The sequence below is a fragment of the Oreochromis niloticus genome, unplaced genomic scaffold (genome assembly GCF_001858045.2).
Source record: "Oreochromis niloticus isolate F11D_XX unplaced genomic scaffold, O_niloticus_UMD_NMBU tig00002015_pilon, whole genome shotgun sequence".
Classification (NCBI taxonomy): domain Eukaryota; kingdom Metazoa; phylum Chordata; class Actinopteri; order Cichliformes; family Cichlidae; genus Oreochromis; species Oreochromis niloticus.
This window is the reverse complement of record NW_020327533.1, coordinates 536,479-608,567: the sequence shown is the minus strand read 5'-3', so window position 1 is coordinate 608,567 and position 72,089 is coordinate 536,479.

Sequence of the window (72,089 nt, the reverse complement as noted above, 5' to 3'; positions counted from 1 at the left end):
ATACATACATATCTACACACACATGTACATATATGTACATACATACACGCACACTTCTTTTTTTTTTTTTTTGAATATATACCAGCAATGGTAAGAGAAAAGACATTACAGAGCACACTAACACCATTATTGAGTATAGTGTGACCAGACCAACTGCTTGTAGAGGAATTTAAAACTGTGAATATTTTTGCATTGTTTCAGTTGTAAACTCAGACTGTTCCAGATTTTCACACCACATACAGACACACAAAAACCTTTACGGGTTGTTCGAATTCTAGGTAATTTGAATTTTCCGAAGCCTCTCACATTATAACCTCTTTCTCGAATTTCAAATATAGTTTGTAAATTTGCAGGTAGAAGTTTATTAAAAGCTTTGTATAAGATTATGGTTGTATTGTAATTAACCAGATCCTGGAATTTTAGTAACTTTGCCTGAAGAAAGAGTTTGTGAGTATGATCTAGATAACCAGCCTTGTGAATAATACGCAGTGCTCGTTTCTGTACTGTAACTAATGGATTAGTTGTGTTTTTATATGTGTTTTCCCACACTTCCACACAATATGTGAAATATGGAAGAACCAGGGTACAGTACAGAGTACGAAGTGCATCTTTATCAAGGTATGGTTTCACTTTGTTCAAAACTGCGAGGCTTCTGGAAATTTTGGTTTTTATGTGTCTGACGTGGGGTTTCCATGAAATTTTGTTATCAATTACAACTCCCAAAAATTTGTTTTCACTCACATTATCAATTGGTACACCTTCAATGATAATTGGTAATTCTATATTATATTTTAAATTACCAAAAAACATTGCTTTAGTTTTACTTATATTTAATGATAATTTATTTATATCCATCCATTTTTTTATTAATTTTAGCTCCCTGTTTACGGTCATTACAAGATCAGTGTAATCATCGCTGCTGAAAAATATGTTGGTGTCATCTGCGAACAGTATGAGTTTAAGTACTTGAGAAACATCAAAAATATCATTTATGTAAACATTGAAAAGTTTTGGTCCCAACACTGACCCTTGGGGAACACCACATGTAATACCAAGTTTCTCTGAATGGTAATGCCCTATGCTAACATATTGTTCCCGCCCCATTAGGTAACTTTTTAACCAGTTACCAGCTTTCCCTCGAATACCATATCTTTCCAATTTATCCAATAAAATTGAGTGATTGATTGTGTCGAAGGCCTTTTTGAGATCAACAAAAATACCAACTGCATATTTGTTTTTATCCAGTGCATTAGTAATTTCTTCTACTGCCTCAATTATCGCCATTGAAGTGGTTCTTTGCGTTCTGAAACCATACTGACCAACATTTGTTATTTGATGTTTTTCAAGGAATTTTTCTAATCTTGAATTGAAAAGTTTTTCTAAAATTTTTGAGAATTGAGGCAGTAGAGAAATAGGCCTATAATTGGTAAAGCTGTGTTTGTCATTACTTTTGTATAGTGGTATTACTTTCGCAATTTTCATTTTTTTGGGAAAACAACCGGACTGAAATGATAAATTACAGACATATGTTAAGGGACTAGCAATATTCAGAATAACCTGTTTAACTACAGACATATTTATGTCATGATAATCCATTGAAGACTTACTTTTACATTTTAATGTGATATTTATTACTTCTTGCTCATTTGTAGCAGAGAGAAACAGTGAAAAGGGATTTGATTTTATATTACTGATATTTTCATTTTTTTGACACGGGATGTCCGCTGCTAGTTCAGGGCCAACATTTATAAAAAATTTGTTGAACCCATCAACAATGTTATTCATGTTGTGATTTTCACCATTTGCATCAATGAAATATTCAGGATATGATGTTCCAGAAGATCCTTGTTTGATTAAGTTATTTAACACATCCCAAGTTCCTTTAATATTGTTTTTATTTTCATATAATCTTCTTCTATAATAAAGTTGTTTACTCGTTCTTATAATATCAGTGAATTTATTTCTGTATGCTTTATATCTTTGTTCCACTTCTTTTGTTTTTACTTTGATGAACTGTTTATACAGATTGTTTTTCTTTTTGCAAGCATTGATAATTCCTTTTGTGAGCCAAGGACTTTTTATCTTTTTTTTCTTTGTCCTGTGTTCGTTTACAGGACAATGTTTATTGTACAACATAGTGAAAATATCTAGGAAATTGTCATAAGCCTTGTCCACATCTGACTCTTCATACACCGAACTCCAATCTTGTTGTGCTAAATCGAAATTGAAGGCATGAATTGCTTCTTCATTTATTGTTCGCTTTGCTATTGTAATCTTAGTATCTATTTTTTTTTAAATCACAGTCATACAAAGTAAAAACTGGTAAGTGGTCAGTTATGTCACAGACAAGCAGGCCACTATTAATTTGGAAATCCATGACGTTAGTAAAAATGTTGTCAATAATAGTGGCGCTATGTGATGTTATTCTGCTTGGCTTTGTTATTGTTGGATATAGTGATAAGCTGTACATCGTGTCAGTGAAGTCATCAATGGCTTTTAACCTTGTTGGGTTTAGCAAGTCAATATTGAAATCACCACAGATGAATAGTAATTTTTGGTTCACTGAAGCAAACATTTTTTCTATCCATTCATTAAAAGTGTCAATACTTGAACTGGGTGTCCGATATATGCAACTTATTATAACATTTCTCTTTTTTTCATTCATGATCTCAATAGTCAAACATTCCAAAATTCCATCAATAGCCATAGACATAGTTGTGACAACATTATATTTTATAGAGTTATGAACATATATAGCAACCCCGCCGCCCACCTTATTTAGTCTATTCATGTATTTTAAATCATATCCATTCAAACAGAAATCTATTCCTTTATCGACATTGAACCAAGTTTCAGTGATGGCTATAACACTAAAGGGTCGAGAAAATTGTTGTAAGTAATCCTTAATGAAATCAAAATTAGAGTACATACTTCTACTGTTAAAGTGAATTAATGAGAGCTTCCCGTCTAGGTTGATTTTTTTTTCATATTGTTCCTGTGTGAAATAATTACAATTTTTAACAAAAGAAGAGAGAAAATTACTTTCAGAATCTATTTCTGGGTCTATTATATTATGCTCCTTGTATTCACAGTCTAAATCAATTACTTTCTGTTCGAGAATTGATTTCAACGTGTCCATATCATTTCCTGGTGTAATTAGAGATGTTGGTGTATTTATCATCTTTGATTGTCATTAGAGTTATATATTACCTCGATACATTAGTGTCAGTTGTACTTGTCCAGATCCTCCATGTTCCTCACTATCAGTACTTTTGCCTCTTCTGGTGTCCCGTTTAGCTTAATGAAAATCTTGCAGTTTGTTACCCATGTATGTTGTATTTTACCGTTCTTCTTCAGTTGCCTTGCCTTCCTCGCGATGTCTGCGTTTTTTCGTGTCAGATGCTCATTAATGAAAACGTCCGTGCCTTTCAGTTTGCGTCCTTGTTTCAGCAGTGCGACCTTGTTCTTCCGATTAACGAATCTCATAATGACGGCCGGCGGTCTGTCGCTCCTCCTGGGCAGTGGGTGACATGCTTCTACATGCTCCAGGTCCATCTCTATCCCCTTGCTTTGAAGGAAGGACGCCACCTGTTGCTCCACCGAGCGGGTCTCCTCGTCGCTGGGCTCCCCGACGTTCCCGGCCACCGCGCGCGCGTACGAGCGCAGCTTGATTTTTATACCGCTGATGACCACGTCGTTCGTACGGGTGTACTGCTCCAGCTCATCCACCCGCCGCTCGAGATCCATGATTCGTCTGTCCTTCTCGGCATTTTGGAGGCGTAGCTGTTTTACCTCCTCCAGAAGTCCCAGAAGCAGCTCCTGCTGTGCCCTGACTGCGGCCACGTCTCCGCACAGCGCTCCGAGGGAGGTTTTTATGTCCTCGACCTCCTCTGGTGTTGGGCCTTTCTTAGGTGGCATACTGTCTTTAGTTTTGTCTTAACCAGCCTTTCCAGTCCAGGGGTCCTTTCTTTTTTATTTAACTGGCGAGCTAGCAGCTGCTGGTAGCTAATGCTACCGTAAACTTGCTAACTATCTCCCGGTTAGGAAGCGCAGCCCGAAACACTCCGGTCGATAGAACTGGCAGAATGTTGGTTGTCCTCTTCTTAACCAAAGTCCTGTTTGCCGTTTTTAAAAGTTACAAATACAGTGCCCATTGATAAGCAGCGACTGTAGAAAGCTAGCATTTCAATCCAGTGTCACTTCCACAACCGGCCTCCGCCATGACACTGACAACCGGCCTCCGCCATGACACTCAGATCAGAATGTGAGGAGAAAATCTTATGTCAGAAACATTTGAGGTTGACAGTATTTTATGAGAACAAACCTTTGATTGTGCTCACTCATTCCTGAAATGAAACTGCCTCTTCCTGTGCCACGAACAGTAAACATCAGCCGTGCAACCTCCACATTTTTCCATCCGTGGTTGCAACGAATCCTGAAAACAAAGAAAAGTACCTCAAAACATTCGATGCTTTAAACAAACTTAGATCTGATGATAAAGAACAACTTATGCCTTAATCAGAGTGTTTTTAAAAAATGTAAAAGAATCCTTAAAGTCTTTGATTGCTACTGCTCTAGAAGGCATAAAAAAAAAAATGTCTCATGAATGCACTTTCCAGCATGTGTCAGTATGAAGTTTAATTTAACACAGCTGTTAAAACATTTTTCAGGATTTACCGGGTTGGTAACAATTATTTAGATTTATTGAATTTATAGGAAATTACACAAGTGCCATCTTGTATCATTATGATCTGTGTAAAGAGACAATTTTAAGAATATTTTTGCAAAAACACGTTAAAGTTAGAAGGAATTGGCCGATGTTCCAATCTTGAAGATCAGCTGTGCCCATTTGTTGCACATTGTGGGAATGGAGAAGTTGAGGCCCTTGCAGGCTACCCACAATTTTCCCCAAACTGAGCGACCCAGCTAATTCAACACCTTTACCAAGCAGTGCTGTTATGTAATTGGATACAAGGGGTGAGATAGTAATATTTTCCCTCCTTGGTTGTAGCTCCCTGACATTACAAGGGTAATCATTTTATGATGTCGGGTTCAGTGTTACACCAGGATTTCAAATACAATATCATCATCAATAAGAATTAGTATTATTATTATTTCAGAATTGTAGGTAACCACTTTTAAATGCCATAGACTACTTATTTGTTTAATTTGATGTATTCTCTCTAGGAGAATGCAGAGGGAATATCCCGTTTAACTTATGCTATCTGTTTAAGTTTAGATAGTATTTGTAAAGATATTGACCATATCCTTTTCTGAAAGTGTGGATATAATGGAAGGGGTAAGGTACTGTCATGCCACAACTTTATAGTTGTTAAATTCTGGGTACAAGTATACATGCCCATCTTGTACATGTTTTTTAATATTATTATTATTATCATCATCATCATCATCATCATCATCATCACCATCCTACCCAATTACATGTTTCTTTTACTCAGGTAATGCTATTTTAATGACTTTACAGTATCATTTATATTGTGTTCCTTCAATTTTCCCTAATTGTATGTTATATTAATCCTATATTTCCGTTTTAATATTTCTAATGTTTGCCTTGTTTTCTTCGCTGCCTGGTCTGCCTCTGTCTCGCCTGTATGGATGCATTTACACCTAAATTTCCCCAACAAAGGATGTTTTAATTCACCACTATTCCAGTGAAACACGAGTCTCCCATCTTCCTGCTACTGGTCTCGAGTTTTTGTTCACCAAAGCACACACCAACTTCATACTGACGGACATATCACTGCCCTATTCCCGCCTTGTCTGACCGTGTTTTGTGGCTTTGGTTCACTTCACCTCACTCTTCCCCATTCTTGTCATTAAATCAGGCCGTTCTGCAACCATGGCAGCCATTCACTCTATGGCTTTATTCATGGTGTATTTTACCCCTTCACCAAATGCCGTTCTCGTTTCCCACATTATATTTGCAGTGTTCGTCTATCTATCAACATCTGCGGATTATGGTTTTGTACCGAGTATCCTATTTTGTAGAGCACAGCATGTAAAGGTTAGCTCGGTTAGCAGGATGCTAGCATGTAGCGCTTAGTGAGACACGCCTCAGACGAGTTGAGCAAAGACCCCGTCTGTGTACTTTATACGTGACCAACGGATTTAAATAAAATTAACGTTTCAAAAGACAAACTTGAAGATAAAACATAATATACTTACCGGAGAACCGCCAGGGTTTGCCGCTGCCATCTTGCCGCTCCTGAATTCAAAACTGCCTCTGCAGACAGGCAGGGGAGGCGCGGAAATTTTCTTTGAGTTAGTCAAACGTTTTCCTCAGTTCGAGTAGATGATAAAATAAAAGAAAAATGAATGGGATTTTAAGTAGGACTAGGCGTTCTGTAATGATCTCTATTTAGTTGAAAAACTTAATCCCTCACCTCTAAACAGCTCTCTTTTCAGGAGACACACTGCTGGCTAACGATGTCATGTGATCAAACAGCGTAATTTAATTGGCTGAGAGCCGCTCGACTCGATCTAGTGCTGATTGCTCTGGCTTGGGTCATTTAAGTTCATCACTTTTGCAGTTGAATTTTTGCAGGTGAATTTTTTGCTGGTGAATATTTGACGGTGAATTTTTTGCAGGTGAATTTTTTTCATGTGAATATTTGATGGTGAATTTTTTGCAGGTGAATTTTTGCAGGTGAATTTTTTGCAGGTGAATATTTGATGGTGAATTTTTTGCAGGTGAATTTTTGCAGGTGAATATTTTTGCAGGGAAATTTGGAGGATAAAAATTCAGTGTTATAAATTCAATGTCTAAAAATAGTTGGATTCTGATGATACTATATTTCTTCCATAGTGATGAACACCTGAGTGTGAGACGAGGACTGAATATGATACAGTAACAGTCACATATGAATGTGTGTAACAGCATGATTATGTATTATACATATATCAGAAATATGTGACATTTAACAGTCAAATCTCTCTGAACATGAAACCAGTGTTAAACCATTTCAGTCTCAGTCAGTGTTACTGAAACATCTCCAACAGCATCACTGACACAGACAGTTGGAGCAGTTACAGTCAAATCATTGATCAGTGTTTTTATAACAGGAGCTGCTGTTGCTGCACTAGTGCTGCTGCTCTCTTTCTCTTATTGTAGGTCTTTAGCTAACAATATCAAGTGTCTTCATGTGACTGTTGTCTAATGTTCAAATGTAGATAACACCACCTGCACCACCCTGTTCCACAGCATAGCCCTCTCATGTAGGCTTGGCTGCAGCACATATTAGCAGCTGCAGTGACATCAGCTTTCTGTGCAGAACTAGACAGGAGATCCGCTCCATAGTGTCATCACATCTACAGACTGTTACATATTCTCACCTGGTAATAAGAAGCTGCTCACAGCTCCAAGATTAACAGACTGAAGGAAATACAAATGAAAGTTACAGTAAACTGAAATCTTGGAAACACAACATGAAACAGCTGGAAATATGTTCATGTTGCATAAAACATGTGTTGCATTACAGATATTTATATGAGCCATATTTAAGGTGGATGGGCTCATCCACCCACTCTCACACCATCATATCACCATCCTGGGTTAGTGTCTTGGTCTCAGGTCACAACATCAGCACAGTCTTGGCTTGGCTGAGGTAGCTGAGTGGTTCTTGTTGTCCCTGACAGCTGCAGGGACAGTGCCATCAGCCATGCAGCAGCACAATGACTGCTCAAAGTCAGTGTGGCTCAGTCTACTGTAAACATTGTCCTAAAGTGGTGGCAAAGTGGCTGTACATGCACTGTGTCCAGTACTCCCAGTACGTGCACCTGCAGATGATATCCACAAAGCTCTGAGTGTCACAGAGTGGGCCTGTGCTCAGGTCACTCTGCCCCACTGAATTCTACTCTAAGAGTTTTACAAGTGTGAGTAAAGTTATATATACAAGTTGGTGGCTGATAAGTTCTTGTAGTGACCCCTGACCCCGTGGTTCTTATTGGTTAATAGTAGCTTAGAGCATCTGCACCAATCATAAAGCACCAAGTTTGGAGCTCGTGGGTCTCTGCAAGTAAGTCCCTGTAATGTTGGCCAAGCCTGATATACTAGAAACATCTGTCATTACCAGCAGATGAAGCTGCCCTTAAAGCAGGATCTCACTTTAAACCTGACAAAAGAATTTGCTATTAGCATACTATGGTTATATGTCTCTCTCTCCTGTCTCTCACCTGTCTGCCTGGGCGGAGCTCAGCTGGGCTCCGCCCTTGGCCCACGCACCTGCCGTGAATCTACCTGATGACCTGGACTCCTGGGCTGTTTAAGCTGAGGCTCAGAAGGCTTCTTCTCTGGGTGGTGGACTTACTCTCGTCAGTACAGCCCCGATAAACCCCGTTTGTCGTGTGATTACTGTGTTTATGCTCACCGCAGTTCTCTTGTGCTCAGGTTCTCGCACTCGTCCGTGACCCCGATCTGTTTCCCTGGTGGCGTGGAGTGGAGTGAGTGTGCTGAAAACAAATACGAGAGGAGCGAGTGAGCGGAGCGAGTGTTGGACTTTGTCCCTTTTCCCCTGGACCATTGCACATCCTGCCCTGTACACGTGGGGTTTGTGAATAAATGTACAACTGCTGTTCTAGTTCAGCTGCTCTGCGCCTGCTGACAGCTGCAGTTATTATATGACATTTTATTATTGTATTATCCATCCATTCACCTCTACTGTTCTTGCATCACATAGTCAGCATATATATGTTTTTAATGAATGATGAAAGTGGGATGAATTTAATGAGCCTTGTTGAGAGAGGTGGGACAGAGAGAGACAGACGTCCCCCCCTCACCTCTTATTGGCTCTGAGAGAAATAAAAAGGTTTTAACATTTAGGCTGTTGTGTTTACAATGATATGAAGTGCTGTTAGTAAATCATCTTCATTCTGAATCAGAAGTTTAATGAATATGTTGAATAATTGACATGATTTAAATGTGTAGATGTTGTGTGTGTAGACTCAGCTTTGAGAGATTAGTGTGTGTGTGGCTGCAGGAATGTTGGAAGATAAGAAATGTGCCAGAACTCCATCCTGATAAAAGACATTAAGAGTTAACAATAGAGTCATAATTCATATGTGATTGTGCTGATAGTTAATCCTGCTTAACTGACTGAAACTGTTTAGATTACAATCAGGTGTAAGTTTAACCAAAGCAACGAATAAGAAAATCTGATAATAACTCTGTAGGCCCCACACTGAGAGTCTGTGTGGAAAGGATGGAGGAGCCACTAATCTAACATTAACATGGAAATCAAATCAATTATACTGAATATATTTGTTTCTGGGAAGAAAGTTTTCCTGTGTGTTTGAATCAAAAAGACATTATGTGGATGTTGATGTGAAAATGAGCTGATGGTGAATCTAACTGAAGATGAACTGCATGGTTGATGCTTCATAAAGTGAAGTATATTCATATGCAGCCAAATGTTCATAATGGAATTTTCTATGTTAAGAAGAAAAGAAAATGAAATGAAGCGATTTTGAGGCTAAAAGTCAGACACAGAGAGGATGAACGTTTATGGTTAGTTGCTCGAGTTCTTGCGATGAGCAGAGACGTCATCTGAAGACTCGTCCCGTGAGTCCACAGTTTGACACAAATTCATAGAAACTCTATCAGGATAAGATAGAAGATCTTTATTGTCACTGTTACCAGAACAATGAGGAGTTTCTCTCCATTGGCAGCTTGTATCTGTTTACATTCAGATTCTCAGGATAATAGAAGAAGATAAATAAAGATAAGAACAAGTTTCAGAGGTACCTACACAGGGAATGTGTGTAATGCACAATAAATGAAGTAAACAAAAGGATCTGCACAGGTTCTATACAGAAACAAATCTATAGATATATCTGCAGGTACAGTGTAAAGAGGAGGATCAGGTCAGTATAAGGTGCTCTGTGATTGGTGGGATTGCACATTGAGTAAGTGGTAGGAATGCTGGTTGCTGCTGTAAAAGAATACAGTTCTATAAATAGAGGCAGGAATTCTACTGTAATGAATACTGGTTAGAAATAAATCTAGTGCAAGTGTCCATGAGTGTTAACAGCACAGTTAACCTTCAATCAGGGTGGAGGTAGAAACTTCTACTGAGTCTGTTTGTCTTTGTTGGACCTGTAGAGTTTACCAGAGAGAAGGTGGGACAGTGAGTGTCCAGGGTGGAGGGGTCCTTGATGATGATGCTTCCTGCTGAAGGCTGCCAGTATAGATGTCTCTGAGGGGGGTTAGTGAAGTGCCGATTGGCCGCTCTGCTGCCCTCACCACGCGCTGCAGTTTCCTCTTGTCCTCCACGGTGCAGCAGTTGAAGCAGAGGGTGCAGCAGGAGGTCAGAAGGCTCTCGATGGTGGAGCAGTAGAGATTCATTAGCAGGCCTTGGGGCTTGATGTTGCTTCCTGAGGAAGTGCAGCCTTTGTTGTGCTTTCCCTACCTGGTGGGAGATGTTTGTGGACCAGGTAAGGTCGGCCGAGATGTGGACTCTGAGGAACTTGAAGCTCTCCACCCTTTCTACCTCCTCCATCAATGTAGAGGGTGGAGTGCTCAGATGGCTTTGTTCTGCTGAAGTCGATTATCATGTCCTTGGTCTTGGCTGTGTTCAGATGCAGGTTGTTGTCGTCACACCATTGCTTCAGATGCTGAACCTCCTCTCTGTAGCTGAATCATCGTTGTTGTCCATCAGTCCTATGATGGTGGTGTCATCAGCACATTTATAATGGTGTTACTGGTGTGGACTGGAGAACAGTCATGGGTGAAAAGTGAGTATAAGAGGGGACTGAGGACACACGTTCAGAGTGAGGGTGGAGGAGGTGTGGCTCCCATCCTGACGTTCTGGGGTGTGTTGCTCAGGAAGTCCAGTATCCAGCTGCACAGTGAGCTGCTGGGTCCTAAGTTGCTGAGTTTATGAACCAGTTTGTGGGCTTGAACTGTGTTGAAGGTAAAGTCCACAAACAGCATTCTCACGTACGTGTTTCCTGCTGTCCAGATGTGTGAGGGTTGTGTGAAGAGCTGTAATGATGGCGTCCTCTGTCCACCTGTTTGCCTTCTACAGACTGTAGCAGTGAGAGGTTGAAGATGGTGGTGAAACCTCTGCTAGTTGGTCTGCACATGCTTTAAGCTCTCCACCGGCTGCACCGTCAGCACCAGCTGCTTTCCTCGCATAGACTCAGTGTGGCTCTGACCTGATGCTGCTCCAGCTGGATGGGGGCGTCGTCCCTCTCTGTAACGCAGGATAGGTGCTGGTGTCACTGTTTTGTTGGTCAAAGCGGGCGAAGAACTGCTTCATGGTGTCAGGTGAGGTGATGTGCAGGGAGTTTGTGTGCGATTGTCCTTGTAGCCAGTGAGTGTCTTGATCCCTGCCACATGTTTCTGGAGTGGTTTGTGTTAAAGTGTTCCTCGATGCGCTGTTTGAATCTGTGTTTGGATTCTTTGATGCCTTTAGATCAGACGCCTCTTTGTAGGTTTGTTGGTCTCCTGATCTGAAGGCGCTGCTCTCAGTAGAGCTGCACCTCACTGTTGAGCCATGGCTTCTGCTTTGGGAACACTTTGTCTTTGTTGTTGTTACACTCTCAGTGCAGATGTATGAGAGTACAGCAGATGTGTGGCCCTCCAAGTCTGTTCCTTCTGTGAATACACTCCAGACCATATTGTCCAAACAGTCCTGCAGGGCTGTGGTGGATCCACAGTCTAGTGTTACTGTGTTACTTCTGGGTCTTAGAGACAAGGTTTGGATTTCTGAGGATGTTTCTGGGGGATCTAGTTTTGGTTAAATTATAGTTCTGCATTCTTCATCATCATTTCACTTATTTCTTGGTGTTCACATCTCATTTATTTCCCTTTCCTGATACAACTGTTAGTTCATGCTGGTTTAAATGAGTCCTAAACTTCATTGTATGTGACATTAAACATCTTAAATGTAACTTTCTGTAGCAAAGAAAGCTGCAGGAGCCCAGGTTTCATCTTCACACTCATCAGGAGCAGCTGCTCCATCACAAACACCACAGAAGAAGAACAACACTGGATCAGATTTAATGTAACCGGCTGTTTTTATCTGGATTTATTTGACAGGGACAGAGTTCATGTTCATGGACATCAGGATAAAAACAGAAGATGGAAACCTGCCAGATTTGAGCTGCTCATGTGTCGTCCCTGGGCAGGTCACATGACTCTATCCAACACACAAAGACACACAGACACACAAGAAAAGCCAGAGAAACAAAGACAAATCCAACAATCCATCATACTGAGTTAAAGTGATCACAGGTCTGCTTTGTTGGAGCCTTCAAAGTCTCACATGTGGACTGTTCCTTTATTACTACCACTGAAGGCCACGCCCCTCTGGTCATGTGATCATGTGGTTTTTAGAAACGCTCCTCTTCCTCAGAGGATCCACCTGTGCTTCCTCTCCTCCACCTGTTACAGTGAGGGAACGTCCTGAAACCTGCATTGTGACCTTTGAACTTCTAACCCCTGAGATTCAGTCATACAGTTTGAGCAGGAGCTGAATAACGCGACTGAAAACATTCACACAGCTCAAGTGTGAGAATTTTAAAGCAAATCTAAAAATGAACCAGGAGCCAATGTAAGAAAATAAAACAGGGCTAATGTGAGCTCGCTCCCCAGAGGCTGTCAGGAGTCTGTTTCATGGAGGCGTCACACACATGATTTGTGGTTTTGCTCAGTCAGAAGCAGAGACTGAGTTGCATAAATGCAGGTTATTCATATTCAGCATGCTGTGGTTTATGTAACAGAAAAATATGACAGTATAAATAAATACAAAGTGTTCATGTCACTGCCCCAGAAACCCTCTACAGTCTGTTACGGAGGTGCATCAGTCTGATTTAGCTTTACAAGAACAGCAGTTCTTGAACCTGCCACAAGGTGGAGCTCCGACACAAGGGATGAAGTATCTCTGCTGTCCACAGTGTGACACACACACAGACACACTGTTCACAGTCACATAAAGCACTGAAGGAAACACTTGTATGTAAGTTCAAAGTAGAAACAACATGTGCATCAGTGTGTCTGAGTACAATCATCTTAAACATGATGTAGTCAAAGCCCCGTCCATGTGATGCACAGTCAGAACAGCAGGGGGTGTTTTTTCTTTAGTCTCTCACAGGGGTCATCACTGCAGTCAGCCAGGGTGACCATCTCCCTGACTGCTCCTGCTGCCCTCCAACATCTCCAGCTTCAACGGACTTTAGGATTATTTTCCAACTGTTAATTATCCAAGCCATTTGATTGATTGATTGATTGATTGATATACCTTTAATAGTCCCACAAGGGGGAAATTTCATAAGGCTGCCGACCTATTGCACGCAATGGCGGCGCCATCTTACCCTCCGACCATACATACATTACACAAAACATCACATGGGGAAGACAGGTCAGAGAGGTATAACAATGGAAAATGCACAGCAGGAAAGATAAGGAGAAAAAAATAACTCCCCCCAGACTGAGCTCCAACAGGGAGATCAGTTTGGGAACAGAAAAAAACACCTCTGCACATAGCACATGAAAAAACTCTTAATACACCAAAGAAACACATGACAAGCAACAGGGGTGGTTAAAGGGTGAGAGACAGCCGATTTAGACAGTACATCCGGGCCTGCAGCCTAAGCGCTGGTCTCCATGATCCGCCGTCAGCATCGGAGGGGAATAAGCGTCGAAGGCGTTTGGAAAGGGAGTCATATTTGATATATTACACTGACATGTTTTTCACCTTATTTAGCCTCATTTTCAAACTTGCGAGATAAATAAAGCATTTCTTATGTTAAGTAATGATTATTATGATGTCACAAAGGAATCATCCTATTATCACATCCTGATGAGTTTGATCCTGAAGCAGCTTTTATGTAAACTTGCTGCCTGTTTGACACCCGTCAGAGTCTCTGCAGAGGTTTTAGTTGCAGGCTGACGCTGCGGTGATGTGCTGCCACCTGCTGGCAGCTTCCTGTAACTACACAGTCTGTGTGAACAGCTCTACAGATGTAGTCCCTGTAGTGTCTACTCCACAGTGGGAGCTTGTGCACTCTCTGTGCAGGTGTGAAAACTGAGCCAGCTGAGAGCATCAGCGACCATAACCATCCATTTCTTAAACACAGAGGTCTCTGCTGTGGTTTCTCTCACTCACCACCAGGTGAGGATTTCCTGTCATTGACACTCACTGGACCCAAACAGGTAATTATAGTGTAAAAAGCTGTTTGTCTACAAGCTTGTCTCTCATCCTATCATGTGATTTCCTGAGGTCAGATGGCCCAGGATGTGAGTGGGCGTTAAGGCGTCTGGAAACACGGTTAAATCTGGGACTCTTCACCATTTGAAGAGTCCCAGATTGAAGCCCTAGAACTGAAGAAGCTTCTCAGATGAAGGTGAAACGTCTTCAAGCAACTTAAAGAAGTCCAGACGCTTTTCTTTGCAAGCTCCTTCAACTACGATGACCTGGATGATGGAGAATCTTCATGGACACACTGACATAAACTGATCTGTAGAAGAAAATGAGTTATATGATAAAACATGTTTATGATAGTTTAAGATATATTTCATACCATCACACTGACTCCACCCTGACATCACTGATCAATAATCAAACAGATCAAACTGATTGATCAGCCATCAGAGGATCAATGGAGCTGCTTCTGTTCCTGATGTTTGATCCTGGACCTGAACCGTCCCTGCAGAGGAGACACGACAGCTTCACACAGAAACACAATAAAATAATAAGTGAAAGAGAACCAAGTGAAAGTGAACAAACAGCTGTAACTGTGAGCAGCACGATTCTCCATCCATGATGTTTCCCTGGCTCCAGGCCACACAGCTGTATCTGTCTGTGGGGCGTTTAAGGGTCAGGCTGAACTGTCCGCTTTTCACACGCTCGTCTTTCTTTCACTCTGTGATGCTGCTCCTGTTTGTCAGGCTTCTCAGGACGGTGCCACCACTCCACCTGAGTGTCCTCAGGCAGCCGGACAGACTCCGCCCCCTCCTCCACCTCTGAGAGAACAGCAAACACAGCATGAGGTGTACAGACAGCAGCAGGTTTCAGAGGTGTAGAGAAAGCTGAAGCCGATCAGAGCAGAGGACGGAGGCCATGTCCACACTGATACGTTTTCCTTCTAAAAGCTTCTTTTTCTCTCCGTTTTGGCCTCCACACTGAGACGGTGTTTTTGGTCAAGGAAAACTGAGCTTTTTGAAAACAACGACGCATTTTAGTCATATGATGCAGTCATGTGACCAATTAAACTAAGTGGGTTTATACAGCAGTTCTTTTGTTTGCTCTCAGTTTTGACAGATTAAAGATTAATATCAGTTTCTACCTGCTGCAGAGCTCCTGATAAAACTTTTCCTCCACATTTGGCAGCGAAGCTTCAAAGAGCCGGAAAGTAAATAAACGGCTCATGGAAATGACTTTCTGTGTGAGGCTTCAGTGTTAGTGGAGCCACTGATCAATCAGTTTGATCTGTGTGTTCTTTGATTATTGATCAGTGATGTCAGATGGAGTCAGTGTGATGGTATCAAATATATCTTAAACTATCATAAATATCAGGATAAAACCTGATATTTAAATAAACAAACATAAATATGACAATAAAATCATGCAGGTAAAACCAACACTATGTACCAATGCACAGTCTGATCAAACTGTGTGACATCAGCATGTTTCAGACAGCTGTGACATCAAAGATTTAATCAAACTAATAATGAATCACTTTGTTTGTGCAGCAGGAAATGTTCAGGAGCTCGTCTCTTCCTTCCAGCTGCTCTGATGGATCAATAAACCTGTGATCATGTTGTAAAGTGAGTTTGTTTCTGCACTGTGTGAACTTGACACACACACTGAGTCAGTTTGTGGAGCATCCAGCACACAGTCTGACTGCAGCTCTGCTGGACCTGAGCGATCCCTCTGATCTTCTTCTTTCTAATCCTGTCCATCCTGCTCACCTCCAACCAAACTCTCAGCATCTTCAGCTCTGCCACCTGCAGCTCCTCCTGTCTGTGTGCCACCGTCTCCATCACAGCAGGTCTCACTGCCATCTCCTCCTCTTCACTCTTACTGCTCTCCTCCTGTCATAAATCAGCCCTGACCTCCTCCTCATCTCTCCTTGTTTGTACTTTCTCTTCTCTCCAGACTCTCCTCCTCACTCTCACTACAGATCATAACTTTGTCTGCAAACATCAGAGTGTTCATCAGCACTGCAAACGATAAAGGGCTCAGAGCCACCTCTTTGTGAGCCCACTGCCTGAGCCTGTGAGTATTTAGAAAGTAGAAGGACAGAAACTCCAGGTGTGGACGAGGCTCGTTGCATCAAAAACAGCTGCTGCTGTGATTCCTGCTGAAGGGGCTTCAAATAAGTGTCTGAATACTTCAGGAAATATGATGTTAAAGAAACAATCGTAAAGTTGTGTTTCCAGTTTGTCATTATTAGAAACATTATCAGCCACAGGCTGAATGGATTCAATGGAGTAAACTGGTCCCACCATGACCTCTGACCTCTGACCTGCATCTACAGCACTGAGCCTGACAGTGAGCAGCACTTGTTTCTTCAGCAGGATGTTTCCCTCCCTGCTGCAGACGGTGCAGGTGGAGGTGTTTGTGTCTCCATCTGTGGGGTATTTCAGGGTCAGACTGAGGTCTCCAGGTTACAGCAGCTTTCTCTTCATCTTCGTTGGGTCTCTGTAAAACTTGTGTGTCTCAGTTTGTTCCTGATGTGTTCCTGACTCGTTCTTTGGTAACTAGTCTGCAGCGTCCTGTAAAGTGCTGCAGACATGTTGGATGAAGAAGAACAGACAGACTGAGCCTCCACAGTCGGCCATGTCTCACACGCTTCCTTTCTTTGGGCTGGAGTGTTCCAGCTTTTTCAAACATGCCGTTGTGGAAGCAAAGCTCAGCAAAGCCAGCTTAGATCCAACATGACATCAACATTATAGATCAGTTTCTCTTTCAGGTCAAAGCTTGTTGAGAAGCCGCTTGCTGTCCACCTCACAGCCTGCTTGAAGAAACACCACATCTGTGACCGTTTCCACTCTGGTTTTGGTCAAATGCATCCACTGACACTGCACTACTAACAGTAAGCAGTTATACTGTGATGTCAGCAGATGGTGGAACAGTCCTGGTCTTGTTGGAGCTCTCCTGCTCTGAACATCTGAAGCTCTCCACCACATGACTGAGCACAACTCAGGGAGGAACATTTACTGAAGCTGCTGCAACATTTCCTGTCAGCACATGATTGTGTGACAGTCAAGGAGCCACCAGAGGACACCTGCTAACAGGGCTGGGTATCCTCACTCATTTCTACAATCCATTCACTTTGAATCGCTGAAGTTTGCCTCAGACAGTCAGAAATATTATCATTCATTTCCATATTTTTATATCTATAAAAGAAAGCTGACACTGTGAGACTTCATCAGAGGTGTGAGCATCACAGCAGAGGCCTTTGTGTCAAAGTCACTGAGGATAAAACAGAAGAACATGAAGCAGATTTTCCTGGCTGGCTTTTTATAGCAGATGACCTTAAAACTATTCTGCAGTAGAACAAAAACACATGTGAACATGACCTGATGAAGTGAAGCAAAGTTACAGAGGTTTGATTACAGACACAGCTGAGAGTTTTGCAGTTTTGCATCATTTTACAAAGTTTGTTCAGTTTTGAACAGCAGAAATGAGACTAAGTCAAAAACAACAACAAACCCAGCGGCCGACAGCGCTGTCAACAACGGTAGACTGGTGGGTAACAACAAGCCAATAATGCAGGAAACAGAGATTTTTAGATGAAACTGATCCTGATGCGTCTTTGTGCAGAATCCGTGTTCCTGCTCTCAGTTACTGTTTTAGCTGTTTGATGGTTGTTGAAACTGTGGGAGCTTTAACCTGAGATTCAGGCGTTTCAGCTAAAATACATTTATATTTAAACATCGATTCAGAATTTTAATGAATCAATATGACGTTATCCAAGCTAGAATCGATTTAATCACTAATCCAAACCCACCCCTGCCTGCTAACCATCGGCATTATGGGTAGTGTAGTAGGAGACACTCACCTGACTTGGAAATGAAATAAAAGACCTCCAGAGACGATGAGAAGAAGAACCAGGAGAACCAGCAGAGCTGTGGCCCAGGATGGAAATGGTTCTGTAGAGAAACACAAATTGTCAGGTGACCTTTGACTGAATGTAATGAATTAAAGAATCTGCTCAGATTTAAAATGGTGAAGCAAGCATGCTTATTGTGACAATATTAAAAGTTAAGTTTGAGTGATTGTGATGGTCTACAGCAGGGTTTTGGTTTGATGTTGACCTTTGACCTGCAGTGGGACATCTCTCAGTCTAAATGATGTGACGGAGCAGGTGTAGGTGGCGCTGTCAGACAGGTGGAGGTTGGTCAGCTTCAGGCTGAGGTCTCCAGTTTCCAGAGCGTCAGTCTTCATGGATGTTCGGCCGCTGTAACGCTGGTTTGGATCTTTCAGTTCGTCTCCTTGAAGCTGGTGGACGGTTGGAGGACTGAGGTCGGAGCGACTCCACACCACTGTGGGGCGGTCCAGTTCAAAAGTGGGAAACTCACAGGGCAGCAGGACAAACAGCTCTCCCTCATACAGCTCCACAGCGAGGCATGCTGGGAAACTGAGGACACAGACAGAGTCCATGTGTCACTTTGAGATAAAACGTGGACACAGCTTCAGTTACAGGATATCAAATATCTACATATAGAAATAAAATCACTGTGCAGGTCAAATAAATAAATACAATAAAGAAAGAAATAAGACGTGGTATAAGTGAAAAGTCTGAGTTCAGCTCGTCGGCTCACAGAAACACTGACTTCCTTTTGTTAATGAGGCGGCTGTGGGAACAGGTAGGGGGCTCCTGATTGGTTCATAAGGTGTGAATAAATGTGTCATGTAGCAGGAAGCAAAGCCACATCAGGCCTTAGAAGGAATTCATGAAAGTGTGAAGTCTGTCTGCAGTGCAGTGGAGTGATCTCCTCCCTATGAATGAAGTTAGAAGTCTGGAAGTTTAGGAAGCAGCTGCACGTCAGGAAGCACAAATGTGATGAGGAGAAGGCGTGGAGCGCTGTGTCAGGCTCTGCTGTGGAAACCAGTGAACTTTTGCATGTTTTGAACTGGAAGAAGAAGCAGGATGTGAACTTTGTAGGTCAAAACAAAGCTCAGGGTCACATTTGATCCAGTACTCGTGTCACGATACTGATGTCCTGACTGCTGATCAGCTGATCGTCCTTTCATGGTTTATCAGAGGACAAAGAAACTTGATACCTTGATTTCGTTTGGACAATCCACCAATCACAGAGCTCCATCAGAGACCTTACAGTAACTACATTCACCAGCAGGAGCTTTGATGGCGCTACTCTCCACGACCACTAGATGTCTCCACACTCTGTGCTGACTCCAGTGAACGATCAGAGCTGCTGAGCCTGTTTGCAGACCGAGGAGGAGCTCCTGGTGATCCGTGTGGGACTAAAAAGCTCTGATAACGTCCATCCAGCAGCTGATAACAGGGACATTTGGTGCCATGTCAGAGCTGCACAGTCAATCATCAGTTTGGCTCTTTAGTTTGAAGAGTTCAAAGCAGCAGCAGAGAATCTAAAGTGTGTCACACAGCACCAAGTTTCCTTTGGTCACATATGAAATGTGAGTCAGAGCTTCAGCTACACAACAACAACACACACAGCAGCTGATTGTAACATGAGCTCATCTGAAAGCCACCAAGAAGAATCCAGTGATTTGAAAGTTGCTGCTTTGGATTGTTAGTTTGATCTGAATCAGAATCCAGTGTTTGATGGAAATCTCCTCCTGAAACAATGAACCAGGTTAAAATACTTTAAAATGTTGATAATGGTTGTAGTGGGCTTGTAATGTAAATGTGATTAAATGTGACATTAATGGTGACGCTGCATAAACCTGATCAAACAGTTCTATTAGTGGGTCTGTGTGATCAGCATCAGTGGGTTAAGGTGAGGCCTTGACTAGTAGAACGTCATGTTGGTGTCTGACAACACATGAGCCAACATCAGACTCCGAGCGCTACAATGCTAAAGATCAGAAGATCCAGTGTGACATCATCGTTACCTGGCAACAGCAGCCCTCATCTGACTTTATTGGAGGATATTTACAGCAGCAACACTGTTTAGTTTGATATGACGGATCAACAACATGCTGTGATATCCAGTTCATCTGTAATAGATACTGGATCTAATCAGTCAGCAGATATTTGATCAGCTTATTTATAACTATACTAGAAACAAACACAACTGTGTTGGTGATTCATGCAAACTTGCATATCAGCCTTTGAAGGTTTTGTAGCATTGAGAACAAAGAGGTTGTGTTAGGGCTGAAAAGCCCGACTTGTTCTCCTCTGCAGGTCATCAAATGCACCACAGAAGTTTGTATTTGCACAGCCTGTATATGTTTGATGGCTTTATTATTCTCTGTTCAAAGACAATAAATGTGCAAAATGTCTCATGTAGTATCAGCTTCATTTAAAATGACTGCAAACATTTAGAGAACATGTGCTGCTGTTTGTCCTACATTTCAACACTGAATGAACCCTGAAAACGTGATGGCAGGTGGCAGATTGGAGTCCACATGAAATATCGGCTGTATGAAGACTGGAAAATATAGATGATACAAATATGCAGCCAAACATTTGTGGACATGGATAAACTTTCTGATCCAAAAGGCAGGAAGTGACACAGCTAGAAAATGAAAGTGTGAAACAGCTGAAGTCAAATGTAATGCAGAGTTGAATCTGTACTTGGATCCATGTGTGAAAGGTCCACATGTAGGGATCACATGAGTCCTGATGTTTGTCAGTGCAGCTTGATAACTCCATCTACTGTGGGCTACATATACTGGGCTGGTAGCTCCACAGTGTTGCAAAGAAACTATTCAATGTGCAAATTTAAACTCAGAGGCTCTTCTAACACAGGAGCCATGTTGAGTTTAGATCACAGCGACCACCGGCAGTCTGAAATGGAATGAAGCCCATTGACAGCCAGCAGGTCTAAACAGGAACGCAGCCATTTGTATGCGTGGCAATGATGTGGCTGCAGCTGACACAGGATTGGTTCAAACTAAACATCATTTCACAGAGTTCACAAATAAACTCACGTTTTTATCTTTGAAGATCATCATAAAGTAGAATTGATGGTCCAGCAGACAACAGCAGGAGGTTTGAGCCCTTCTGATGCAGCAGAAACAGGATTTGGAGGAAGATGTTAATAGATTAGAAAGAATTGTACACTGTGAATCAATGCAAGTCTTTCTAGATAGACAGATCTTTAATAATCCCTCAGGTAGGTTCCTCTGGGACAGTCACAGATAGAGACACCAATTCTGACGTCCTTTGAAAGTTTTCATCACTCGTCATGTACACAGATGTTAATTCTACATATTCCTAGTACTGAACTCTAAATCAATATGAAGAAAATGCTCCTACTAATCTGCATATATGTTGATATCAAATCCTTTTCCAGCACATGGATAAATCTCTATAAATCTTTCAGTCTGATCAGAATGGGCACAGTGTTGTTATTGCAGCACTCCCTGATGTTTGAAAAGCTAAATGTCCATTTTAAAGTGGTCGTGTGTAGGATTGTGTTTCCTTCCTTTGTGCAGTTCTTACAGTAAACATGTTTGAATGTTTCCTGTTCCCCTGATGCTTCTTCCTGTTGGATAAAGTTGGTTTGAATAACATGTTCTTATAGGTTTCAATGAACTTCAAACTGGGATCCACTTACAAAACTGTCTCATTTTATTGGAACGATCCACATTTGCATCCATTCACGGTACATTTGACATCTGAACACGTTTGTACACATGATGAAAGGACAGATGGTGTTTGTGTGTCCTTCTTAAACTTAGTGTGAATGTTTCATCATGTAGAACTACTTAGAACAAAGTCTTTGGGAACATTTGGAGAACACGTTTAGGAAAGTAACATCCTGGTAGAACATTTTCTTAAAGCAAAGCAGAGCTGCAACATGACTGTGAGGATTCACAATAATAAAGTCACAATACTTTATTATTATGAAGACTAAAGTGCACCTTAATGCTGCCAATGAATACACATGTTCTTTGTGAAAGCATGAGCACAGCTGACATGCACCACACTGACCCCACTCGCCCCATTTCTTCATCCACTTCTTGCTCTTGTGCTTGAAATGAGACGCAGACGCAGCAAAAGTCAGAGGCTCTAAAATCCACAAAAAGGGGGCTTGTTAGATCAGGATATTGATGTGATCCATAGAAAACATGGATAATACACCACTTTATTTGAAGACATCTGTAGCACTGCCTCAGGATGTTTCCACAGACTCCTCTGTGCACCTAAAGCAAAGGTCAAAGGTCAGCAGCACATGTAGTTGGGACAATTCTTCATTTACAAACAACAGTCGCACAAACTACACAATTATTTTCCTCCAATTAGGACTTTTCACTTGCAGAAATGGTCCTGTGTGATTTCTAGGCTGTGATATAAAAACTAGTTCCTAATGGCAGCGATTCACTCAGTAAACATGTGTTTCCTTCACCAACCTCACACACAGATCCAATAAGATCAGGAAGTGGGCAGTATAGTACAATATGTGTTATTTTGTACTGTGCTGCCCAAACTAAAGATCTGCTGAAGTGTTGGAAATGATTCAGATGTTTATTTTGGACGATACAGCAGAAGATCAGACATGAAAGTGGAGATAACACAGAAGACCTGCAGCAAAGGGTCAGAGGTCAGACTGGGCCACGTGATTCAACAATGAGCCAATGATCATCAAGTAGTGACTAAAGCAGAGCCCTGACGTTCTGACATTTATCACACAGTTAGAACAAATGTCTGCTGATGACTTCATCTCATGAAATGACTGATAGATGTCAATTCATTGATCAGCTGAGCTGCTGCTGCTGATCTTCATCGTGCACAGAAACATTCAGCTTGTTTCAATCAGTAAATAACTCCCACTACTCCCAGTTTGAACTGTTCCCACTCAAAATGCTGTCAGAACAATGATCATTGTAGAACTTCACAAACATCACGTGTTGTTTTCCACATGTAAGATCAGCAAACATACAGAAACTTCCTGTTGCCACACACGGCCTCTAAAATCTCTTCCACGCTTTCTGTCTGAAGTCCACTCTCTGTGTCGGATCCACAGGAAACATCTTATTAACATGGTTTTCAATGTGTCTCCTTCCAAAAAGTCCAACCAATGAACAAATGTGTATATTTGTGGAGGCCGAACAAAAGCATGACACATTTGTCTGTTTCTATAAACTGGTGTCAAACACAAATATGAAGAGTTTCATTGACAGACTCCAAAATGCCCCCGCAGTGAATCACAGGGAAATCCTACAGTGTGCAGAGAATCTTAATGGCTCCAACATCAACACATCCACAATGTTGGATCCAGTTCTACCTCACAGAGTTACTAAGACACACCCTCTGCCAGCATTACAACAGCTCCACCTGCTTCACCTGCCTCCTCAGCCTCTGTACACCTGAAGAGAAAAGAAAGGCTCCAAAAGCTCAAATCTACAAAGGATTCATGAAGTTTCATCCAACAAGAACATGTTTGCCTTCCACAGTGTGCTGTTAGACACCACTGTACCTCTGCCATTTCAAAAAGAGCAGCTTGGGAACATTTTGGCTCCAAACACTTTGTGTTTAAGTTCCTAATCTTTGTTTTCTTTGTGAACAACATCTGGAGCTTTTTGACTCATAGAAACATCATTTTGTTCTTTAGATGACAGCAGATTGGGACTGAATAATCAATCACTATCAAACCAATAAAGATGCTGATTTTACAGGAACTTTGTTGGAGAAGCTGGAAAGACATGAAACTGGTGGAGATCCCAAACCAGTTGATAGTGCTGATTATTCCAAATAAAGCTGTTTTCCATTTGAGATGACTTTCTGTCCTGATATATAATAAAGATGTTCGTTGTTTTTGAGCCCCTGTATTAAAAGTAGATCCAGTTTAAAGTCAGCTTGAGTTTGATGTCTTTATGTCAAAGCTGCTCATGATGTTGAGCTGCTGATGGAATAAAAACAGGTAAAAATCTGCCTCAATATAAAAGCATGTAGTCCAGACTTAAATGTAGCCTATTGTTAGCTGAGGTCCACACACAGTGTTTGACAGTGTAAACTGTGTGAAAGGGCTGCTGGTGGAGCTCACTAGGATGAGCAGGTGACCATGTGCCACGAGGTGGCGAGCAGCTGGCCTGGCTTTGATTCTGACCACGCCCCCTTTCTCTCTCCCTCTGCTTTGCTGTCACTTATCTTCACTGCTCTGTCCAATAAAGCTGAAAAAGGCCCCAAATCAAAGAAATCTGCTGCAGCCTCTGAAATGTCTTCTGTTTCCTTCCCGACGGCTTTTTCACCGTCAGCCCATCAGACAGTCCAGCAGCATTTATGATGATGTCATGATGTTGAAGAGACTGCTATGGTGGCCTCCCATGACCCCCAGCCTCATCTACACTGAGATGCAGACATTTGAAAACATTCATTCAAAATCCTTTAAGTGTCACTGTGTTTTTCATCTGTGCTCTTGTTGGTTGGACAAGTTTGTAAATGACAAAGAGCTCAGTGGACTTTGCATCCATCAAATCCTGTTAGATGTTTGTTTTTCCTTCACAGCTTTGTGATGAAGGCTAAAGAACAGAGATATGAACTATTGCCAATATGAATCCTGATGCATGACGTGGGCACAGACCCACCAAAGCAACACTCAGCTCACCTCATTCCAGGCGCTTGTCTGCTGGAGACCATGAGCCTTGTTAGTCACACATTAGCACCGTGGTAGGAAACAGCCTCCATCATTTCATTAGATCTGAATTTGGACTGTTTCCCTCTGGATGAGAACCAAGTCTGTCAAATCTATTGATCCAACACAAACTATCAAACACATTGGCTCACAGTCAGATTGGCTTTGTATGGATGGTGTAACAGGGGCTGGGAAAGGATGCTGAAAGCTGAATATAATACAGAACAATAACAGGACATATAATCATGTAGAAACATGATCTTCAACAGGCACACTTCTATTATTCATGATCACAAAGAACTTGTGCAGCCCTGATATCAGCCCTAATATATGAGTGTGTTTGCCCAAAGATTGAAACAGCATCAACATGACAGCTGTAAGAAATCTTCTCTCAGCCTTGTTTGGCAGAAGATCCCTGCAACAAAGATTGTAGCTGAAAGATGACGTGTGTAAAGTTTGTCTTTGGGAGGGTTGAGGCTGTTTTTAGACCTTTGATAGTTTCAATCCAGTTCTGAAAGACAGAAATAAAAACAACATCATTAAGATCAGATCATGGAGCTGTTTCCTGCCTTGTTTCTAGCTTCACATTACAAGACTTTAATGGTAAATGGCCTGTATTTATATAGCGCTTTAATAGTCCCTAAGGACCCCAAAGCGCTTTACATATCCAGTCATCCACCCATTCACACACTGGTGATGGCAAGCTTTACTACAATAAAGATGTGAGAAGTGAGTGAAACATGAAATAAAAACAGTGTTTCATCTTTATTCCTCTGAAGCAGCTGCATTATAACCAATCTGCTCCTTTGTGGCCTTTAAAACAGCTTAAATAACTGTTGTTATATTTGTTTCTGCTCCTGTTGGACAGACGACTCTTGAAAAGACATTTTTGAATTTCAATGTGACTTTAACTGGATAAATATGGGATATATAAACGTCCCTCTGCAACAAACTGATTCCAGCTTCTACCTCATGATAGGAATGTTTTTGTGGCTCAAGATGACCTGATATCTTTCATGATGGAGACATTTGACACATGTTTCACATATTATAGACCAACAAGTTATTCATAGCAGTTTAAATACGGGGAGTCACTTTTGGGCCCAGCAGATAAAACAGAGCCAATATTTCCTTCTTTATTTAAGTGACGTGTGTCACAGATGTGACCTAGTAAAGTGTAGCTGAACATTAGTAACGTTATTAACACTCTCAGCTCGTCCTTGTTCCAGACCTGAAGATCCTCTTCTTTCATTCAGCAGCAGCTTCAGGTCTCTGATGGTCCAGGCTTGTTGTTGGGAAACAGCCCTGCTGGGATGATGGTGTCCTCACAGAAACAGTCAGTGATGCTGTTGATCTCCATCACAGAGCACGTCCCAGTCTGCAGTCTCAGTCCTGCAGGGCCTCGCTGGCTTCCTGACTCCACCCAGTCAACAACAGGAAGTGTTTGAAGTGCAGGAACAAAGTGAGGCTGTGGTCAAACAGGAGTTTTTATCTCCTGGCTCTGACTCTCACTGCGGCCCCGCTGCTGTGTCAACATGTGTTTGTGCTAAACAATGATGGAAAGTGTTATAAATGACTTGTTGGCCTCTGATCTGTCACAAACAGCTGAAACGTGTCTCTCATGAGTCACATGAAGGTTTCTGACAGAAAGGACAAAAAGTAGCTGCAGTCAGTTTGTGTCATTTTTATATTTATTCATCTGGGAGAAAAATCTGAGGGACATTAAAATGTGTTTTTCAACAGAGACAAGAACATAAATATAACAGAACAGGTAAATGAACATATTTCAAGTAAACAGCTGGACTGATCAGGTCCAAACACAGAGTGATCAACAAACAGCTGTCATATCTTTATATATAAGCTCTTTATAAATCCTGTTCACTGCAGTCTGTTTACTAATAATGTCAAACTGTTAGAAACACAGAAACATCAGAATCGTCTTTGTTGACATAAACCTGTCTGGGATCCTTTGTTGTTCTTTTGATGCAGAGTTACATTATAAATATAAAGAGTTATTTCAGAGTCTCATCAGTTTTCCTGCATGTCTTTATTGAACACATCAGCAGGGCTGAAGCTCTCATGTTAAACACACACTGATCTATGGACACGTTCATGTGTTTCTAACAGCATCATAACCAGGCTGTTATCAGCTGCACTAACATGATGTCACACACACTGAATGTAACAGTGACAGTTTACATCATCACACAATCAGCTGTGATTGTTTCACTGTCATCAAACTAGTCAACAGGAAGTAGAATCAATAGAAACCAATCATTTACTGACAGCATGTCTGATTGAAATAAGTGCAGATTATGTATGAAGTCTAACTGCACACAGTAACTGTGTTACAATAAGGACTTAACAGCGCCCTCTGCTGGAGTGTTTCAGTACTGCGTTAACTAGAATACACCACCTCCTCCTCCTCCTCACACCACCTGCTACAGCTCTACTCTTCTATGACTACAGTCATCCACAGCACTGATGTGAGGTCACATGGTTCATATGTAAGGAGCACAGAGACGTGCTAGCAGCTGACCTCAGGTCAGTTTAATGACTGTGAGCAGCAGCTGTGTTCTTGTCACTGTGACAGGGAGACACTCTCAGACACAGCGCTCATGTCAGCTTGTTCTCATGCAGGAGGATCAGGAGCTCCATGTTTGTCTTCATGTTTGAATCATGATGTGTTTGTGCCATCAGAGTCTGTCATGAGTACTCAGGGTTTCACAGCAGCTCTTCTGGATGCTGACGAGGACTCCAACCTCATGTTTCACCTCTCTGAGCTTCTGATGTCTGTGAACACTCGTGTTTCTTCTCTGGGCTCATCTGGACAAAAACACCTTTCTGTGTTTGGCTCCAGCCTCATTCTGACTGACAGGAAGTGTGTTATCCATCAGCTTCTTTGTTTCCTGCTGTGTTTCCTGTCTGTGGACAAACACGAGTGTTTCAGCTGAGGACTTGGTTCCTTCCACCTGTCCATACAGGACATCACGCTGTCTTTTCTCTTACTTTCACATTTATTACAGGTAATAACTCTGATTTTTCTGTGTATTATGAACTAAATGTATCCTGATACACACAGAGATGGATGAGCAGAGGTCACATGATGAAAGAAAAAACATGGAGTCTTTGATTTATTTAGATATTTATTGATGAATGCAAACAAACCCTGACACTGAACCATCGTCCAGCTTTCACAGAACAAACCTGATCACATGACCTGCTGACCCAAACAGTGAAAAGCTCCATGGCAACAACAACAAACAGCCTCACATATGTTAACAGAGGCTGTTAGAAGCACAGAGTCTTTACAGTCTTTCTCCTGTTTGTACACAGATCTCTGCACATCTTCATCACAGTTACTCACAGACGTGCAGAGTGTGTGGATATCAAAGCTAAGTTTCCACCATGTTTGTAGTCTGTACTGGGACTCATGGAGCATCTCTCTATGAGCACTCAGTGCTTTAAACAGTGAGTCCCAGTTTAACCAGCAGCCTTCACACCACACATCACACAGACATGGAAACTTCAAACCCTCAGACTGAAGTCACTGGCAGTCTCTGGCACCAGCGACTGCGCTAACAAACATACAGCAAACAGTGAAGGTTTGGTAGAGAAAGCTGGTTGGGTAATACCAAGTATGCGGCGAAGGAGGCGGGGTTACATTACTAGATGATTAAACATGAAACTATTTTGCTGATAATAATTGAAACGATTAAAGAAAATCAAGATAATCATAATTTTATAAACTGGAATGATGAAATTATATTGGCTGGATCTGATTATTGGGGGGTCATGACCCCCGTAACCCCCCTGATCCTGAGGTCAAATCCACCATCTTTGTTTCAGTGCTGAGCTTCATGTTCTCCCGTGTTTGTGTGCGTCCTCTCCGGTACTCCGGCTTCCTCCCACAGTCCAAACACATGCAGTTAGTGGGGTCAGGTTAACTGTGAGTGGTTGTGTCTCTCTGTGTTATTCCACCTTAATCAATGACTTCCTGTTAGCATTAAGTGCTTCTGTAGGACTGATGTCATTTTCATGGTTGGATCATTTAAATGAAGCTGGACTCAGATGCAGTAAATAAGTTGATTGATCATTAATGAATAAAGCTGGTCAAATCCATCACGTGGACACATGTGATTGTGTAGTATTGATCCAATGCTGGTATTAGTCCTGGATCAATAACACTGGATGGATGCGTTCAGCATGGAGCCCTGAGCTGTGTTACAGACAAACATGAAACTGACAGGTCTGTGTCATTCACAGTCTGTAACACTTCTAAACAACAGAGGCTGACCCAAGTGCCTCAGAGCCAGGCACGCTCACATCACAGCTCTCTGAAGAAGTTTCAAAATAAGAGCTGAAAGCTGTGTTTGCTTGTGTTAGCTTATTATTGTGGAGACTAACATTCAGTGATCATGTGTTCAGACTCATAATGATTACTCTCATAAATCCTGATCTTTGTATTTACTGTGTGTTGGATCAATAACTGAGATTCATGGTATCACACAGCTGTGCTGCTGCTGCTGCTGGTGATGTCAGCACATCTGGAACAATACGAGGTATCTGCTACCAGACTGAGCAGGACGTGAGACCTGTGGACTGTTTAAAGCTGTCCCTCCACAGCTCACTCAGACCTGATCCACACCTCAGTGAGATTCTCTGACTTCCTCAGTAGAGACAGAAACCATTCAGATCTGGGACGATCAGCTGACTGATGATGTCACACAGACTGTGTTTTTCAGGAACAGTGATTCTGATGTGAGCCTGCTAGCTGACAGCAGACCTGATGAAACCACATGTTGACATCTGTGAGGACAGACTGGACTCTTTGACTGCACCTTGGTTCTCCTCAGAGGTCTGTACAGGAGCATGTCCACCCCCACTGAAGATCTCAGTCACTGTGAAACATAGAAAGCTGCTTGTGTGGCCTCTGCCTCACATGTAGATGCAGCTACAGGTTTCTCTGTCAGTCAGACTGAAACAGTGTCCTGATGCTGCATCATTCAGCTCTGTGCCCCAGTCAGCATCACTGTGTCTCCCAGTGTCAGTGTTTCTTTTCCTGTAACACTCAGCACAGGCTCAGCTGGTATCCAGTGTTGGACTTTCAGCTGCTGTGATAGATCCTCTAACATAGATCAGCTCTGCTACATGTTGTTAGATCAGTGCAGCTGCCTGTCATGTCCTGATGTTTCTCTGGGTCAGCAGCTTCTCCATCACAGGTTCACATGGAGCTGATCCAGTATCTCCAGTAACTGTGTTCCAAGAGGGTCCCAAGAGGATTTTAAGCTTCACTGGTGCGACTGTCCAGGTGATACATGTTGAGGGAAGATGAGAACATAGAAGGTTGACTGCATGCATGCTTACAATACACGTCAATCTAGTAACAGGCCTGAGCGAAGGCCCAAGTGTCTTCTGCTTCTTTTGGTGACCGGCTGCACTTTGGTTTACTTGGTAACTGATGACCAGAGTTAGTGACCAGCGGTAGGTGTTATAAAATAGAGAAGTTCTATGTCTGTTTATAGCCATTAAAGATGTACAAGATATACCATTGACTAGTGGTGCAACTGATCAAAAATCTCACAGTTCGGATCGGATCACGGCTTTAAAGTCACGGATCGGATCAATTTTCGGATCAGCAAAAATAGAAAAAAAGGACAAAAATTCGACTCGCCGTTTACTTATTTAAGTATTTTTTGTCTATTAAAAAAACATTCAACTGAAGACTCATTCCACGCACCTCTATAAAAACAAATTAAGGTGCATATGGACATTATGGACCATGCTGGGCAGCCTCTGCATCATCTGCACACGGCCATAAACAACCAGTGGAGTCTGTTCAGTGAGAGGTTGCTTCTCCCAAAGTCAAGGACCTGCAGACTTAAAAAGTCCTTTGTCCCACACGCCAACAAACTGTTTAACTCCTCGCTGGAGGGGAAACGGGGACAGAGGAGGGGGGAACAAGTAGCTGTAGTGCCTTTTCACTCTGCAATAGTTTTTGTTAATATCCAACGGTGTAATAGACTCACAATACTTGAAATGTGCCGTTCCTTTGTATTCTTATTCTCATTTATTCTATTTATCCCTTTTGTATTCTCTGTATTTATATATGTGTATATATGGTATATTTTTGCTCACATTCTGCAACTTATGTGGGTGCTGTGCTACTGGAAACTGAATTTCAGTTTATTTATCCCTCGGGTGGGTTCAAAGTTTCATCTAATCTAATCTAATGTAATCTATAGGGCAGTGCAGGGCTTTGTATCTACCACTCCGCTGTGATATAACGAGCGGTCACGGTCACGTGGCTTTCCGTTGCCCTGGAGCTCCACCCATTTGTAGTTTGAGCAACAGAAGATGCCTGGGACAGTTCAGCCATAACTTTAAACTTGTCACTGAAGTGGACGCGCAACGAGATATCATAGCGTGGCTCAAGCACGTTCATCACAGTTTTGCACAACGGAATACGGCCTCCCGTCTGCAGCTAAACACCCCATTAGCTTTAGTAATAGCTTTAGCCCGGTCGGACTGGGCAGCAAAGGGCTGCTTAAATGCCGCAAACTCCTCTGCTCCGCTACTTGGACCGCTAGCGCTGACCATAACTACCACTTGACAGACTGACCACGCGCACCATACGCATACTTTTTTTTTCTTTTTCGAATCTTCGGATCACGTGCGTACCGAACCGTGGAGTGGGATCGGTTCGGATTTCGGATCAACCGTGATCCGTTACACCACTACCATTGACTGAAAACAATGTATTTTTACTCTGTAATTGACGCACGTGGGGGCGTGATCCTCAGCGCTATAAAACCAGTATCCAGTGTATTTTTGTTAGAAGACATATGCTGATATTTCTTCTCCTGTGTTAATAAACTCATCATTTGATTGCACCTTTCTGGAGCCTCCGTAGTTTTTTTCTCTGGTCTGCATTTGATCGATCTCGCGACAGCTGATTCTGTTCATCTGGACGTTTTCAGAAACGTTTGCTCACTGATCAGGTGACTTCTTCAGTCTCAGCTGACTGCAGCTTTACAACCTTACAAACAGCACATTTGCACAAACCAGCAGCAGCAGCACCTGATATATATGATACTAATATAATACATATACATATATAATCCATACTAATGATGAAGGAACTGAGCTCACAGTGTTCATTCAGTGAACTACTCAGTTTATTTTGGCCTCAGAAATGCTCACTCTGTTTGTACATCACTGTCAGCAATAGACTCATTCTGCTGTGTGGACAGGAACGCATGTGACATCACTTCCTGTTTGTTTGTGACTGAAGAGGAAGAAGTTTACAAGGAATCATTTAGAAGAGTTTCAAACATCAACTGATTGAATCCATGAATGTGAAAACGTGTTTGTGAGTGAAAGAGACAGACATGTACAGACTGAACTATCTGTTCAACAGTCAGAGTGTTTCTCTAACATAAGTAAACTCTTTACACTCCACTCAGCACAGGGACACTGAGGAACCACGACCCACCCAAAACCCAGGATAAAGAGTTTGAGTGAATGTGGTGTTGAAGGTGTGGAGGTGGATCAGAGTGTCAGAGGAGACTCTGTAGAAGGACAGAGTGCCAGCAGGACAGTCCACATACACTGCTGCTCTGTTAGAGACGGAGGAGGAGGAGATGGGTGTGTAGCTGTTATTGTGGATAGCACAGTAACCATCATCAGAGCACCACAAACTCCAGGAGTGATCATTGAGTCCTGTTACATCCCCCAGGAGGATGTCTTTTCTCCCTACTAACCCTTTGTTTTGTCCAGGCTCCACCTCCTCTGTCCTGATTGGATGCTGCGCAGAGTCCGGCTAATTGGTAATCAGCAGAGCACTATTTAAGGCCTGTGGAGCTGTGCTTCAGTGCCCTCTGGACATTTTGGTTGCCATACCTGTGCAGGCTTGCATGCCTTTTTTTAGATGGTGAAGGTTTGGAGTTGTTTGTTTCTGCTGGTGTGTTTGGCAGAGGTAGTTAGTATGGCAACTGGTGTTTTCAATTTGAGTGCATTTTTGGGTAGTCCTTCTTGGGAGGAGTTAGCTTTGTGTAGAAAACAAGATTTCTTTTCTATAGCAAGACAAATGGTGAAAGAGGACTTGAAAACTGTTGTTTCAAACAAACTTGTGGAAGAGGGCCTGCTTTCTGTTTCTAAATCACCTCGTTTGCCAGTTCCTCTTGACAGGACCCCTAATGAAGGAGTGAAGCCTGCTGTGTTAAAGGAAGAAGGGCAAAACCCTGCTGCTGTGGAACAACAAATGGTGGAAAATTTAAGCACTAATGGCTCACCTTCTTTTGCTACTCCATCTTCTCCTCGTTCAAGACAGGAAGTATTACTCAAGGTACGTTTGGCTAGATCACAATTAGAGGCCCAGGATAAAGCCCAAGCTCGTCAGGCAGAGTTGGAACTTCGCAGGTTGGAGTTGGAAGCAGAGACAGAAAGAGTGTTAAAGCCGAAAAGGTTGGAGCTGGAGTTGCAGACTGAAAGGGAGGTCAGACTGCGTCAGTTGGAGTTACAGGCACAGACGTCAAGAAGCACTACTACTCAACCTAGTTCTGCAAATTCATCTGTTGGTGAAACAACCTCCTCCCATGTAAACCCAGGTGGTTTTAATGTGAGTAAAAACATTGTGTTGGTACCTCCATTTTGTGAATCAGAAGTTGATACATATTTCAATGTGTTTGAACGTGTTGCTGCCTCATTGCACTGGCCGAGAGAAGTTTGGCCATTGCTTCTTCAGTGCAAATTGGTAGGCAAAGCACAAGAAGTCTGTTCTGCTTTGTCTTTGGAAGAAAGTTTGAAATATGATGTAGTGAAGTCTGCTATTCTTGCTGCTTATGAACTTGTTCCCGAAGCGTATAGGCAACGCTTTCGCAATCACAAAAGAACAGCAAATCAGACTTTTGTAGAGTTTGCTCGTGAAAAAGCTACTCTTTTTGATAGATGGATAGGAGCAAGTAAAGTTCCTGACTACAACTCCTTACATGAACAGATACTGCTGGAAGAGTTCAAAAATGGCCTGCCAGAACGCATTGTTGTACACCTTAATGAACAGAAGGTTTCCACTTTGAAAGAAGCAGCTGTGATAGCTGATGAATTTGTGCTGACTCATAAAACTGTTTTTGTGCAGAAATGTGAAGTTACCACCAGAGAACCTCCTCCACGAAAGGATCCTTCAAGCCCACGACAGACTTTTGCTTCAAGGACTGAAAGGGAATGTTTCTATTGTCATAAACTTGGCCATGTTGTTGTTGAATGTCCTGCTTTGAAGCGCAAGAACCAGTCACCAAAAGGAGTAGGTTTAATTAAAACCATTCATGCTGCGAGAGGGGTCCAAAGTGAAGGAGTTGATCCCTGCTTCAAACCCTTCCTCTTGGATGGCACTGTGTCATTGACTGGGAAGCCTGAGGATGAAAAACCCATTCGAATACTCAGAGATACGGGAGGGTCACGATCTGTGATTTTATCTGATGTATTACCCTTGAGTGACCATTCCTCTTGTCATGGTAGCATTCTGATTCAAGGAGTTGAAATGGGCTATGTTGAAGCTCCTTTGCATTATGTACACATCAAGTCAAAGTTGGTCAATGGCATTTTCTCTGTGGCAGTACGCCCCTCACTTCCCATAAAAGGGGTGCAGTTCATTTTGGGAAATGACTTTGCTGGTGGAAAAGTGCAACCTGTTCCCAAAGTAACAAATGATCCAGAATCAAATTTGAAGAGCAACGACCTAGCAACATGTTTCCCATCTGTTTTTCCTGCTTGTGTTCTCACCAGGGCTCAAACAAGACGTAAGGCTGCAGAAATTGATTTGTCAGACTCTTCGTTAGCTCAGACTCTGGTTACAGATGATTTGCAAACCCTGATTGATCTTAAAAGTGGCTCAAAGGATACTACTGAGAAGTGGAAGGATCTCCATCTCTCACAGTTAGACTTGCCAGCCACACGTGAAAGCCTTATTGCTGCTCAGAAGTCTGATCCCTCATTGACTAAATGCTTTACTTCTCTTGCTGAAACAGGAAATAAAAAGGTTTCTTATTTCTTGGAAGATGGGGCCTTGATGCCCAAGTGGACTGCACACCCAAGTTTAACAGCAGACGTAGAGGGAAGCTGTTCTGATGATTGTGACTGGAGCACTACTTATCAGATTGTTGTGCCTCTTGAGTATCGTCACTACGTAGTCTCCCTTGCACATGAGCACCCCCTGTCTGGTCATTTAGGAGTTAGAAAAACGTACAATAAGATACTCAACCATTTCTTTTGGCCAGGATTGAAGGCTGATGTAGTTGAGTTTTGCCGCACTTGTAAAACATGTCAGATTGCAGGAAAGCCAAACCAGACAGTTCCCATAGCTCCTCTTCATCCTATACCGGTACTTGGTGAACCTTTTGAACATGTCATTGTGGACTGTGTTGGTCCATTGCCCAAGACAAAGAATGGTAATCAGTTTTCACTGACTGCAATGTGTATTTCGACTCGTTTTCCAGAAGCTGTCCCAATTAGAAGAATAACTGCACCTTTGGTGATTAAAGTTTTGACAAAGTTCTTCACTACTTTTGGTCTACCAAAAGTAGTACTTTTGGTCTACCAAAAACCCCTGATGGTGTTTGCCATGCGCGAAGCTAAGCAAGAATCCCTTGGGTTTAGCCCAAATTAACTAGTGTTTGGTCATTCTGTTCGGGGACCTTTGAAGTTGTTGAAAGATCAGTTCTTGTCAACAGACCATGTTGTGAAAACTAATGTTCTGGATTATGTTTCACAGTTCAGAGAGCGCCTCCATAAGGCCAGGTTGGCAGCTGCAGAAGCCCTCTCCTCTGCTCAGGGGAAGATGAAGCGTTGGTATGATAAGAAAGCCGTTCCTCGATCTTTCAATCCAGGTGACAAGGTTTTGGTTCTTCTACCAACTGCTAGCTCTGCATTGTCTGCCCGCTTCTGTGGACCATACCAGGCGGATAAGAAAGTAAATGACACTGACTATGTGATTAAAACACCAGACAGGAAGCGTAAAACACGCTTGTGCCATCTCAATATGCTCAAATCTTTTCATTCTAGAGCTGACTCTTTCTGTGGCCCTGCAGATAAGTCTGTGGCATCTCCGTCAGAGCAAATCTCATCTCCAGAAACTCTCTTGTTGAACTCTTCCTCAGGATTGAGGTCTAGTTTAGATGAGGACGGGCTCAAACTTTGTGATGCCAGCTACCAGAATTCCAGAATGCTTAATTCTGAGGTACTGTCCCAGTTGTCTATATATCTGTCTCACTTGACCCGTGAGCAACAGTTAGACATTGAAAGGCTCGTCAACATTCATTTAAAACTCTTTGGGGACATGCCTTCCCGTACTACTGTAATAGAGCACGACACTGATGTTGGGAATGCAGTGCCTATTAAGCAGTATGCTTAACGTGTGGAAAAAAGGGAAATGATGAACAAAGAAGTAGACTACCGTCTGAAGCATGGATTGGCTATCCCAAGCTATAGTCCATGGAGTTCTCCGTGCCTGGTTACACCAAAATCAGATGGAACACCTTGCTTTTGCACAGATTTCCGCAAGGTAAATGCAGTCACAGTGCCTGATTCCTTCCCACTGCCCCGTATTGAGGACTGTATTGACAGCGTCGGATCTGCTGCTTATGTGAGTAAGCTTGACCTTCTTAAAGGTTATTGGCAAGTTCCTTTGACAGAAAGAGCATCAGAAATCTCAGCTTTCGTAACACCTGATCCTTTTTTACAATATACAGTCATGGCATTTGGAATGAGAAATGCTCCTGCTACCTTTCAGAGGTTAATGTCAACTGTATTATCTGGTGTGGCAACCTGTAATGTTTATCTTGATGATGTGGTCATCTATTCTTCCAACTGGTCAGAGCATGTTGACACTTTAGCCACGGTGTTCAAGCGTTTAGCTGATGCTTCCTTGACCCTCAACTTGGCTAAATGCGAATTTGGTAAGGCTACAGTGACCTACCTTGGAAAGGAAGTTGGGCAGGGCAAGGTTCGCCCTATCAGTGCAAAGGTTAATGCCATCCTCAACTTTCCTGTGCCAACAACACGCCGTGAGCTGCGCAGATTTCTGGGGATGGTTGGTTACTACAGGTGTTTCTGTAGGAATTTTTCTGAAGTGGTAACACCACTGACAAACCTGTGCAGCCCGAAGGTACCATTCATTTGGAGTCCTGAGTGTCAACATGCTTTTGAATGTGCAAAAGGTCTTCTGTCGAGATTACCTGCTCTTGTTGCTCCAGACTTTTCTAAACCTTTCAAGCTTGAAGTGGATGCCAGTGAGGTGGGGGCTGGAGCTGTTCTTCTTCAGGATGATGGACAAGGAGTGAGTCATCCTGTCTGCTTCTTTGGCAAGAAGTTCGATACTCATCAAAGACGGTACTCGACAATTGAAAAGGAGACTCTGGCCATGCTTCTGGCTCTTCAACATTTTGATGTGTATGTGGGATCTACTTCCCAACCTGTAGAGGTCTTCAGTGATCACAATCCTCTCGTGTTTCTCTCTCGTATATATAACAACAATCAACGATTGATGAGGTGGGCTTTAATTTCACAAAACTACAACATTGAAATAAAGCATAAGAGAGGATGTGAAAATATTGTGGCAGATGCCCTCTCAAAAATGTGATGGTGTAAGGTTAAGAAACTTATACATTTGTTTTTCTGGGTGGGGGTGTTACATCCCCCAGGAGGATGTCTCTTCTCCCTACTAACCCTTTGTTTTGTCCAGGCTCCACCTCCTCTGTCCTGATTGGATACTGCGCAGAGTCTGGCTAATTGGTAATCACCAGAGCACTATTTAAGGCCTGTGGAGCTGTGCTTCTGTGCCCTCTGGCCATTTTGGTTGCCATACCTGTGCAGGCTTGCATGCCTTTGTATCTTGTATGAGCACTGTTGTTTCATGTTCGGACTGCTTGTAGGGGAGAGCTGCCTTTTGTTTTGACACCCTGTTTTCTCCTGTTTATGTGTTGTTAGGTAGGTTATGGTTATAGGTTGTATATTTTGTTTCTTTGGAGTTAGGTAAGTTTCTTTTATTTCTACATCAGGGATGTTTTGTTTGTTATGTTGGCCTTGGCTCTCCCTGACGTTACACCTGTCTGAACCCAAATCCCATCACCAGTATTAAATAAACCTTCTAACTATTTTCATACAAATGTCTCCGTCTTATGGAAAAGGGGTACTGGAGCTTATCCAACAAAGACAGGCAGGGCCCCCCCAGACAGTTTAGCAGTCTGTACAGGAGGCTGACCTTTGCAAAATGTACTTCTATAATGACTTCACCATTTCAGTTATTTGGTTATGTTTCACCCTGGATTTAGCCTGATAATATTTATTTTGTCCATTGCTTTAAAAACAAAACTATATAAATATAAAACAGAGTGTGAACAACAAAACATCAGCATTGGAAACTTTGATGTAAAATTCTGCAATTGTTTTCTCAAGATATGAATAAAACTAATATACATCAGTGTATTATTATTATTTTTTTTATAAGCTTTATTTTTCATTTTTAAATTGCAAAACAAACAAACTAACAAAGCAAAGAGAAAGCTCGCAACTATGGGACAGAGCAAGTATCAACAAATAACCACAACATGACTGGCCATTTGGCCACAGAAGCACTCCCAGGTGCACACTCTTGCATCTGTGTCTTTCAAGGATAACCTCAGACATCTGAAAACCAAACACAGAAGATACGAGCATAATCATAATCATAATAATAATAATAATAGTAATAATGATAATAATATTAACAATAATAATAATATACCAAAATTAATAATTACAGAAATTTTTTTTAAAAAAAACAAACAAACGAACAAAGAACAAAAAACGGTGAGTAAAACAAAAAACACAGAGCACATCATGTGAACCCCTCCCACCATCCCCCCACCCCTTTACCCCTGTATGGCTCTCAACCTCATCACATTCGTGTATCCAGACAGCCCATATTTACACCTCTCATGCACAGGAATCAACATCCCCCACGATAAAACTGCGTAAAACTGCAGCTAACACCTCTATGAGGGTGTTTCCAAATCAAAAACCCTGGATGAATAGCGAAGTGCAATCCCTCCTAAAAAGCCGCAACACTGCCTTCAAGTCAGGGGACAGGGCTGCGTATAGGGCGGCCAGGGCAGACCTGAGTAGAGGCATCAGGAAAGCTAAGGCTGCCTATAGGGGGAGGATTGAAGATCACTTTGCTGACAACGACCCCAGAAAAATGTGGCAGGGGATCAATCACATTACCTACTACAGAAGCAATAACCAGGCGACATCTAGGATTGATGCCTCGCTGGCTGAGGATTTAAATCCTTTCTCCCCCGCTTTGAGACAACCAGACCCTCAGCTGTCACACCACTTCCACCCGCCCCCAGCACCGGCACACTAACACTTAGGGAGCATCAAGTGAGGTGTGTTCTAAGGTCAGTGAATCCCAGGAAGGCGGCAGGTCCTGATGGAATACATGCAAAGGTTCTCAGAGCATGTGCTGACGAACTGACCGGAGTCTTCACTAAAATCTTCAACCTTTCCTTGTCATTAAACACCGTCCCGCCCTGCCTCAAAACCTCCACCATCATCCCCATCGCCAAGAAGACAGCTGTGGTCAGCCCAAATGACTACAGGCCTGTTGCACTTACGCCTGTAGTGATGAAGTGCTTTGAGAGACTGGTCTGTCAGCACATCAGGGCCAGTCTGCCTCCCACTTTGGACCCCCACCAATTTGCCTACAGGACTAATCGATCCACCGAGGACGCTATCACCATAGCGCTCCACACTGCGCTGAGTCACCTGGAGCACAGAGGAAGCTATGTGAGAATGCTCTTTCTGGACTTCAGCTCAGCATTCAATCATATCATCCCGGAGATCCTGGTCCAGAAACTGTCTCACGTGGGACTCTCCACCCCCATCTGCCTCTGGATCAAGGACTTCCTGACAAACAGACCACAGTCTGTCAGACTCGGCCCCCACCTGTCCAGCACCATCACACTCAGCACCGGGTCTCCACAAGGATGTGTTCTGAGTCCCCTCCTGTTTACACTCTACACTTCCGACTGCTCCCCTACCCATCTCTCAAACACCATCATAAAGTTTGCGGACGACACCACTGTGGTTGGACTCATCTCAAGGGGGGATGAGTCGGACTACAGAGATGAGGTCAACAGACTGACTGAGTGGTGTTCAGTTAACAACCTCCAACTGAACACCACAAAAACTAAAGAACTCATCTTGGACTTCAGGAAGGGCAGAGCAGACCCGGCCCCACTTTACATTCACGGGAACCGTGTGGAGAGGGTACACTCCATGAGGTTTCTGGGCGTGCAGATCTCTGATGATCTCTCCTGGACTGCAAATACCACTGCGGCGGTAAAAAAAGGCCTAGCAGCGTCTCCACTTTCTGAGAGTGCTCAGGAGGAACAACCTGGAGGAGAGGCTGCTGGTGACATTCTACAGAGCCACCATAGAGAGCATCCTAACGTATGGCATAACAACATGGTATGCAGGGTGCTCAGCTGCAGACAGGAAAGTTCTGCAGAGGGTCATCAACACAGCCCAGAAGATCACTGGCTGCTCTCTGCCCAGCCTGGAGGTCATTGCAAACTCCCGGTACCTCAGCAGAGCTGGCAATATCATCAAGGACCATTCTCACCCCAGCAATCAACTGTTTGAACTATTACCGTCAGGCCGACGGTACAGGTCACCTAAAACCAGGACAAACAGATTCAGGGATAGCTTCTTTCCCAGAGCTATCACCGTTGTAAATAAGCACAAAAACAATTGAACCTGCTTAGCCATACCATACTGTCACTGTCATTATATTATGCTGCTATTCATACTGTCATACTGTCATTATATTAATGCTGCTATCCTGTAAATATCATACTTTACTTTTGTTGAGTACTTACGTTTGTTTTATTGTACCTTTTATATTTTACATTTATATTTATTATTGCATTTTGCACCAAGGGAGTGGCACTCCAATTTCGTTGTACCCTGTACAATGACAATAAAGGCTATTCTATTCTATTCTATTCTATTCTATTCTATCTGTTAGGTCCAGAGATGGTAGTACTGCCAGGAAGGGGCCCCAGATTTTTTCAAAGGTTCCATATTTCGCTTTTACACTATGCGATATCTTTTCAGGTGTACAGTAGGACGCTAGTTCATTAATCCAGTGTCTCAATGTTGTGGAATTTTCAGATTTCCATTGTAGCAGAATACATTTTTTCACTGCAGTACTCGCAAGTAATATAAAATATTTCTTATGGTAATTTACATTAATAGAACCTGTGTCAATAGCCCGTCTCCAAAACTCTTCTATCCGGGGCAATTCCACAGCATATGCAGCAGATCACCATCTCTCACCTTACATCTCCAGCATTTGGGGGAATAATTATTATCAATTTTATGTAACCTATAAGGGGTGTAATATATCCTATGAAGTATATTAAATTGCATTTGCCTGTGTTTTATAGAAATTAACATGGTCTGTGCCTGTTCCAGTAAATGGTACCATTCTACCTCTTCATAGATATGACCCAAGTCTGTTTCCCATTTTCTTTTTATAGACATTTTGTTATAGTCAGGTAACTTTTCATTGATAATAGTATACATAGAAGATGCTATTCCTTTTATTGATTTCCATGGTTTGGTGCAAAGATGGGTTTCAAGATGAGTTTCTTTTGGAATCTCGGGGAATAACCCTTTGGATTTCTCTTTAACCCAATCTCTTATTTGTAACAATTTGAAGAAACTTTGTCCTGAGAGTTTGAATTTTTCCTTTAGTTGTTGAAAGTCAGTAAATGTATCATTATTATATAAGTCAGCAACAGTTCGAATATTTCTGTCCTTCCATTCCCGCAATATTTGGTCAGCAATATGATAAGAGAGATCAGGATTGCCCCATAGGGGTGTCCTTCTAAGAAAAGAAATATTTATTTTCAGAATTGAGTGGGCTTCCTGCCAGGTGCAGAAGGTGTTTAATATTATCAAATTATTTGTGAGCTTAGACATTTTTTTGTACCTAAAAATGGGACTTCTTTTAATAGTATGGTCATGTTGTTCTATTGGAACCCATCTAACCTCACTCCTCTCTGCATGCAGCCAGATCCAAATTGATCGATACTGAGAGGCAAGATAATAGTTCCTAAAGTTTGGTAAATTAAGTCCTCCCCTTGAATATGGGGCCTGTAGAGAGGAGAGTTTGAGTCTTGGATTTTTCTTTTGCCATATGAAAGAAGTTATAAGTTTGTTAAGCTCTTTGAAAGAACTTTTAGGGACATTTGTAGGGAGACATTGAAATAAGTAAATGAACTTAGGCAAAGTATTCATTTTAATAACATTAATTCTCCCTATAAGAGATAATGGAAAATCCATCCATCTCTGAATAATAAGTTTGGTTTGCTCCAACAGTTTGATATAATTTAGTTTGAATATTTGATCCTCGGATTTGCCAATTTGTATCCCCAAATACGTAAAGCCATTATTACACCACTGTAATGGGTCAGTAAGAGCTCTAATACGGCTATCTTGTATATTTAATGGCATAATCTCACTTTTGGTATAGTTTAACTTGTATCCTGAGGCTGCACTGTATTCTTTAAGGCACTTCATTAAAGAGGGAATTGATTTAAGAGGGTCCATTATATATAGTAAGAGGTCATCTGCATATAGAGAAAGTTTATGTTCACTTGTGCCAAATTTAATTCCAGATATGGAGGCACTAGTACGAATGGCAACTGCTAGTGGTTCGATCGCAATCGCGAAGAGCAAGGGGGAGCTTGGGCAACCTTGTCTACAGCCTCTAGTTAAAGTGAAAGTGCCTGAGAGCATATCATTTGTTATGATATTGGCTCTGGGGGCATTAAAAAGTGTCCTAACGTAGCGGGTGAACTTCTCTCCAAAGCCCATAGCTTCCATTGCCTGAAATAGAAAGTTTGGCTCAATCCTATCAAATGCTTTATTAGCGTCCATTGAGATTATTAGCAGTGGGTCTTGATTTTTTTGGGCAGTATTCAGTATATGGAGCAAACGTCGCACATTATCTGCTCCGTGCCTGTTTTTAATGAAGCCTGTTTGGTCGGCATTTATTATCTTAGGCATAATGTCTTCCAATCTAAGTGCAATTATTTTAGATAATATTTTATAATCTGCGTTTAAGAGGCTGAGGGGTCTGTAAGATTCACATCTCTGTTTATCCTTACCCGGTTTTGGAAGTAATGTGATTGTTGCAATTTCCAATGATTCTGGTAATTTATTATTTTCTAAAGCTTCTTTAATCATATTTGTAAGTGGTGTCAATAATTCATTAGAGAAGGCCTTATAATAATCGACTGGGAATCCATCAGGTCCAGGGGTCTTATTATTTTGTAAACACTTGAGGGCTCGAAGTACCTCCGTCTCAGATATATCTGCATCAAGCAGGTCTCTGTCCTCATTATATAATTTAGGAAGGGTTATTCCATCTATAAATCTTTTTGCAGCAGTACTGTCGACCCCTTGCTCAGATTTATACAAATCTTCATAGAACCGTTTAAACTCAGCGTTTATGAGTGCTGATTCATCAAGGAGTTTATCATCTCAGATATCATCAGTGTATTATTAATGTGCATACACACACACACACACACACGCACAAAGTGTTACAATAAACAGCTCTTATGCTTCTGTATAATTCTCAATGCTTTCCATTTGTGTGTCCACAGATTGCAGGTAAGTGGTGATTGACTGGAGTAATTTCAAGTGGTTTGTCTGTCGCAAAGCCAACATGAAGTCCGGCCATGGTTGAGCCAACTGAAGATGGGGGTTTGAAGGTGGCGTCCTCATTTCCTATGTGAGTGCGAGAGGACAGACAAAGCAAACACCATTTGGACAGCGTTAAAATATTTACACTGATGATTAATGTTATGTCTTTGCACCCGTAGCAATACATGTTGGAAAATGGAGACTTTAGCCACCAAGACGGACGTGCCTGGAAAATTCACATACAGCATTCCCTATGTCTAACTGTCTCTAAAGGAAATGGGACCATCATCATAGTCAGAGAGAAAACGATGAATAACAATGGCAACAACAACAACCACACAGACTCCAGTGAGTGAACAAGTTCAGTTTGGTAACCAACATGCCTCCAAAATATGTGAACGTCACCTTTTACAGATTAAAGGCTGTCACATAAAAGTTTAGTCTGTTACATGTCTGTGCTGTTACCGTACATGTGGCAGCCTTTGGTCGTCTGAAGGGACGATTAATAAACATTGAATCATCCAAACCAGAGCGATTAAACTACCTGAATGTCTGTCAGCTGAAAACCTTCAAACTTACAGACGTCTGTGATGACTGGCTTAGAAAAATGTGAGCCTGTGAATCTACTACTAAAAAAAGCTTTTGTTGTAGTGAAACTACGGTGATGATAAAGAATGAATGAAGAGCTGAGCTTTGTTTTGTGTGAATTTCAGCTCCTTCATCATCGACTGTCATCTTCATCCTGAGGAGTCTGCCCTTCATTCTTCTTGTTCTGATCTTCTGCTCCTTTAAAAACAAGTGGACCACAACACAGCGTCACAGGTGCACTACAACACATCTTAACCAAACTCTGTTACAGTTTATTCCGGCGCTGCTCCGAGCCGCTCCGAGCTGGCAGCCAGTATCAGCAGCTCCGACCTGACCGAGTCCTTTTTTGTCTTTAATATATGTTTCTCTGTTGTTTTTGTTTTTGTGTTTATTGTTTTTATTTTTCTATTGTGGACTGCTGTCCCCCACAATGGAGCTCAGAATTCTATGGACAATGGTGTTCTTTATTAAATTTTTTACGGCGTCTTTGTCCGGAGAGCGCGTGGAGGTCCGACCTCCCATTGTTTACAGCAGGGATCAGCTGTTAGCCCTCGGAGCCTCCGCTGCCATGCCTACCGCCGAGCAAGCTAACATCCCCCGCGAGGTGAGGAGGAAGAGACGCGGTACTCGGGCCGGGATCGGGCGTCGCAGTAAAGTTAGGAGGTACCGGCCAGCGATTCCATCTATTATTATGGGGAATGTGAGATCTCTCCCCAATAAAGCAGACGAGCTGGCGGCTCTTACCCGACATCAGAGGAGCTACAGGGAGTGCAGCCTGATGTGCTTCACAGAGTCGTGGCTAACTGCGCTAACTCCGGACTCACAACCGAAAAATATATAGTGGTCTTAGGTACTGTACAATACACTCAATCTATATATATATCAACGCTCAGTCAATGACTATACATCCACAGTAATGAATTCAAACTCTATTTATACAATTCTAATGAACAAAACCAGCATCTCAGTCACAGGCATTTAAGAACATCTACAAACAATAGTTATCAAGCTAGATAACACGAAACCGAAAGCAACAATCATCTCATGCGCTCCGCAGCAGCTGCCTCATTTACATAAACACACACCATCAGTGCACATCCGGCTGTGCACTGCTGACACAGAGACTTCTCTCACACAAAGATCTCTTATTTTATATTACACAGACGTCTTTTAATTACAACTGCACAGATTTTAGGCCTCTTAAAACCTATATAATTTTGACAAATTTAAGTTAACGGTCCAACCGATAAAGTCCCAGACTTTTTTGCGCCCACTTCACCAGAACAGACTCTAACTGTTCCGTCCAGATTCCTAAAATTGTAACTCCTACACAATTTCGACAAATTTAATAATAACGGTCCAACCCATAAAGTCCCAGACTTTTTTGCGACCAATTTTAGCCAGTATTCCGTCCCTGACGGTGGCCTGATTACTAATGCCCTAACCAAATTTATCGTAGCCAAAAAAGCGCAAAATAGGGGACTCGATCGATCCCCTAGCGATTTTGAAGATTCCCCAGTCCTTCCCGGCCGTCGACCGTACTACCCCTAGTCGCCGCTAGGTCAAAGGTAAACGTCTTTACCCAGGAGGGAGCGTTACCTCCGAGAAAATGCGCTTCTTAAGGGTCCCAGACTCCTCGTCCGAAGAGAATTTAATAAAACTTCTGAAAACACTACATAAAATTACAAGTAATCTTATTAATGTTCAAGCCCAGCTTTATAGTCAATCAAAACTGCATATTCACACACATGCCAATTACCTATCATACTATATTCACTTAGCAGTCCGACTGCTTTCTCTTTTCATTCGTTTATTCTCATTACTCAGTACTGTCACTTATACTTCATTATCATTACTTCAACCGGTAAACCTCATAAAACTTCACCAAAATCAAAACAGACATTCACCAGTAATTTTCAGTGAGTAGACTTTAATTTTGTCATGTCCAATCTGGCACACTTTGGAAAATTCAACAGGTATGTGCCTTACCTTTGTATAAGCCGGCTTGTGTCTCACTTTCGACCACTGACTCGTATCTGCCCGTCTAATCACCACGGACCCCGGATCTCTCTGTCTACACCTCCAGAATTCCAAAATTCCCCTCTCACCGGACGATGCCCCCAAATGTTAAGGTTCAAATATTGAGCAGGAATCCAAAAATAACGACCACTGATCCGGCCGCGTGCAATTAGACGGCATTTTAATGAATACACATGCGGAGTCCAAACACTGTGCAGATTCAGCGTTGAACTAACTTACAATAGTCAGAACAAAGACTTTATAGGGTTGGGGGTGATACTGCTCCCTCCCCCTCCTGTTACCAAGCAGACTTAATACAGCATACGTCACTCCAAAACCACAAAACTTCTGTTGACTTTTGAACACAGTTTTAAAAAGAACATTGTCTTCGGCTCGAACCCAGGTGCTTCCTGTCACCATCCTCGGACGCTCGCCTCCGCTGTCGCTTATCTCTGGGACATCTGGTGTACTTCCTGGAACAGACTAACACGTACGCACCCCAACTTTGCAGTTATAGCAAAACATGATTAAACTCTTACCTATATAAATGAGTCTACCTAATATGTGTGTGTATGTGGGTGTATGTCTGTCTGTGCGTGCACAGAGTGTGCATCTGCTCTCTGCACCTTAGTTGACCTCAACTTAGGCAACCAGGCTAAAGCCATCCTGTGTGTAATGATCTTAACTTCTATGTAAAATGTATAAAACAAATGTTTCAATCTAATACAACTACTTAAAGCTTAATCAAAAATAAATGCATAATAAAACACCCTGCTCTTAACTTGCACTTAGACTCTGCTTTCGGTTTCACTTTTGCAAAGCACGCTGTTTCCTGTCAGCCTGCAACTCAGTTTCTCCCCCACTGAAGACTCCAGTGTAAGAATATAAAAACATTCAAAAGCCTTTAAAATTATAGATTCAAGTCAACAGTTTAAAGTGGTTCTTCTTGGACCTGTAATAAAGACTAATAGAATACCAGTATATTTGAACATCTGAATGCATCTGCATGCAACATCACTATTAATAATGAAATGGTAATGATGACTATAGAAATAGCAGCAAATAATAGCAGTAAAATATTTCTCCTCTTGACACAAGGTTTAACCTATTGTTTTAGTTTATTGTTTTATCAGTGAGGTATTTTATGTTCTTGTGTTTTATAGTATTTTATATTTGTATCTTATTGTACAGCACTTTGGTCAGCCTTGGTTGTTTTTAAATGTGCTTTATAAATAAACTTGACTTGACTTGACTTGACCAGACTGAGCAGGACGTGAGACCTGTGGACTGTTTAAAGCTGTCCCTCCACAGGTCACTCAGACCTGATCCACACCTCAGTGATATTCTCTGACTTCCTCAGTAGAGACAGAAACCATTCAGATCTGGGACGATCAGCTGACTGATGATGTCACACAGACTGTGTTTTTCAGGAACAGTGATTCTGATGTGAGCATGCTAGCTGACAGCAGACCTGATGGTGTTCGCTCGCTTTGTGGTAGAGTATCACTTCCTTTTCCTGCTCAAACACAGTGGTGTTTCTGAGTAGCTTTTCTGCTTAGCAATTTAATTTAAATCTTTTGATACATCCCTTTTTCATAGTATAATCTTAACGTGCTTCATCTGAATCACCCTTTCTGTGTACTCACTACCTAATTTATAGCCAAAGTATTCACTCACTGTCTCTTTACTGTTTCGCTAGCTTAGCTTAGCTCGTAGCCAACTCGTTAGCACCATGGCTACTTCACCTGTCCCTCCTGCACTTTCCTGCTCATTGTGTCAGATGTTTAGTTACTCCTCGGCCTCCTTTAGCAGTAATGATACCTGTAATAAATGTAGCATATTTGCAGCTCTGGAGGCCAGGATTACTGAATTGGAGACTCGGCTTCGCACCCTTCATTCACCCGTAGCTAGCCAGGCCCCTGTAGCTGGTGCAGCCGAAGATAGCGTAGGCCCCGCTAGCTGTTCCCCGGCAGACCCCAAGCAGCTGGGGAAAGAGGGCGGCTGGGTGACGGTGAGGAGGAAGCATAGTCTTAAACTGAAGCCCCAGGTACACCACCAACCTGTTCATGTGTCTAACCGTTTTTCCCCACTTGGCGACACACCCGCCGGGGGTCAAACTCTGGTAATTGGTGATTCTGTTCTCAGACATGTGAAGCTAGAGACACCGGCAACCATAGTCCTATTGTCTTCCAGGGGCCAGAGCAGGCGACATTGAAGGAAATTTAAAACTGCTGGCTAAGGGTAAACGTAAATACAGTAAGATCATAATTCATGTCGGCAGTAATGACACCCGGTTACGCCAATCGGAGGTCACTAAAATCAATATTGAATCGGTGTGTAACTTTGCAAAAACAATGTCGGACTCTGTAGTTTTCTCTGGTCCCCTCCCCAATCAGACCAGGAGTGACATGTTTAGCCGCATGTTCTCCTTAAATTGCTGGCTGTCTGAGTGGTGTCCCAGAAACGATGTGGGCTTCATAGATAATTGGCAAACCTTCTGGAGGAAACCTGGTCTTGTTAGGAGAGACGGCATCCATCCCACTTTGGATGGAGCAGCTCTCATTTCTAGAAATATGGACCAATTTATTAAACCCCCCAAAATATGACTATCCAGAGTTGGGACCAGGAAGCAGAGTTGCAGTCTTACACGCCTCTCTGCAGCTTCTCTCCTCCTGCTACCCCCCCAAAAACCCATCTCCTCCCTGCGGTGGGGAGAAGCAGACCGCCCCGACTCCGCAGCAGCAGGAAGGCCCCACATTCCAGACCCCAGTCGGACGGCCTACTCCTCCTCCTAGCCCCCCCGCTCCAGCAGGCCGCAGAGAACGGGGGTGTGTGAAGACTCCAAACCTCCCTCCACCCGCTCATATGTAGTGTTGATGTATGCGTGATCTAAGGTGCATTTAAAACCCAGGAGGGCATGGAGCTACCTGCCGGAGAGCAGCAGGTAAGCGCATAGCCCCTCCTGCTAGCCCTCAATGTCTACATGTATTTAAAATTGAGAGGTGGGCAACGACGCCAGGGGAGAGGTTGTACACCCTGATGGTCTTTTGGAGTCCGTGTAGCGTGCCCACCCCCAAGATCCTATATGTATGTGTTATGAGTGTGAGTAATGTGAATGTCTAAGTTGTGAGATAAAATTGAGGCAGAGGCAGCCAGAAGGGGACAGAGGGGGGGATGCCTCCCCTGTACCCTGGTGACACACCTTTACCCCAAGGCCCTGCATGTGTGGGTGATTGTGGTGGAGTAGGAAGCGGGAGGCAGCTGGAGATGGGGAGGGAAGGAAGGGAGGGGCAAGTGACCCCTCCCTGGGGCCAGCTCCCCCGCTGACCCCAGTAGGCACCGCCATACTCTGCAACCCGCCAGCGAAAGGGGGCCAAGGCCCATCCGGACTGGGGTCCAGTGCAGCAGCGTTGCCCTGCCCCACAGAGCCTGGGACAGCCAACCCGACCCCACCACAGAGAAAACTACACCCACCCCGTCATCCACTCATCTTCCAGACTACACAAGACAATAGACGCCCAGGCTGAGATCTTCCTCCACCTCTGCTGTATCTCCCCCTCAACCCCGTCAACCTCGCCCGGCCTCCTCGAAGTGTTCCTTTTATTGCGATTACATGAATATGCATAGTTTCATTAACATGTGAGGGTGTCAAACAGGCATGTGGGTGTGAACATATTTGCATTATAATAAATGTTATAATGCAAATTTGCAAAAAAAACAGTGTGTGCATCAAAATAAACTAGTTCCAGCAGTGCAATTTGAGTTCTAAGCATCCCAGAAAAGATAAAGAAAGTCATAAAGTCAAACATAACTTTTAAAAACACCAGTATAGGCTTATAAGGCCCTGAAGGTAAAAAAAACCCCCTACATTTCCGCAAACATGACATCACTTCCGGTTTCGGGCAGGTAATGGCAGACATGCGATAGTTCGCGCTGACACTTATTCCAACGTAGGAAGTGTTTCGAACAGCTGATTGGATCGGCAAAGCATGTTTCTGGAATATTATGTTTTTGTTGCTGCAAGTGCTTTTTATGCAATTTTTGCAAAGCTATATGTGGAAGGAGACCGTGACCTAGGACAAGCTGATGGCATAAGTTGTAAGTACAACTCCTCCGGTTTCATATGCAAAAAAAAATATTGCGCTAGCTTACGTGATTGCAGTGCTACCAGGATTTAAAAATAGTTACGCAAAACGGAGAGTGCCCGCTCTGACTCTTTAAAGGGTTAAAAGGCCATATCTTGGACCTTGTCTTTTCCTTGGGCCTCAACATTGTAGTGATGTGTCGGTCGCGAACGAAACGGCTCTTAGAGCCGACTCTTTGAAGTGAACGACGCGAGCCGACTCCGTATTGGGAGCCGTGGGGTTTTTTTCTTTCTCTCACCCTCTCTCTCGCACTTTTTTTCCGCTTCACTCTGCACACGACTTGTGCTTTGCGCTGGGAAGAGAGGGGAGGGGCGGTAGTTACACTCTCAGTAGTAGGGCTGGGTTTTAATAATCGATTCATCGATTAAAATTGATTCTGGCTTGGATAACGTGAAATCGATTCATTAAAATCCTGGATCGATTTTTTAATATAAATTTATTTTGCCCGAAACGCCAGAATCTCAGGTGAAACCTCACAAAATTTCAACAACCACCAAACAGCTAAGACAGTAAATGAGAGCAGGTACACGGATTCTGCACAAGGACGTAAACACACAGCGCAGACCCGCGGATCAGAATCAGTGAGATGTCGCCTTTCTCACCCGACGGGCGCTGCAGCTTTAAGCGGCTGCGCTGGCAGACAATCACTTTTTGGCACAACAACTGCACGGACACGGTCGGGGCTGAAAGCCGACAGCTCGCTGATTCTGATGTTTCGGCGGGTCCAAGGGCGTAGATTTGGCATGGACGGAAGGGACATGTCCACACCAATATCCAGCGATTATTGAATTGTCCCCACCAATAATTTGATTTCTTTGAGTAAAAAAACCAAACCCGATAGAAAGAAAAACGATCTGTCAGCGTCTCATTCACCCAGCGGTGCAGAAAGAGTTAAATTACGTTTTCTACTGGAGTCTTGCGTCATGTGACAAATATGGCCAATGTGATTGGCTGTGCCTTTCAGGGAGCTCTGTTTAGTTTTAGCAGCGGCAAGCCTGCGCTGTGAGGACCTGCAAGGAGGAGAGGAGGATGCCACAAAAAGGAAGAACCTGGATATAAGAAAGTATTTTTCAAAGAAACCTGTAAGTCACTTAAAGTCAAGTTAACTCATAAAAGGTGTCCGTCATAATAACGTTACAGGCTATGCTAGGCTTTGGCCCACATCAGTCTAAAATTGTATGTAACCATGAATAACGTGTTTTGGAAACTAACTGCACAGCAGGCAGCACTATTAGTTATCTCAGTCTCAGAGTAGCATTTCTAATTTTGATTGAAACTGTCAGAGAAAACGGCAGCCTCGAGCAAGCCAGGATATTAGTTTACAGAGGCTGTTTAAATTATATGTATAATGTCAAAATGTTGGTGACACAATAATTTCATCCTAATGGCACTGACATATTCATAGGGTTAATGTTTGAGACAAAATATCATGAGGTAGTCATGATTTTGCAAATGCTCCACCTTGTAGTGCAGTTTGCACAGTTTAAAAATGCACTTACCCTACAAACATTACTCATGAGTCAAGATCTGCACAAAGTGACAGAAACACTGAAGCAGCTACACATTTTATTCTTATTGTCATGTATGTCCTATTTGTCAGCTGACAGAAGAACCAACACAAAGCTCAGAGAGCAATGGTGATACAAGGTCACAGGTGGAATTGGATGATGACTTGTTGGTTCATGACTGTATTTGAAGCACATGTGTGACTGCATGTATTTGGAATTTCTCACTGTTATTTATCAGGTGACAGAGGCAGCTCTGCCATGTTGTAGCTCGGACAGAGGGGAAGAGGCAAGGTCACAGGTGACTGACTGATGATTTGGTGCTATAGATTAACTAGTATTTATTATCAGAACAATTGTTAGGCTGCTGATGTAAATTGATTCATTGGTGTATATTTGACAAAGAGTTTGAATTGACATGTCTCACTTTTTATATGGCACGGATCAATGTGTTATTTTATTTTATTTCCTAGTGCAGTCAGACGGGAAGAGCCAGGGCCAAAGGTGAGGCACATCAAGCACATAGTAATAATAATTTTAATCTGAGGATAAAACGCATGTACTGAACCTGAAAGAAGCTTCAGTGCTCTCAGAAGACTAAAAACATGGCTAACATTAACAATGACTCAAATGAGATTAAACAATGCTGCTGTATGCCATGTCCACCAGGATAGATTGGACAGTAAAACCAATATGCCAGCAGTTTATCTCAGTTAACGAGAGGAGAAGGCATGTGTTTGGCTCCTTCACATAGTGGACATTGAGTTGTTGTGTGGGGCACCAGTAGTCCATGTCTGTTGCTGTAACAGTAGTTCATGTTTAGAATGAAAAATCCCAGCTCACTGGTTTGATTGGGGCAATAGTGCCTAAACTGTTGCATAATTTTGCTGAGAGATCTTTTACTTTGTGGTAATCTTAGAAGAGTAGTTTTATGGACAAAAACCACCAGGTCATTCAGTGTTTCCTTAGTGCTAATGTATAAGAGATGTTGGTGTACTATAACTGAAGTAATGTTGTTAAGTCCTTAAAGTCATATTCTTTTATTGCCGTGACTCTATTTTTATTTTTGTATGATACCTGATTTATATGGAATATGGCTGAAGTAAACTAAAGCCTAAAATACTTAAGTAATTTAACATTATATAATTCACATATAAAACTATGAATTGTAATTTTAAATAGTTTAAAAGGGTGTAGAATAGCATATGTAGGCAACTACATTTCTCCTTTTTTTAATCAAGAAGCAAAGACAAAAAGGGGGGAAAAAAAGAAACAGGGCAGGGTTCGGTGGTTGAATCATCCGTCCCCACCAATGCCAAATGCAAATCTACGCCCTTGGGCGGGTCGGTGTTTTGTGTTCACGCCCTTTTTGCGCTGATTCTAAAGCTGTTAGTTTTATCTCTCTCCAAACAATATTGACTGAACCAGCAGCAAAAGAAGATCCAAACTACGCTTCACATAAACATCGTCATGAAATCACTCTGACTTTTACTATTTTGCTTCCACCATGATAAAATCACACTTCATGCACAGCTCTCTCTCTCTCTCTCTCTCTGTGTATTTCAAGAACAGTTTCCCGTCTAAAAATCTGTTTTCTGCATTATTCGCTTGCTTGTTACGCACAAGTCTACTGTTGTTTACAGCGCTGTCGGACGCTGTTTTTTTTTTCATTTTACATACTTCAGAAAAGAGAACCTAATTTCTGCCTTTCAATACTGAACAAATTTAAACTTTTTAAAATTATGCAAAATGCAAAACGCTGTCTCTAATAAAACCGCTGTAACATCAGAGGTAACGTTCATATGTTGATTAATGGTTTTCTTTCTTTTTTGATGTACTGCAGAATATTTTTATAAAATCCCAGGCCAGGAAAACCACCTTCATGTTTTTCTGTGTTTTATCTTCAGCTACTTTGACACAAAGGCATCTGATGTGACGCTCACACCTTTGATAAAGTCTTGCGTGTGTCAGCTTCCTTTTTATAGATACAAAAATATGTAAATGTACTGATCTGAATTATAATATTTCTGACTGACAAAATTTCCCAGATTCAAATCGAATTTAATTGAATCGAATCGAATTGAATCGACTCGTGGATCGAATCGATTCGGGACCTTGTGAATCGGAAACGAATCGATTCTAGAAATCAGTGACGATACCTAGCCCTACTCAGTAGCACAGGAACAGAGCAGGAGGGAAAGAGGAAGAAAGAGAGCCAGGGACAACAACGTCACATTAGGAAGGTATAGTAATCATCCACAACTATTTTCTGTTGCGGATGATAAAGGATTCAGAAAGTTTATTCATGCAGGCCCATATGACAGAGATTATGCATGTTCTTTTTGTTTTCATATTTTAATTTATATTTAATTGTGTTGTGGTTTGCAGTGTTTTATGTTGTTTTACTTTATATTTGTTTAAAAGGAAAAAGCCAAAAATTTAAATAGTTAAAAGTTGAAATGTAAATAGTTGTTTTTTGTATTATATGATTTATTTATTACATTTCATGTGGAGTGAATAAATAAAAGTATATTTAAAGTATATTTATGGCACGTACAAACCCCCGAAGCATGCACAAACACCAAAACACTTAAAAACTCCAAAACACGTGAAAATTCCGAAGCATGTACAAACTCTAAAGCACGTACAAAACATAACAGAAGTGCTCCAGGATGCTAGGTACAGTGTTGAGCTTTTGTTACCTAGTGGCTACACAAGCCAGGAAGTACCAATGACCAGATTTGGTGTGTGGGAGTAGCAGGTAAATGAACATTTTTTTGAATTATTTGAATATATATGAGTGCTTGTGTATAAGTGTTGTGTACAAATATACAAACAATACAGATATGCTTTCAATTGTGTAATTGAAGTGATCTAGGTAGCTCTGTTTTGGAAGTTCAGTTAACGCTAGAAATGTGTTTTGGAATTTGTACGTTCGTTGAAATTTGTACGTGCTTTGGAATGGTAAATGGCCTGTATTTTTATAATGCTTTACTAGTCCCTGAGGACCCCAAAGCGCTTTACACATCCAGGCCTATTCACGCCTACACAATTTCGACAAATTTAAATTAACGGTCCAACCGATAAACTCCCCGAGTTTTTTGCAACCAATTTAACCAGTATCCGTCCCCGACGGTGGCCCGATTTCTAGTGCCCTAACCGAATTTAAAAGCGTTAACCAACCCAAACTTTGCTTGAAGCTCTATTTTTGGCATTTCACAGCCAAGGCTTTCTCGCAGTTTTAAGTTTTACGTTTCACGACCGAAACCGGGTTTCTACTAGCCAAAAACTGCACAATGTCGTCCCGGACGACAAACTGGTGAATACCAGTGGCTATTTTGAACCAAGGTCCCAGGTCATTGGCAGGTGCCACCTGGGATAACCTCACGCCGGAGGACCCTTTCCTACATCTGGAAAAGGGAGGGGGTTCCCACCCCTGAACTTTGGTGCAGTCCTAGGAGCCCCGCTCCCGTCCTAAGAAAATTTAAGTAATTTGAAAACACCAGCAATTCTATTGGTGTCCAAGCCCAGCTTTATATTCAATCGAGACTTAACTGTCAACTTTCACCAATTACCTATCTTCTGCGTGAGACTCGAACTCACTTTCACTGTTTTCCTTTTCCTTTTCCTTAACTTCTCATGAGATTTTCACCAAAATCAAAACAGACATTCACCAGTAATTTCAGTGAGCAGACTTTTAATTTTGTCAATGTCCAATTTGGCACACTTCGGAGATAAGTCAACAGGTAGTGCCTCACCTTTTAGATGTGCTGGCTTGCCCACTCACTTCAGACCACTGGCTCACGCCTGTCCGTTCGACCACCTCGGACCGTCCAAGCCTCCAGATTCAATTTCCACCCCAATACCACAGGACGAGCCCCCTGTCACGGGTTCAAAATATTGGGGATGGATACAGGAAGATAACCAAAATAACAACACTGGTCCGGCCGGGTCAAGTCAAACGATGATTTTAATGCACACGTGTGGGAGATGGGACACTGTACGCAGACAGCACCAGATCTCTCACCGAAAACCACACAACAATAGTTTTTATGAAAATCAGGGTATTGGAACACCCCCTCGTGCGTAAAGTAGGTACAATACAATCAATGTTGACAACTTTTAACACCTTAAAAGAACATCATCTTCTTCCCGAGGCCAGATCCTTCCCAGTAATCTTCTAACTCTGCTTATCCCCTGGAACAAACAGTCTCTCCTGCAAGCATAATCAAACAGCTACAAGGCCTTGCAGATTGTTATTTAAATATTTGAACTCTCCCCTACACATGAGTTTAACTACTGCTTGTGTGTGTGCGTGTGTGCCTCGACCTCAGCATTCACTCTGTCTATAAGGACAGAGGCCAACTCTTCATGTGTGCAATAACCTAACTGAAACCATACATGTAATATGTTGAATAAATGTTCTAATCAAATGCCACTACTCAAAGCTTAATAAAAAGAATATAAATGAATAAAGGATCATGATGGATAACATGGTATATGTGTTTTGTAAGCATGTGCGGCCTTCTACACTCTACGTCACTTCACTCAATAGATCAGCCAGACATCCCGCTGACTGTAGCTTTTAACCCTTACTGACGTGAGCACAACTCCATAATAAGCACCAAGCGGCAATATGTATAAAGATGATCATGGTTACACCTGCAATGAAAGATTATATGATTATACCAACCCCTGTAAATAGAAGATTAACATGAGGTTATAACAATCACTGTAATACAAACGTTAATGTAATGTCAATAGCTTCAATAAATGCTTTTATGCAATGCTTATTATATGGTTCTGATGTAATGATAAAATAACAGTAAAATATCCCTTCTCATTCGTAAAATATACTTTCTCATCATCCACCCATTCACACACTGGTGATGGCAAGCTACATTGTAGCCACCACCAGTAGCAAACAGGTGAAGTGTCTTGCCCAAATACACAACGACCGAAACTGTCCAAGCCGGGGCTCGAACCGGCAACCTTCCAATTACAAGGCGACCTCCCAACTCTGGAGCCACAGTCGCTTTGTCTCTAGGGCCACCCTATATATTTATATATAAGCATATATAAATAAATCCACATTGTTTTTACATTAGTAATTCCTTTTATGCATAATTTTATATTGTTGTTAATAATAAATTAATTAAAGCAACAAAACAACCTGAAGAGCCGGTTGGGAGCCGAAAGAGGCGGCTCTTTTTAGTGAGCAGATCCGAAAGAGCCGGTTCTCTAAAAAGAGCCGGAAATCCCATCAATACCTGCTACTGCTTCTTGCATGTTTAAACCATCAAGTGCCGCTCAGTTTTCTATCGCCTTTAATAAGGCCTTTAATGTTGATTCAGAGCTCTCAGTTTTTGCTGACACTGAGGAGATGACTGCAAAACTTTTCTCTACTTGTCAAAACATTCTGGACACTGTTGCTCCCCTGAAGGTCAGGCGGCCTAAATCAAAGTGTGAGCCGTGGCTGAATGACATCACTCGGGCTGCTCGGAGAGAGTGAAGAAAAGCAGAACTAAAAAAAAGACAAGCTATAAGTCTCTCATTATATCTTAAGAGATAGCTGGCATAAATATCAAAAAGTTGTTAAGAACGAGAAATCTGTTTATTTTGCAGGTGTTGTTAATGACCACTGCCATAAGCCCCGTGTCTTATTTAGTATTTTAAACACTGTTCTTAACCCTCCCTAATCAAACTGTACAGAAGCTTCTGCTGCAACTTGTGAAGCTTTTTAAAATTTCATTGTTCACAAGATTTTAACTATTAGAGCACATATCTTACCCCCCTCTTGCGTGTCTGTCTTATCTGGGTAAAATTGTTACCCAAATCAAGTCTGGCTCTCCCACTGATGTCCTTCCCCTCGCTTTTTTACAGAGGTTTGGGGCACTATTGGACCTTATATTCAAAGGCTCATAAACAGCAGCCTGACTTTATGCCATGTAACTGTAATTTTTAAACAGGCTGTGGTCCAGCCTCTGCTGAAACGCCCTGGCCTGGATGCCTCCTCGTTGTGTAATTTCAGATGTATTTCAAAGCTTTTTTATGCTTATTTTTAAGCTTATTTATGGGGGCCCCTAGAAACGAAACACGTACAAACTCCAAAGCACGTACAAACTCCAAAACACATTTCTAGCGTTAACTGAACTTCCAAAACAGAGCTACCTAGATAACTTCAATTACACAATCGAATTCATATGTCTATTGTTTTTGTATTAATACACAAACACTCATATATATATATTCAAATAATTTAAAAAAAAAACAACTTCATTTACCTGTTACTACCACACACCCAATCCGATTGTTGGTACTTCCTGGCTTGATTGATTGATATTGATATACCTTTATTAGTTCCACAAGGGGAAATTTCATGTTACCTAATGGCTACACAATTTCCTTGTGTAGCCATTAGGTAACAAAAGCTCAACACGGCCCCTAGCATCCTGGAGCACTTCCGTTGTGTTTTGGAGTTTGTACGTGTTTTGGAGTGTGTACGTGCTTTGTCTCTAGGGGCCACTGTAACTATACTTTTATTTATTCACTCCACATAAAATGTAATAAATAAATTATAAAATACAGAAACCAACTATTTACATTTCATACATTTCAACTTTTAACTACTTAAATTTTCAGCTTTTTCCTTTTAAACAAATTTAAAGTGAAACAACACAAAACACTGCAAACCACAATACAATAAAATATAAATTAAAACATGGAAAAAAAAGGGGGGAAAAAGAACGCCCAGATCTTTAATTAAGGGAAAGGTTGGCATTTAGAACTATTAATATCACACTCAACTGACTGCGTTTTATCTTCCCATTGCACTGATGGGTGGACAGTTCTTAGGTGCCTGTGCATGTTGTTTGTGGAGCCGGCTCTATATGATATCCTTTTCTTGTAGACTCTACACTCTGCCTTTGTTTTGTCAATAAGATTGAAATGGTTCCAGACTTTGCTTCTTTTCTTGGTGTCACTCATTTTCTTTACTGTACCTTTCCAATGTGACGGTGTTGTCTCTTGTTGTTGCTCCTGGCTCTCTTTCTTTCCCTCTCCCCCCTGCTCTTGTTGTGTGCTACTGCTGTTGCGAGTGTAACTACCGCCCCTCCCTCCTCAGCTCAGTGCTGAGCAGAGGGGGAGGGGCGCAAACGCAAGGCTCTGTTTGCCATCTCTGCTCAGCGCAAACACAAGGGTGACTTGCAGCGTGAAGCGAAAAAAAGTGAAAGAGAGGGCAGGAGAAAGAAAAAAAAAACTGTGAAGAGTAGAAAGATATTTTACTGCTATTATTTGCTGCTATTTTTATGATCATTATTATTATTCCATTAATTAGTAATATTGATAGTGCATTTAGATGTTTAAACATATTGGCACCCAATTAAGCTTTTATTACAAGTCCAGCAAGAACCACTTTAAACTGTTGAGTTGAATCTATAATTTTAAAGACTTTTGAATGTTTTTATATTCTTACACTGAAGTCTTCAGTGGGTAAGAAACTGAGCTGAAGGGACAGGAAATATACTTTGTGCCAAAATAAGACAGGAAGTTACATGTTTTTGAAGTTGCATGCTTTGCAGGAAGGAAAACCGAAAGCAGAGTCTCGGTGCAAATAATTCTGAGGAGCAGTTTGGATGATGCCATTATCATCTTTGATGCATTTATATTTCTGATTAAGCTTTGATTAAGCTTTAAGTAGTTGTATTAGATTGAAACATTTGTTTTATACATTTTATATATCAGTCAAGATTATTACACACATACACACACACATAGTTTCAGTTGTGTATGTCCTGGCCTTCTGTCTGGTGGAAAGGTTACAAGGTCTAGCTGATGAAGTGAAGGGTGAAACAGAGGGCAACAGAAGCTGACACCCACATACACACACATATTAGGTAGACTCATTTATATAGGTAAGAGTTTAATTATGTTTTGCTATAACTGCAAAGTTGGGGAGCGTACGTGTTAGTCTGTTCCAGGAAGTACACCAGATGTCCCAGAGATAAGCAACAGCGAAGACGAGCTGGGGGAAGCACCTGGGTTCGAGCCGAAGACAATGTTCTTTTTTAAAACTGTGTTCAAAGTTAACTGCACGTTTGTGGTTTTGGAGTGACGTATGCTGTATTAAGTCTGCCTGGCAACAGAAGAAGGGGCTGTACTATTTTCAACCCTATAAAGTCTTTGTTCTGACTATTGTAAGGTAGTTCAACACTGCACAGTGTTGGACTCCACATGTGTAATTCATTAAAATGTCGTCTAATTGCACCAGGCCGGGTCAGTGGTTATTTTGGATTCCACCTCAATATTTGAACCTTAACAAAACCAACCCACGGCTCCCAATAAGGAGCCGGCTCGCATCGTTCACTTCAAAGATCCGGCTCTAAGAGCCATTTCGTTCGCGACCGACCCATCATTAGTAGGAGGAGCACAAGTAGTGATATGCAGGGAAAAGAAGCTTCAAACAAAACAGGCATATGATCAGAAAAGACTGCATCATAAATTTGAAAGTTATAAACAGGTAAACCCTCTGACAAAACCAGATCCAGAGTGTCAATTTGTATGTGTGGTACCAGTGACAGACTGCAAAACATTAAAAGCATCAAGTAGGTAGGTTTAAAAAGTCTGTTCCCAGTGGTTTAGTAGGACAACACACATGAATATTCATATCACCAAGGATTAAAACCTTGTCATGCTTTGGCATTATTTCATCCAAGAACTCAGAGAAGTCATTAACAAAGTTCCTGTTATATTAAGGTGCACGGTAAATCACCGCAAAAACAACAGGATGACTGCTACCAAGCTCAAACACATTCAGTTCAAAACTGAAGAAAATGACAGGTGACAGTTGGCGACAGTGAAAAGTATTTTTGTAGACTGTTGCCACTCCTCCACCTCAGCCCGTAGTCCTCGGTGAGTTAAAATATGAACAATCTGGCAGTTCTGAGGAAGAGCTTAACTCACCGACACTTAGCCAGATTTCTGTCACACAGTGGAAATCCAGATTATGAGAAGTGAAGAAATCCTTCAATATGAACTTTTTATTTTGCTAACACGGATTCACTCCACCGCTGCCAAGACGAGGTAAGAGAAGGTAGGGAAGCTGGATCTCCTCAACCGAGCTGACAACAGGTACCAACCAGGTGACAATAGGTTCCTGGAAGCGACGAGAGACAAAATGCCAGTGATCAGGTGTGAATTCAGCCAGAGTGCATTGGGAAACTGTTCTGTTACTGCCAGATGAAAGAGCCAAATATGATTTCAGTTTCACTAACAGCCGCTGCATTTTCCCTGACATTTAAAGCGCTTATTTTTTGAGATGGAGTAGGGGCATAGTCCAGGTGAGCCGGTACTCCAGATAGTGGGTGGTGGAAAAAAGTCCTGTCCATAAACACTAGTCCTTACCAGTTTATATGTGGTAAGTCAAATATTTAAGAGTTTCACGATTGTAGGTCAATAGAGAGTCATGGTTCAATAAAAGTAACAAAAACGATATAAACATGCAGAGGAAAAGTGTATATGACATCCATGGACGGCGAGCCATGGTGTGAGTGTCTTCTAAGTGAAGCTACCAGATTCAGGTCCAGCTTGTTCAGCTGGAGCTGCAGTAGATGAGTCATCCATCCTCACGTACACATTTTCCAAAGCAACAGAGACATCAGATATGCAAACATAGTATCATACAACACAAACAGGAGATCCAAATAATTCTCTCTGCATTTCTGTGGCTGATGCTGCTGAAATGAAGCTGTTTGAAACCTTGTTGTTCTGCACTTTAGGACAAGAAAAGGAAACTAAAACTCTGTGCAGAGGGTTCAATAGAAGCAGCCAAGCGCTATAAGGCTACGTCCACACGTACCCGGGTATTTTTGAAAACGGATATTTTTCTATGCATTTGGACCTTTCGTCCACACGTAAACGACGTATTCGGTCAATGAAAACGGAGATTTTTAAAAACGCCTACCAGGGTGGATATTTTCGAAAACTCCGTTTTTGCATTTACGTGTGGACGAGGAAAATGGAGAACACGCAGCGTCATAGGTGTGCGCGTTTTTTGACGTCACAGTGTGCGCCACGTTATTGTTTCGGTGAAATTAATTTCTGCAATACTGTTACTGTTAATTGTACTCTCTGCAGTGTTTAAATGCTTACATATACACACACAGTTACTGTCCCTCCACACATAGGACTCGGTTCTGCTTCTATGCCCCATCGTTGTTTACTATTTCCCACCGAGGCTTCTAGACTTCTGATTGGCCAACATTTCTACAGGGTTAGGAATATATCGCCACCTGTTGCTTTGGCATGTTCCTAGCAGCGTTTTCCTTAATTTTTGCGTTTACATGTGGACGGGATTATTTTTTAAAACTAAAACGGAAAATCTCCGTTTTCAAAAATACCCGTGTACGTGTGGACGTAGCCTAAGTGTCTGCTGTACAGGGATGCTGGTTCAGCTGTGGCTCAGCACAGTTTCACAGTGTGACTCAATAAAAGCAGCATGAAATCAAAGCATGATGCTTTCATCAGTGCCTTGAGGCGACTTGTTGTGATTTGGCACTATATGAATAAAATTGAATTGAATTGAATCAGTGTGGAAATAAGAAAGTTTCCTCGCTGGAGCTCTTCCACTCACCGCTTTACAGTTTCAGCTTCAAACTTTAGCTGTTTTGTGTAGCTTTAGTTCACCACAGTCCCACTGTTGGCCTCCTGAACTGTCAGGTTTTGTTTTTTTTTGCTGGACTCTGATGTTCCTTGTTCAACTTTTTTTTATTTTTTTTTTTATTTCACACAGTAAAACTTGAAAACCATATGATAAATGCACAACTTTAATGTGAAACATTCAGAGTTTTTTTCTCTTGTTATGTTTGTTTGAAGCTGCTTCCTGTTGGCTTAAGCTGTTTAGAGTTTCCATTTTCTAAACTTCTACATTCTGGACCTTTTTCAGCTCTGAACAGATTATGAAACACGGAATGATTTCAAGAACATACTTTGTCTAATAAACCTACATCTTTCATTCATTATACAGATTGAAGGGCTGTGACTTGTCAAAAATCAGCTGTGATTATCTGGCAGCAGCGCTGAAATCCAACCCCTCCCATCTGAGAGAGCTGGACCTGAGATGGAACAACCTGCAGGATTCAGGAGTGAAGCAGCTGTGTGGTTTTCTGAAGAGTCCAGGATGTGGACTTGAAACTCTGAGGTCAGTCACCATGTTTTAGTTGTGCTGAGATGAATATGATGTTGTGCTGACACTAAATTAAGGCTTATATTCTACTGATCCACACTGAGGATCTTCATGGTAAAGTCTGTTTTCTTCTTCTCTGGTTTAGTCCATTGACTGTCGCAGAGCATTGATCACATTTCAAACAGTGATACTCAATGTATGGCCGGCGGCACACACGTGGCCCTCCACAGGGTGCTGAGCAGCCTGCCAATCTGAGCAGCCAGCAGAAGTTTAGCTCCATGGAGGAGACAGTGAAGCAGCTATAGAGTAATAAATGAAGACTTTAAAAGCAGACAGGATTTCATAAGCTGATGTACAAACATGTAGAATCATGGTGGCAGCTACAGAAACGGGTCCATACAGACTGACGCGTGTCTCCATTACTTTGCATATTCCATGTTTGATACTGAGAGTTTCCAGAAGAGCAAACATCAAACATGCCTCCAAACATGTGACGAGTCAGACTGACATCATTTCTATAGAGAACAGTGTGAGCTCTCAGCAGGTCACTTCAATAAGAAGGACAAACAGTGCAGCAGGAATGACTAAACCCACTAACAGTCTGATATTTCCGTGTTCCTGTTGTTCTACAGCATCATCATTAATGCTGCTCCACCACCATCACTGCAGCTGACCAATTAGCTTCTGTCACGCCATGTGACGCTCTGTGACTACACAACTACTGTTGTAAAAACAAGCAGAAAAACAACCAATGAGATTGAAGAACAGAATAAAGAGCTCCTGTGATGGTGGCAAAGAAATGAGCAGCAGACAGCGTCTACATGTTGTAGCGGTTTACAGTCACCAGGAGGCACTATCACAGCCATGCAGTCAGTGGGCTGCTCTGCTTGTGCTTTTGTTGGCAAAGCTGAAGTGAAACCAAGCGTTAAAACAATGAAAAGTGTCCACTTCAGCCTCCATCTGAGCTTCTCATGCTCTTCTTCTTTGATCCTCCATGTTTTTGCTGAATGCTGCTGTCGCTCTCTTCCCTGTTCCCGCCCACTTTCCAACCAAGCAGCATTGAAGCGCACACAGCATTGCATCATCCACACTTAGTGTTGCCAACGTAGTGATTTTGTCACTATATTTAGCGAGTCTCCAGACCCCCTTAGAGGCTTTTTTTTTTTTTTTCTAAAAAGCGACTTGCAACAAATCTGGCAACTTTTTCTGGTGTTTTTGGAGACTTGTGACAACTTTTTGACGTGAAAGCACGTATCGCTCTTACTCGTCTGCAGAATATTTCCAGTACAGTAACCAGCTGTGCATGTGCCCCAAGCAGCAGCTTCAAGCTCACCTCAAAGAAGTTTAACAGGAAGGACGACTCTGCCATCAGGCGTTCAGCTGTGACCGTGTCCATAGCAGAGTGTGACCGAGGCTTAATGCTAACACGCACACATGAAGCTAATACCACCACGAGCAGCTGCTCAGTGGATTTGGAGGACAAATGTCTCCAGCTTCTCACAGGCAGTATGCAGAATGTGGATCTACACAAAGACTGTGGAGAACCCGTCCCAGACTCTAAATCCACACTTGTCTGCACAAAACTTCTCACACGTTCCCGTCACAAGTGTCTTTTAAGAGAAGCTACCAGGTTCAGGTCCAGCTTGTTTATCTGGAGCTACAGTTGATGAGTGATCCATCCTCACAAAGCAACACAGACACCAGCTATGCAAACACAGCATCATACAACACAAACAGGAGATCAAAATAATTCTCTCTGCATTTCTGTGGCTGATGCTGCTGGAATGAAGCTGTTTGAAACCTTGTTGTTCTGCACTTTAGGACAAGAAGAGGAAACTGAAACTCTGTGCAGAGGGTTCAATGGAAGAAGCCAAGCACAGTGTGACTCAATAAAAGCAGCATGAAATCAAAGCATGATGCTTTTATCAGTGTGGAAATGAGAAAGTTTCCTCTAACATGACAGATGCTGGAGCTCTTCCACTCACAGCGTTACAGTTTCAGCTTCAAACTTCAGCTTTTTTGTGCAGCTTTAGTGTAGAGCCTTCACCACACTCCCACTGTTGGCCTGCTTAACTGGCAGCTTTTTTTGCTTTGGACTCTGATGCTTGTTGTTTACGTTATTTGATTTCACACAGTAAAACTTGACAATTTTTCATATGTTTATGATAAATATATGACTTTAATGTGAAACACTCAGAGTTTTTTCTCTTGTTATGTTTGTTTGAAGCTGCTCCCTGTTGGCTTCAAAATTTCCATTTTCTAAACTTCTACATTCTGAACCTTCTTCAGCTCTGAACAGATTATGAAACACTGAATGATTTCAAGCACACACTTTGACTAATGTTACGGGTTCGAAATTGAGGACGAGAGTAAAACAATGATAGTCCAGAAAAGGCCGTTCAAACAATTGATTTTAATGAATGCACGCAGCGTGGAGAGGTGCAAACTGCAAAGCAGTTGTACATCTCTGGCCAAAATACACTCTAGATTGCTTTTATAACATCAGGGTATTGTAACGCCCCTTCTTGCGTTTACAAGCACATAATTTGCATGTACAGAACATTCATGTATTTTAAGAATTAAATGCAAACACAGAGGTTCCTCTTTCTGGCATCCTCTTAAGAATATGGTGATGATCTAAGGCCTTTGAGGTCACCATGGACTGGACATCCTTACGTCACCTGTAACTAAGCAAACTCAAATGCAACAAGAAGCTGAATACATTCAGGCCTTTGCTCAGCTACTTTTTACTGTAACAATATACTCAGCATATGAGTTATGATACATATATATTTAACTCAATCATTTTAAAGTAGTTATAACTGCACCTGTAATAAACATGTTAATATTTGATTATGATAACCCCTATAATATAAATTATAACATAATGCCAGCAACTTCAATAAACACTTTGATGAAATGATAATTACTGCAATGATAAGATGATGGTTATGTAAAATAATCCCTGTAATTCCACAATTCCCTCTCTTGACGTCTTCCAAAGACGTCACTACACCATTCCCAGGTCCACTACCTTCGCTCTGACCCTCTCTAACCGTCCCCTGACTCAGCAAATCAGACAATAACCTCATGTCATCTAGGTGGTCCAGTAATAAAACGCCAGCTCCCAGTTGAAAACACTTCATGCTTAAGTGGTCTCTGCTCCTTTCCTGGGTCCCTCTCTAGTGGAAATCTAGTGGAATGGACCCTCGTCACCAATCACTAAGTAAACTGAATTCGCGCAGGTCTCAAATAAGAAGCAGAAGACACTTGGGCCCTCGCTCAGGCCTGCTACTAGATTTATGTGTATTGTAAGCATGCATGCAATTAACCTGCTATGTTCCCATCTTCCCTCAACATGTATCACCTGGATACTCTCACCAGTGAAGCTTAAAACCCTCTTGGATAGAACATCAACTCTAAACAAGCACAGATATGCAATGTGTATAAAATGAACTAAACCTGTGAATAGAATGAATGTGATGACAAACATATTCAATGCCATATGAACCCTGTAAACAATATTACTGATAAACAATGCTGTAAAACATGTTCTTAATGCAATCATAATAATGCAGATTATATAATAGGAATAAAAGAATTTCTGAATCCCCACATTTCTTCTGACATTCCGACAAGGAATGTCACCACACCTTATGTTGTATCACTCCCTGCCCCACTCTATGGGTTCTAAGTTCATAAAAATAAATCAAACAAATAACTTAAGCTGTGTGACGGCACCTTGCGTTTACGCCAGGCTGTGAGCTGCCCTAAATCTACTTGCTACACCCCCTTCTTTCACCTAGTTTAATTTTTTCAATCCTAGTTTAAACTATTCCTGACTTCCCTCAGTGCACACTGTAAAATGTAAAAGATACAATTAGCTTTCTCCTGGTAAAAGGTCCTACATTATTTTCTCAACCTTTGGAAACATCCTCTATCGAGTTAACCCATTTCATTTGTCAAACTTAGGCCTGATTTCTTCGCCCCCTTTAACGGGTAGCGCATATCCGGTCTGAACACTGTGTTTGGGCAATTTACGAATTGTTGCAGGATTTCTATGTTATGTAAATTTCCTCTCATCCCTTTTATGCTTCCATTATAACCTACGTCTAACAAGCTTTTGACCTTTTTTGTAATATAAACAACTCGGTGTATTTGAGCTCTGTTTTTCTCCTTTCTCTGGTTGGTTCCGTTCGGTCTGGGGCTTCCAGGATTCTCGCCCCCCTAAGTCACTGTGGTCCTGAAATCTTCTCCTGTAAAAGATAGAAAACAAAAAGCCTCTCTCTGCTACACCTCACTAATCTATTGTGTTCATCCAATGTTCCTTTAATTATTCAAACTTGGTTCACAATATCATGTTCTGGGCTTTATCCTTTTTATTAACTTTACTTAATCTCAATACTCTTTATGTGTGTGAGCAATACTTTTAGTTTTATTAAACACACCCCGGGTAAAATATACACCATCCCCATGTCAGCCTAACTCTCCGGTAGAAAGCACGCTTCAAAATTTCTATCAGGATTTACACCTCTTTTTGCTTCAAGCATATACCTAACATGCAAAAGTTACTGTTAATGCCAGTTACACAAGTTTCCATTATTTACAACATTTTGTTTCACCCGTCTCACCCTCACATGTTTCCTGTTCACTTATTACATACTTATCTTTAACCCCGTCTGCCTCACTAGTTGCTAAGCAGAAACAAAGCACCATGTGTTCCACCTTTGCCCTATAAAATAACTCTATGTAATATCTGTATGTGTAAGCCTGCATTATAACCACTTATTCTAGAAATAAAAAGAAATCAAACATTTTCTACTCCTAAAATCTTCACTAGTTTTCCCCAAAGCATATCTTTTATTCAAAAATGTCCCACAATTTCCCTTTAAATTTGGTGTACAGCTTCTCATGAACACCGGCATTTTATCTTCTAAACAGGATTCACTTCATTTTACTTTAAAAATAACTTTATTTAAAAATAACAATTTCTGCCTCAATTTTACCATATCTAAATTATCAAAAACCCCAAAAGTCATATAATGATCCTAGAACCCATTTCAAATTACCTCTTAAATTCCCCCTTTATATTTGGACACACCAGATGTGTCCAAATAAATAAAAACTCAAAAACTCAAAATGCATCACCCGGGCTTAAGAAATTAAAGGAAAAAGGTTAGTCATATCATCTCTCAGAACAGCTCAGCAATCCTCCTCTCCGGTGGATCTGCTCCGGCCCTGAAAACCTGTGGTTAAGGAATAAAATCAATTTAATCATCATGTCAAATCTTCTCAAAGTCCTTGCTCCATGCAAAAATCTGGATCCTTGGAATTTCCTGGAAACAAAACCTATACTTTACATTTCATACTCAACTCTCCCCATTTATGATCCAATCTGTGTTACAACAAAGAAAACTTAAAACAGAACAGTTATCAATCATGTGTTTCTTCAGTTAATGGTAACATGAGCTATATCAAAAAATGTTTCCCTTTTAGCATTTAGCATTTTATAATGTAATAACATAATCCAACCCCAGTAAATAAAACAAAAATTCCCTCCAAGCAAACATCAGCATCCCCAGAATTAAATCTTCCACTTGTCCTACTCATGGCAAAAGCAAAACAAAGCATCCCCTTTCTTTTCCTCACATGGTAAATTGTCTGTCCACATTTACTCGTTCCCACCTTCGTCCAGTCATTCACATTCACTCACATGCATTCACACATGATATTTTTTGCTGATCTGCAGCCTTCCGCGCACGTCATCAGATGCTCCACATCAGCAAAATGAGCTCAATCATTTGTTTTATTTCGTTTTTCCTTTTTAGGAAAATAGTTCTCTATACTTTTGACTGGATTGACTCGTTGCAATCCTTACTTGGTAATTTGTCCGCGCCGTCAGTTCACTCTCTTCCAGGCCTGCTTAGAGCAAAAATGAAAAAAGAGAGCTGATTGTTAGCTCATCAAAGTACAAAACAAAATCACCTGACAGGTTTTTTTTTCTAAGTGCACTGTTATAAAAACTATGGGCCCTTTTAGACATGTCCATGTTTATCAAAACTCCCTCTATTAAAATGAAAACAACAGCCCCACAAAATTTCAAACAATCTTAAATTTCACCCATTCTGCCCACTGAAAACCTTGTCCAAACTGCACCGTTTTACACACAACAATGGTCCCTTTACAACAATGTATCTTCACCATACTTAGATTCAGCCTAAAATATAAACACGTTATAACAATGTGTCAACACTAAATTATAAATTTCCTGTCCAAATCTACACCTCTGAACAGTCTACTTTGCTTCCTTTCCTCAAGGCCTCAATCACACACACACAGCAAGCTCCTCTGTCGTCACTCACTCGAGCTAATTTGCATAGTGACTCACAGCTCAACAGCCAACTTGACAAGAGAAATACATGTTTAAACTTATCATATTATTCAATTATTTTCATTTTCTTTCTATACTAATCACTTACTTTGATCAATCAGTGCAAGAGCACTCCTAAGTCACCCTTTTAAAAACTGCTTTAATAGTTTTCTTGTGTTTTTCCATCTATTTTAAATCTTTCCATCAATTTTATTAACCATTCACACCATTCTCTCACTCATACAAGCAGCAAGCAGATCTTCATTGCATATGCTTATGTTCTTAGCCAGGTTTTAAATCAATATCTCTATGCATTAAGCTTTGATTAGACAAGCTTCATGAGCTTGTCTTTGTACGGTTAATACATTTTCTGTTTGTGTGTGGTATTTTGCATCTATGGCTTCGCAATCTGTCAGACACCTTTCCAATTCTCCAGTTAAGCAGTCAGTTTTCTTTTTCCCCAAATTACTAACCCTCTGTTTTGATTTCCCACCTTAAATAAAGCACTCCTAGTCTTCAGCCAGGAGCTAGGGCCTGTTTTCCAGGTTCATGGACACATGATTCTGTGAACAATTCAACCAGAAACTTGCCTTAACTTATCCAGTGATGTTAACTTCTAACTTTCTTCCGACTGCTGCTGTGGAGAGTTGGTACAGTTCTGCTTTACCCCTGAAAATAACAAAACTAAGACATTTTCATTATTACCACAAGTACTTAAATGACCCATTTCTCTCTCTCTAGTCAGAAATACCAATTATGCCATGCATGTAAGCGTGTTCTTCCTTGCATTTTACGTTAATTGAGTGTAAACTGCTTCTTCATTAAATTAATTCATTGAGTTTCTCATTGCATTTCTATGTATTCATGTTAATGTACACTACGTGTAAGCTGTTTCTTCATTGCATCCTATATGTTCATATTTAATTTATGCATTTCACCACTGAGCTTTAGATTCAAACTATCTCACTTCTGATTCATTTCAAAAATATCTCACATGTAACAATTTGTATGTGTGTTTTCTATTCATTAAGGTAATGACAATTATTTCTTTCATTATTCTTACCTTTTCTAATGTTTACCTCTTTGTTATGCTATGGTGGACATCCCTAAACAATTCATGAGTTCAGGTTTCAATTTTTAATCCAATTATATCCTATATTCTCGCAGTCAAACTCGTCCAGCTTCATCTCTCACTGGTCCTCTCTGCACAATGTCCTGTTCGTGCTTCAAAGCTCCAGCAAACACAGTCTCAACTCAGCTGCTGTCTTCTTCTCTGTTTCTTTACAGTCTTTCTTTCAGATTAAGTCCCAGCATGGCAAAATATCACTCAATGTCCAGTGCTCTTCCACAATTCTTTATCCCACTGTTCAACTGCCCAGCCTGTATTTTCACAGTACATCTTGCATTACTCTTACATGCTGCTGCTGGTCGTCAGTCGTCATCAGTGTTAATGGATCAGTGGCACTGTCGTTTGCCTGCTGTATTCAAGTCCACGATGTTCTATCGGTCTTCATCAGGCGATTAACTGTCCTTTGAACTTCTTCTCCGCTTCAGGGACAAAGTGAGAGATCCAGCCGCACAATTTCGAGCCAAAAACTGGCTTATTCTCCCAATTCTTTTAATCTACTTTTCTGCTGCTGAACTCAAGGTTCCAACGTTGAGAGACGCCCACCTGTATTGACACACTAGAGCATACAATTAGTATTATATTCATTTTTTTATCTTAAAACCTCGATTTGCTTCATCTTCTTAGAATTTAACTCTGTCTATTTCTCTGGGTGCTCCCCTGACATCATCAGTCACACACACACCTTCCTCTTACACACACAGGAGCACAGTATTTCCTGTTTCTCTTTCCTGTTTCTACAAATTAATCAAACACTTGTTTTTTCATATTTACAGTCTACAAACCCTCTTTTAGTTTTACTAAGTCTTGGTCTAAAAACAATACACCCTCTTCTCACACACACACTTTTAAATATACTAAGTTTTTGCATTTTTGTCAGTTTTTGTCACATCATTCGCACAATACTTTCATAATCATCTCACACACACTGCCTTTTCTCTCAAACTTCTCCCTTTTTCACTCACTCAGACAAATCATTCAGAGACATTCAAATCAAATACTGACAGCATTCACACAGTTAAAATCACTCAAAATACGCTTTCATACGAGTATCTTGGACATGCCTTCCATGATCAGAAAGAGCAAGTCAAAAAAAGAAAAAAGAAGACTGAAACCTCTCATCGTCTCACACACAACTTCTCACCACACACACATAACTGAAAAATAAAACACACCACCATTCATGGCTCAGAATATATACATCTATCAGAATTCAGTCACTTACTATACATCCACTACAGCAACTCAAAACTTCATTTATAACCCTCTAATAAACATAAATGGTGTCTTAAACACACGCATTCAACACTGTTTGCAGCAGTACTTGTGAAACCAACTGTGGTTTAAGCAGTTCACAGCTTCTTAATTTGCATTTTATTGCCTTCTAGGACATTCTAGTCTCTAATTCCTCTGTTTACATGTTATCTCCCGTTTGACACACACAAACACCACCAACACACACTCCCCCTAAAAACCCACAAAAAACTATCCCTAAAAACACACACAAAAACCCTTAAGAAACTTCATTCATTTATTTATTATTTTAAACCCTTAAGATGTTGTACTGTGTTTCCTCTGTGCCCGTTGCAACCTATATTAACATAAAGCCAAAATGTAAACAAGTCTGTCAAATCTAACTACTTATAT